At 37.9% G+C, this 67168-nt stretch overlaps 3 protein-coding genes across 6 annotated transcripts; 1 reads left to right on the top strand and 2 right to left on the bottom strand.

Annotated features, from left to right (window-relative positions):
- Positions 1-8408: 8408 nt before the first annotated feature.
- Positions 8409-14365, bottom strand: LOC115927274 (tripartite motif-containing protein 45-like). Its single transcript, XM_030992986.1, has 2 exons — positions 13422-14365; positions 8409-10028 (listed from the first exon to the last, which is right to left on the bottom strand). The coding sequence occupies exons 1-2, from the start codon at positions 14055-14057 to the stop codon at positions 8766-8768; spliced, it is 1899 nt and encodes a 632-aa protein (XP_030848846.1). The 5' UTR covers positions 14058-14365; the 3' UTR covers positions 8409-8765.
- A 17417-nt stretch (positions 14366-31782) lies between these two features.
- LOC115927273 (E3 ubiquitin-protein ligase TRIM71-like) lies at positions 31783-35295 on the bottom strand. Its single transcript, XM_030992985.1, has 2 exons — positions 34255-35295; positions 31783-33278 (listed from the first exon to the last, which is right to left on the bottom strand). Exons 1-2 carry the CDS (start codon positions 34888-34890, stop codon positions 32022-32024), a joined length of 1893 nt encoding a protein of 630 aa, XP_030848845.1. The 5' UTR covers positions 34891-35295; the 3' UTR covers positions 31783-32021.
- Positions 35296-41133: 5838 nt separating this feature from the next.
- On the top strand, positions 41134-46765 carry LOC584551 (SH3 domain-containing YSC84-like protein 1). 4 transcript variants are annotated; one of them, XM_030992984.1, is made up of 5 exons: positions 41134-41290; positions 43139-43227; positions 44161-44331; positions 45565-45720; positions 46457-46765. In XM_030992984.1, exons 2-5 carry the CDS (start codon positions 43161-43163, stop codon positions 46657-46659), a joined length of 597 nt encoding a protein of 198 aa, XP_030848844.1. In that variant the 5' UTR covers positions 41134-41290; positions 43139-43160; the 3' UTR covers positions 46660-46765. The 4 variants fall into 4 exon arrangements, with proteins under 4 accessions (XP_030848844.1, XP_030848843.1, XP_011678670.2 ...); XM_030992983.1 differs by having other exon boundaries at positions 43135-43227; XM_011680368.2 differs by having other exon boundaries at positions 41134-41299.
- The last annotated feature ends 20403 nt before the right edge of the window (positions 46766-67168 follow it).

Raw genomic sequence — 67168 nt, 5'->3', positions numbered from 1 at the left:
TTAACCAAATTTCCAAATAAAGGCCCATCAGGTTTGTTCTCATCCTCACCCATCCACATAAAATGTGTCTTTGTTTTATTCACTTTAAGACCACTAATTTTTTCAAATGATTCAAAAATATATTGCAACCTTCTAACCGAATCAATATCCTTCAAAAATATTGTCATATCATCTGCATATAACACTTGCCTAATTTCAGATTTTCCAAATGTAATCCCTTTAATACCGTTGTCCCTCCTTACTGCATGCGCCAAAATTTCGATGGCAACCAAAAACAAATATGGCGATAATGGATCCCCTTGCCTTACTCCCCTTTCTATTTCAAAATACCCCGTGGAGTGACCACCGTTCATAACACAACTACTTATTCCTTTATACAATAATTTTACCCAAGAGCAAAATGAATCTCCAAAACCGAACAATTTCAATATTTGAAATAAATATCTATGAGATACAGAGTCGAAAGCTTTCTCAAAATCCACTGCACACAAAAACCCTTTCCCTTGTTCCCCATAATGCATAGAATAAAATAACATGTCATCTATCAATCGTACAGCTTCCCCAATATTTCTATCTTTTATATATCCAACTTGATCATGATGAATTATTTCATTTAAAACCTCTTTCATTCTTTTTGCTAGAACTTTAGATACAATTTTATAATCTACATTCAAAAGCGTGATGGGTCGATAATTTTTTATATGGAGAGTATCTTTCGCTTCCTTCTCAATTAAGGTAATTACCCCTTGTTTTTGAGATGCCGTTAATTCCCCCCTTTCGTATGTTTCATTCAATACTTCTACTAACAAATCACCCAAAGCTGGCCAAAAAGTATAATAAAATTCAACTGTTAACCCATCATTTCCCGGGTTTTTATTCAATTTCATTTCTTTTAAAACTTTCAAGCATTCATCTTTAGTTAATTTACCTTCACAGATTTCCTTATTGTCTTCATTTAACTTTGAAATATCATTGAAAAAGAAAGGGTCGTTTTGATTTATATCAGCCCTTAAAGAATATAAATCTTTATAAAATAGTTTAATTTCCTTTAAAATTTCCTCCTTATCTCTAGTAGTTTCCCCATTTTCTTTGTACACCTCCCTAATTACACTTTTCCTTTTATTCGATTTTAACAACTGTTCAAAATATTGCGTATTGTTTTCTCCATCTTCAAACCAAGGTGCTCTTGATCTTATTTTAATGCCCTGTCGAGAAAAATCATACAATTTATTTAGTTTATCCCTTTTCTCCTCAATACAATCAACAATATATTTAGTGGGTCCCACTACCAGTTCGCCTTCTAAATCCTTGATTTGTTTCTCTAACAGTTCTATTTCAACCCTCCTTGCTTTTGCCTTTTTCCGCGAGTATGTTATAATAAATTCTCTCATTTTCATCTTTAAAAAATCCCAAAATACTAATTTATTCAAAATCTGTAATGACCATTCAGCTTTTAATTCCTGTATTTCCTTATTCATCTCTTCAACAAAATCTTTATCCATACATAAACTACTGTTAAATTTCCAATATGATTTCCCAAAAACAAACTTATCAACAAGATCATTAAATTCTAGCCTAACGCCAGAATGATCTGGCGTAATAGATGTCAAAATCTCACACGTACCCACCAATTTTTCAACACTACAAGGTATAAACCAATAATCTAAACGGCTTTGCACCACCGGCCAATTTTGTCGAAAAGTAAATTGCTTTACATTCGGATTTTTTTTCCTCCATATATCTTCTAAATCGTATTTATTTAAAAATTCCTTAATCAAATCAATAACCCGAGATTTCACCGGTGTTTTTGACCCCACATAATCTAATTTTCCATCCAATATACTATTGAAATCACCTCCTAATAAAACTAAATAGTCCCGATCACACTGATCAAAAATACTTTCATCTAACTTCTTCAAAAATTCAATTTGTAAAGTTTCTTTATCTCTCGTTGGAAAATAAACATTAACCAATAGCATTTTAACCCTTTGTATTTCACCTTTAAAATAATGTATCTCCCCTCTTCATCTACTTTAATTTTTTTTTCTTCAAAATCTAAATGATTAGAAAATAAAATAAGAACCCCTCTACTATGGTTTGACCCATGACTAAAAAACATTGGCCCTCCCCAATCTTGTTTCCACCGCTCTTCTATCTCTACTGTACTATATGTTTCTTGTAAGAAAATTATACTATTCTTTTTAGTTTTGCACCATTCAAAAATATTCACTCTTTTTAACCTATCTCTTATTCCTCTAACATTTAATGTCATGAAAGATAATTTCACTGCCATGTTATTTTATGTGTAATTGTATCCAAAACCTTACATCGATAAACTCCAAAGAAACTTCCACACAATCTATTTCCACCGTGAGCAAATGTATAGAAAAAACTATCTGCAGCCAAACATATATGCATACTTATCGTCGAATTATATAAAAAAATGCAAGCAGAATCCACCCCGTACCACACAACCCAACGCATTCATACACACAAGCATATTCACTACACACACAACACCCCCACACAAAACAACCCAAATCTGCTCTTCGGTGTACGTAAACATCCGAGAGCAAGAGCCTCCCCCTTTCCCTGTCAATTTAACTAGACCAATGACAGAATAAACCAATGAACATTTCTTCTTGCACAAGTCGATGAGAAATACGTTGTATTGTTATATAACCGTAATCTAATTAAACAAAAACAAAAAAAATACAAAGAGCTTTTATCCCTTAACAAATGCCTTGAATTGTATTACGGAACCCGCTCGTCATAACTAAGTTAAATGATTTTCCTAAAATGCATTACAGTGAATTGACCGGCCCGCGTACCTAATTACAATACGCACCTTCTAATTAAAAATAAAAACACGATCCCAATAAACCAAATTCCCCCAAACGACACCAGTTCGGCAACCTAATAAACTGTTCGTGCAAACCGAACCCATCATGCTATCATTTACCAAGTTCTATAATTTGCATAGAAAGCCTCACCCATGAATGAATAGGCTCACACACCTGATCGTTTTGTATGCACTCCGTAAAAAAAACTCCTAAAGGGCGTTCCCGACAACTCGAAAGAACACCAAACGTCAGCCCGACATAATGATAGGCAAGCATGCATACCGGATCCCAACACGTTCCTCCCTCTCAAAACATCACACCACCACCTGGCTTTAAAACAAAATAGTTTTGGCTGGGTGAACAGATCGGACCATTATCCAGATACTCGAATTGTTATCACTTTACAGAAAAAGTTTTAAATATGTATCAGTCGTTTACTAAGATATGTGAATTTACATAGAATGCGTTATCGAAATAAAGCTCATTGTAATATTAAAAAAAGCCGTCGTTACCCAGATACTATGGCATTGTATAAAGGCGTTGCAATATACATCGTGAAAGAAAGCGGACGTTCAAAAGAGTTTATGGAAAGTACCTTGCAATAAAGCTCATTGTAATACCAAGAGCCGTGTTACCCAGATATTATGTTTTGCATAAATAGGCGTTACCACAAAGTACTTGAATATCGTGAAAGAGAACAAATCCCCAACAGACCAGCAAGGTTTATGGAAAGTACCTTGCAATAAAGCTCATTATAATACCAAGAGCCGTGTTACCCAAATATTACGTTTTGCATATATAGGCGTTACAACAAAGTACTTAAATATTGTGAAAGAGAACAGATCCCCAACAGACCAGCAAGGTTTATGGAAAGTACCTTGCAATAAAGCTCATTGTAATACCAAGAGCCGTGTTACCCAGATATTATGTTTTGCATAAATAGGCGTTACAACAAAGTACTTAAAAATCGTGAAAGAGAACAGATCCCCAACAGACCATCAATACATTTACCCCTCTATCTGAATTTACATAGATTTGCGTTATAAAATAATGAAATAGTCAATATACTGTTTAAGCATGTTTTGAGGGAAATGTTTCTTCTCACTTCACGCATGCATGCTTAGGGTTGTAATACAAATCCTGCTACAATTCTTTTTGTTTTCTTTTTTTTTAAATACCAAGTTATATAATTTGCATATCATGCGTCACAAAATGATAAACAAATGATGAAACACTACTGCCAATTCGAAATAGCACCAGGGAATGTATCCGGACCGGTCCCCAAGCATTTTAGCCCCCTTAATAAACAACACCACCTGGCACCATTGAAATATTTTGGAAACCTCACTCCTACACATACTTAACCCCTTTATTCCACAAGTGGCAAAGCAACGCACACACACACACAAACGAACAAACAACAAACAATATTAGAGAAAGAAGACGATTCGTTGTACCGTTCTCGAAAATAATCCTCGTCTGGATTCAGTTCCCCCCGGCCCCCCCCCCCCCCCCACTCCGAGAACGGACGGACCCCATGCGTGTTGCCAAAATGTCCTTTTCGTAACAAAAGAAAAAGGTCGACCCGTATTGACTTTACACACCGGACTTTTGCTGAAAAGGGGGAGGGGGGTTGCTGAAAAGGGCTCGTCCCAATGTGTATTTCATATGTATTGTAATTTATAGGTTTATTTGCGAAGCGCGGGAGCTTTTATGTTTCATGAAATCATTAGAGAAAGAAGACGATTCGTTGTACCGTTCTCGACTCTTAATCCTCGTCTGAATTCAGTTTCCCCCCCCCCCCTCCTGCGCGAAGCGCGGAAGCTTTTACGTTTCATTAAATCATTAGAGAAAGAAGACGATTCGTTGTACCATTCTCGACTCTTAATTTCTTTAAAAAGGGGGTGGTTTTTTTCTCTCCTGACAAACGTAAAAAGGAGGTTATAAAATTTCTTGAATATCATAGAAAAATTGATTAAATCCCGGGATCAAATTCCTGAAATTCCTCCTAGCTTTGAAAGCTCATTCAGGATTATTTCATTTTGAAAAGTAAAATCATTGGCCCCCAGTCCCCCTCGATCGACTATAGCTCACCTGAAATTTGGGGGGGGGGGGGTTGTACATTTAGCAGTGTTCCGGATTTTTTATTTTTTTTTTTTTTGGGGGGGGGGGGGGTCTCCAAGGTAGGAAAAGCCAGCGGAAAGCCGGCGAAAGGGGGATTCAGGAATGTTGGCAGTCCTGTGATAGGGTGAGGGGGGGGGTGCTTTCAAAGGGAGGGAACGAGCATACGCGTACCCTAAATAATACTAAGTGGGGGGAGCCGGGCATCTACTGTACATGATTGCACTTTTTAAGCGCTCGCGCGCTGGCGCACTTTACGTCTGGGCTATAATAATACCTTGCAAAATAACGAAAAATTATTCTAAAGTTTATGAAGTGCTTGTTCGCGCACGTCGCGCAACTACTCTTAATGATCGTGACATACTATATCCGTGTAGGCTATACAGTTATACTTACATTAACAAAATAACTCATTTCTCATGTATTATGCTAAAATTGAAACAATCACATTTTCTTCTTCTTCTTCTTCTTCTTCTTCTTCTTCTTCTTCTTCTTCCTTTTTTTTTCTCTCTTTTTTTTGGTAATATCAGGGGGGATGATTGTACAGGCCATCCCCCCTACTTCAAGCCAGGGGGGATGCAGCCCCCCCCCCCATCCCCCCGGGATTTACGCCCCTGTCTGCTATACTATACAAACATAACAATGACACATTATAATTACCTTGGGGAGCACCGAACTTCAGCTACGAACACGAGACCACGCGCGATACAGGCAGAAAGTAGATCAGTAAGACATCATAAAACGATTTCAAGATGGAAAACAATTATCCTGTATAAGGAAGAAGCAACACGTCTTCCTATCGACAATTTAGATCTAATCTTTAACAGAGAAAAGTGTATCTCCTAAAAATACAAAAAGGGCATATGAATGAAATGGTCTACCAAACCGACACAACAAAGAACATCACCATATCTTTATATTAGATCATTTTCAATTTATTCCAGGTAGAACCAAACAAGATATACCATTATATAAAAATTAAAAAACTAAAGCGGCCATGCATGTAGCTCGAAGCGAAAACTGTCAGTGGCTAAACCGTTCACTATGTACGTACATGTAATGTACATGCGTACACACCCTAATCTTCATTTGTATAGGCATGCAAAGCATCTTGTAACCTACAATAGGAAATTACATTAATGGTGGTATTCATCATTTTTATCTATACAGTGCGACCCAGAAAAACGAACCCTAGAATTATCGATGTTTTATCATAACTTAATCACAATTATAATTAACAAATGACACATATTTGTAAAGCTTAGATCCTCCTCTTTCATTTGATACAACTCATATAATGCATATTTCACGCCTGAGTGATTAAAAGCAATTTGAAGGAAGGAAGCCAAAAAGTCATTTGGCGGCGGTATCTGAGTTTTGAAGAAAAATTCACATTTCTAGAAAGTTCATTTTCTGCTCGTTCATATGACACCTCAATCAAGAAAAAATGAGCAAGGAATAACAAAGTTCTGTTTGTTTAAAGTGATGCTTTAAAAACGAGTTGCATCAAGTGAAGGAGGATGATCTTGCGTATCATATTTATTAGTAATTTGCATCATCAGTACTGAGTCTAATAAATTAAAGAGAACTGAATTTGAACCCGGGTCATAAGCTACCCCCCCCCCTCTTTTTTGTCATTGCCCTTCCTTTCCGTCGCTTATTTCCTTTTTGCCACGGAGTATGTACAATAGTTTGTTACCTTTGTGATGCAATGTCACTGCAAAGTATTTTTTTAAAATTTGATGTTGATTTATACTAGCTGTTGAAATTGAAGGAAGTAGACCCAAAATAAAACACCCCAAAATGGGGTTATTTTTTGTTCTTCACAGTAAGCTTTTTTTTTAAATATTAAAGTGGTTCTTAATTAACATTTTCCCGAAAAATCAATCAGCTTTTCCATTGTGACTGATGCTTTTCAGTCATTTCGATTGCTTTCGGATTCATTACGCGGTACCCGCTGCGAAGATATGACCTGATGGTTGTCTAGTTGGAAATATCCTCGAGAGAGCGCCACCCTACTCCGACACATTTCCCTGCATCGCGCCTCTTTTCAAAAGCATGCAGTACATTAATCTAGTTCAACACTAGTGCAGTATTTGCTCTCTAGCCTACTGTACTTCTCCTCTTGAATTATTGTGCTACTTGTCTCACAATGCGCCCCGGAATAGTTTCCTAGATAGTTGGCGCATTATAAGTGCTTGCGTTTTATACACATTTCCTTCACTAGTAATAAATGATATTATCATTATTATTATTATTACCATCATCATTATTTTTGTACTTATTTTTTGTACATCATTATTTATTTAAGTCGGCATTTTCCCTCTTACAAACGAAAACCAACTCATATTTATATCAACAGTTGATTAAAAATGACTTTGGTAGTAAAAACTCCATAAAATATAATCAAGTTCAGACTCATGTTTCCATTTAGTGATACGTTTACATTAATTAATTTAGCTTATATTTCAGAAGTGCGTGCATGGTAAATATGTGAATAACCCTTCTCTACGTTCGATATTAGAAGCATTGCTTCGTGAATAATACATGTAGGTCCTATGTTCAATCACCTTTGGTATATTACGCTTTTATTAAAACCTGCTCGAATCTGTATCAAGCTAAGAATCTTGCTGGTCCTCGAATATGGATTTCCCTCCCTTCTGATGCAACTACCAGCACTAATGTTACTTCATTTAAAACCAAATTCAAACGTTCAATAATAACTACCTATGTCAAATAAACATGTAATTTCATCTCTCCTCCTCACGTTTTCTTATTTCACCTTTTCCTATTTCCCTTTACCTGAATAGTGCTTAATGTTTTAATGTTTTTTTTTATAACTCAGTTTGTTTGTATCTCATGTTTATTCTATGTATGTTTCTTTATGTATTGGGGGTCCCATAAATCAAGCCTTGGCTTAAGGGGCACCCTAACCATTTACACTGTATCAATAAAGTTCATACACGCATGATTTGTATACTGTTTTTTTAATTTTAAATGGTTTAATAAAACGAATCGAATTGAATTGAATATGAATTGTCATGGGTGGATTTAAAACATCATACATTCTTAGATCACAGCAAACTAATCTTTCTTATTATCAGTTCCCAGAGCTTTCAATTAAATGGCTTTTTTAACAGGGTGCAAAGTCAATATGAAGGAATTGTTAATAGTATGTCGCACCATATGCATGGTCCTCCCAAGATTTAAAAAAATCTAATTTGATCTATAGGCCTAGAAGGCAAGTTCAATAAAACATCCATTTGAAGAGTAAAATGATATTATACAATTAAAACAAAATAATAATACCAATAACTTAATACAGGATAGCCAGAACGATGCAAAATAATCATAATATATAAGTCAATTTGAAGAAATAGAACCACAAACATTTAAAAAAAAATCTTTGATAACAACGTAAGATAAATAACACTAATAAGAAGTTAATCAATATCTTACCAATTTTCGATTTGTACATTATGATATCATATGACTGGTGTTAAGGAAATATCTTGGAGAAACGATTACACGATGCAAGAAGTAGATTTATAGTTAACGTACTATACAGTATTTATATCCCGGATTTACATAATATTTCGAGAGAGGTAATTTATAATTATATTGGATAATTACAACGGTAGTCATGCAATTCAAATCTATCGAGAGAATAGGCATCTTCTTATTCGGTTAGTAACTTAGTTATCACATAATAAACAATATAATATGATACATTATAGGCCCATATTAAAGTAGAGATGGAGCAGAGAGATATTAACATAATGGTAATGAGTGTGAGATGGATTACAGTGATACTTTGATGAAATGCAACTTCTTGTCACAAGCAAACGCGAGCATGTCTGGAGAGAGGAAAACCAAGTAACACCTTGTACCATCAAGTGTAATATTAAGTACATTGAACTCGACTCTCTCCTTCAGGCTCAGACCATCAAGGTCATAGAGCCTGATCACCACGTTATCATTCTTACAATCAACACTCGCTACATACACCCTGTCCTGCTCATCCACGGCAGCATACAGGTGGACCTTGAATGGAGCTTGTAGAGACTTACCAGCATTCCCATCCCTGTCATAGACCGTCACCACGCTTGGGTTGGTGCAATTACATGAACTCGTGACGATCAAACCCGACCTGGTAGCAGATAACTGCCTCGTAATGTTGTTTTTTGTTGGAACGGTGTGCTTGAGAGTGGATCCAGTCGGGTCATAGATATAGAATTGCTTTTCACTGCTAGCGATGAGGATTTCATTTGATGGACTTCTGTTTATTCTGCTAAAGACATTGTCTTTCACGTGGATGGTTGATTTCCTAGAGCCATTGGGAGAATATAGGTATGCTTCGTCGGTTCCCGTCGATACGCATAACGACCTGTCTTCTTGAAACACAAGATCATAACAGTCTATGTTACTTGGTATGTTTGCATACTGCTCCTGTTTACCAGTTAAATCAATGATATCTACACCAAGTGCATCCCAATATGCGATAGCAACACTGTCTTCAGAGTACTGGGTCATACCGAACATAGAGTCTCTCTGTAGATCTACACACTGAACGACTTGCAAATTGGGATCTGATTCTGAGATGCTCCCGAGGTCAAGACGAGTATCAACAGCAGGCTTAAACCTCTTCTCCTGTGCTTTCTTTGTAATGGCTGCCGCAGAAGTGTGATCAGTAGCCTCCTTCAGCATGGCATCCAGCTCCTTACAGAGCAAGGTATGAGCAGACAGACTGTCTGTCTCAAGACGACCCAGTCTGTCATTGGATACCAGTGATATTGAACTACAAATACTCTTGATCCTCTGTCGATCCTTGGATTTCAAGACGCTGAGGTCGTCATCGAAACTCCGCTTTACTGCATTGATTTGCTCGATGAGATTTTGGTGATTTTCTTCAAGCTCTTTGGCCTTGATGCTGTAGGCTTGACTGACATCGTCCTGTAGTTTCTGCACGGCAGTATATACTTCATGGCGTTGTACCTCAACATTCTGAATGTTCTTCTCCAGTTCTGTCTTCTTAGCTGCACATCGCTGGACAAGGTCGTTCACCTAAACAAAACAAAATAATGATAGAGAAATGAAAAGAACATTTTCTGGCATGAGATGTATGCTATTTATATGGACTTGGTTTGAACATGAAATACGGATTTTGCAAGCGCCTGAAGTTTCACAAAAGTAATAAAACCACCCCCCCCCCCACATATTCATACGAGGACAGAGGAATCGAATACATTGTTGTTTTTCTTCTTTCTTCAAAGGAAATCCAGCCTTTGTAATTAGTCCATTGTATGAAGGCAGTAATATCAGAATGGGCCAAATAGTAATAGTATTATGATAATAATGATTGAAATCATTATCATGATAATAATGATTAATATGATGATACATAATAACCATAACAAAAGCAATATATAGATAATAAGAAGAATAATGGTGATGACGATGAGGATGATGATGATGATGTTCATCATCATCATTTTCATTAACATATTACTTTTATCTAAACGATTTTCGTGTAACAAAAGAAACCAAAAAAAAGACATTGCATTTCTCTTAAAAGGTTTGCAATTGAAGCATATTTAAAATTAATATTTGAATAATAACATAACATACTTAATGTAATAGTGTTTCTATAATATTAAGGGTCATATAGCTCGACAGAAAGTCTACAATTACGCGAGGGAGTGAAGCGACCGAGCGAATAAAATGCTTCTGTGAAATTTAAAAGTGTGATCAAGTATAGTTTGAAACACAACGGAAAAACTAAGCCTACTTCAAAATAGCGTTTTGCATAATAATATGCGAGAAACAGAAAGAGCTCCATGTCTTGTGAGAGGGTAAAGGGCAAAAGTGTCGTCCAATCCCCTTTACAAAAGAGAAGCATTGATCTTTTCACCTTACCCACTTCAAGCGCATAATAATATAGGGTTTGTACAATGATAAGAAACGTTCCAACTATTAAAATGTAAGGAAGCCTATAGTGACCGTGAGGAAAAAGTATTGTTTTGGAAAGTTGAAACCGTATAGAGCTCTTGAATACTTTTCTATTCTGCTTTATTACCTAATAAAATTTGTTATTGTCTTGCAAGTCGGATGGGGCATTTGCCTGCTCCTCTTTAATAGACGAAAGCTCTTACCTTGGCGTATAGAACGTTTCTATGGGACATTTTTAATTTTTTTTAATGCTTTTTTACTATGCGAGAGAGCGTGTAAGCGACAAAGTAAGAGGGAAAAGATTTTGGAAGGTTAAAACGTTTCCTTGGGGGGGGGGGTCTCGAGGCCCTAGTGGTAGAGGACACACTGCATCGAATGAATTACGAGGAAGTTCAGCGACCGAGCGACACAATTTTGAGATTCGAAAGTTTAAATGTATCTTTTATAGCCAAAGAAAAATACTATACATCGTTATAGATCACGGCTATTTTCATACAGTTTTCTCGATTTTCCTCTCTCTTAGGAGAGGCCCCATTAAGGGGAGTCAACATGGATTACTGAATAGTACATGAAACGTCAGACATGTTGCTACTGAAAGCTAATCGATATACGGCGAAAATATGTCTTGTAAAGGGGAGAAACTTATTTAGCCGCCCCTGTGATAGAAAGAATCATATACCTCCTCGCTTTAGCGATTCGGGAAGAAAGCGAGCGTAGCGAACGATAGAGGATTCTAGAATTTGGAATGACAACACATCGTTTTTTTAGAACCTCTTTTGTATGGTTATACTGCAACATTAACACACGTCAGAGAAATCTTATCCATCAGCCGTTTGTGAGAACACAAACTGCTTCGAACTCTTTTGTAATTAATTGTATCAAAGAATGGAATAAGTTGCCACAAAACATCAGATCCAGTCCAACACTACCTATGTTTAAACATACATGTCGAGAATATCTTTTTGAGAGATTACAAAATATGTTAAAGTAAATCCTGGAAAGCCATGTGTGTATGTGTGTATGTGGGTGTGTCTGTGTGTGTGTGCGTGGGTGTGTATGTGTATGTGTGTTATCTTTTTTTCTGTTCCCATATTTACTCATTAGTTATCATTGTAAATATGTTTTTGTCATCAGTTATTCTAAATACTGTTATTTTGTTTTTGTTTATGTACCTTTTAAGGGGCCCCTTATCACAAGCTCTGCTTCTCCGGGGTCCCAAACCTATCATGTTTTTTATTTCTTTTGTGTCAATTGATTGTAAAATGTTGTGTTTGATTGGTTTGAATAAACTTAAACTTGAACTTAAACTTGAGGGAGAAGGGAAAAACAAATCCCCTTTAGTTTGTAAATAAATTTGGCTTTGTGATGAATAGAGGGCAGACATTTTATTGCCCCATTCCTGAATGAGGGAATAATATGCCCCTCTCTTATGGAACATCTAGGAGACATGATTTCTACAGTATGAACAAATATGATTACAATTCTTTCTGTATGAAGTAAAAGAGGGTAGCGGCCGATAACTCATGAAATTAAGATTTTGTAATGGTCAAACTTTATATTTTAGAGGACTTATCTGCTGATTGAGCTTAACTGAAAAATAATTATTTTCAAGAGGGGGGGAGGGGATCTCATTTTCCCCAACCCTTTGCCTAGGAAATATTTTCCCTTAAGGGGATCTCATTTTCCCCAACCCTTTGCCTAGGAAATATTTTCCCTTAAGCCGTAACTCCTGATCAAAGTCAGCCTAAATCTTGATTTTGTGATTTTGATGACCAACTGGACTTTACAATCCTTGTCAAGGGGGTGGGGGATCTTATGTTGCCCCAACCGTTTGATAGATGGGAGAATCTTCTCCCTCGGTTGTGGTGCCCTAATTGTAGTCATGTTTTACAACATATACAATAAACACTGGGTCTATCAATATTCGAGGGAGTGTATGTAGTGACTGCGTGGAGAAAATGTTGATTTTAGGATGATTACAAATTACTCAGAGCTCCAGAGCATGTAGAAGTTTATTTTGATGCAAAGGAATTTTTCCTTGCGGGGGGGGGGGGGGGCACAGGCAGTGTCGGATCCAGGGGAGGCCCCTCCCCTGTGGGGAAAAAAACGTGTAAAAACATCTTAATTTTTCCTTTTTTGGAGATGGGCCCCCTCCCCTTTCGCTCAAGGGGGGGGGGGTGCGAATTTTCAAATTTTCAAGGGCCAAAAACAAAATTAGTGCTCACTCCTGAGCGAATTATCGGCCGGTTGTTTCGCCGCTAAATATTTTCTCATAAATTGGGCCCCCTCCCCTGCCGCCGGCTGGATCCGCCCCTGCTCACAGGGCTGAAACCAATTTTGTCCCCAAATTAAATAATGCAGGGAGATCAAACCCCTACCCCCCCCCCCCCCCCACACACACACACACACTTCCGTTGCATATGGTACCTTCCCTTATCTGAATCGTTTAGGTAATTTTGTCAGGCCTTGGCCAAACGCAAGTATTTTTTGTCAAATGAACCCACTTACCTTAAGACGTAACTGCTGCTCGAAGTCAGCCTGATTCTTGATGTTGTGGTTTTGATGACAGACGATCACGCACTTGAAACAGACATGGACCTTACAATCCTCACAAAACATATCTTTGTTCTCTTGTTTGTGGATGCAGCACTTCTCGGATAGATGGCTAATAGTGACCTTCCCGTTGATGATATCCAGTATCGATACAATCTCATGACCTTCATAGTGTGACGTCAACTGCTCATGGCTACAGTCGCAATTAGTGCACATGTAGAAATTACACGTTTTACAGAATGAGACAGCATCTTGATGAAACTTGCAAGCAGTGCATTTTGGACGCATCTCAAGGACAGCGTTCATCCCTCCACACTCGGCGTGGTAATTATCTACAAGTCCGTTGACAGTCACATTGGTGAGGAAATCATCGACACGGTTCGCAGACAATTTGGTGATCTTCCTGCAGAGAGGACAGATCATGTGATCGAGATCCAGGTGGGAAAGGTCATAGTTCTTGAGACATTTCCGACAGAAGGTGTGTCCGCATAAAGTCAGGATGGTTGCCTCGTCGAAGATATCAAGGCATAGTGGACACGTCAGGTTCTCTAAAGAGCTTGGAGCTTTTTCTTTCTCAGTCTGCTCAGCCATTGGTACAAATAGCGGATTTCTGGCTTATTACAAACACGAGCTCATTCTACGCATTTATCCAATGTCCAATAAAACTTAAATTTGTGATCAGTTGACGTGTCATAGAAGCCAGCAGTCAGTTTCTGCAAGCACAAACTTTGTATATGCAATGCAGTGACGTATTTTAGTATAGTAGATTGCGTCCTATATTGCATATAGTTCTGCATATACACCAAGTTCCCACGTTGATTACACAAATGTCATTATGTGTCGAAATAGGTGCGAATAACTTTGATCGAAAAGAATGAGATTCTATACAAGTGTTTACATCAATACAAATGTGATTACAATGCTAAACTCATACTTCAGTAGATCGTCTGTGAATATAATGCAGTTTGTGCATCCTATATAATTTGATGGCCTATTAATAGATGTGGGTTTTTCCACAGAGAGTGCGTGCGCAGCGTTAAAGCACCTTTGAGCTTCATAGCGGTATTCATTATGTTTATCTATAGAGGGCGTCTCATAGTTTTTCAGTTATGGATACATTGCGTTGGAGATCTTTAGTTGGAGTACTTTAGTAAAATCCAAAGTACTAGTAATAAGAGCAAGACATTTATTTGCCTCTATAACTATGTTTGGAAGGGTGAAAGACGGTAACCACACTTATATTTCACCCCTTCCTTCTCCACTATTCTTCCTTTATCTCCTTCCATTTCTCTCGTTCTCTTCCCTTTTTTCCGTCAAAAATTTGATTTCAATTCTTTTGCGTTTTTAATGCTACAAGATGTCTCACCTGCCTGGCCACACTTATTATAATGAAAATTCGCCTGAAAAAATATTTAACCACTTCCTCTCTTATAACATATATCATGCTTTAGAACTATAAACATACAAATATTGTTCATGTCTGTCTCAAGAGCTGATGATCTGAAAGATGATAGCAAATGGAATATGTAGGCCATATTGCATGGAAATATGATTCATTTGAAAAAATAACGTGTTAAGGTTACTGTAAGAGTTCTGTTTGTGCTGCTGCATTTCGGGGAAAACTGTCGAAGTTGTTTTGGGGTTGTTTTGGACTAGCAAAATAGCAAAAATAAGTCTGAAACATTGCTAGAATGATATATCTGTGTGCAGTGGTTTTCACTGGTTGTGATTTTCAGCAAGATTGATATAAGTGTGTCAGTATCATTTAAATGATTCCTAAATGTCATAAATAAGCCTACACAGTTTGGCCCAAACAATTACTCCTATATTATATACTACATAGTCAATATTTCCCGATAACTTAATAGACAGTTTCAATCGCTTCCGGACAGTTTCTCTCGTACATGTCATGCAGGCAAATTTAATTTACCAGCACTCATCTTTATCTGTAGTGGTATCAAAACTTCAGTCGCTCTGTTTAGATTATCTCAGGTATTTAACAAGATGACTGTTATCGTCTGTAATTTCTGTAGATTAGTGACAATCAACATAAGTGTTCATGGATGTATATTTGATTTGCACAAGATGCTGGCGAGAGTAGTATGCATCATATATTTATATGAGTGTAGGTGTATTTTATACATTTGCACTGGTATTAAAAAGGTTTTTCGTGTATTTTATATTAATGGCCATCAGCCTAATCGCGAAGTGCAATATCCATGTATTAATTTAAGTTACAATTGAAATATGTTAAGGAAGAATTAGATAGCACAATGGGTTTGTCTCCTAGTTAATTAAATATGAGCTCAATTGCTCATTTGTATTCTCTGTAGAGCCAGTAATACCTCAATGATGCCACGAGACTTGTTCAAACCGACTCCACACCGATCTGATTTTTGACATTCGGGGTCACGTGACTTTTATTTTGTGCAGTCTGGGGTCGGTCTTGTGTTGCTCTCGTCCGTGCGACTGAGATTTTACATATGTATGAGTTATGTAGTGTAGTATCATATCTTTTTAAATGTATTAGGCCTACTCGTTTATTTTTTTTTAAACAGATAAAGCAATACTAATTTCCATTTAAAGCCATATACAGCTTAACTGCAAAAAAAGGATATTAGTATGAACATTTATTTTTATCAATGCTTGAATGTTAGCTCATGACCTGTTCACATTGGTTGCTATAAGTTTTTCTTCATTTATAGCATATTTATATCGGAAGAAGGTGGTTATGAGAGAGAGAGAGAGAGAGAGAGAGAGAGAGTGGGAGAGAGAGAGAGAGAGAGGGAGAGAGAGAAGAGGAAAGGAACAGTAGTCAATGAATGATAATTCGCAAGAAAGACAAAAGAAAAGAGCATGTAAGAGAAGAAGAAATAAAAAATAACAGACAGAATCAATCTAATTCTGAGAATGAATAGAGAAAGATAGAGAGAAGAGGAAGAGATCATCTGAAAAATATGTGCTTCGATTTTACGGCGTATGGACACCTAACTGAGATGACATCTTGCTGTCCGTACAGTGTTAGATAAAGATGAGAGATCTAACAGCGTATGGACATCTAACTGAGATGACATCTTGCTGTCCATACAGTGTGAGATAGCATGACATGCTAAGAAAGATGGTGAGAGATCTTACAGCGTATGGACACCTAACTGCGATGAGATCTTGCTGTCCATACAGTGTTAGATAACATGAAATGCTAAGAAACATGGTGAAAGATCTTATAGCGTATGGACACCTTACTGCGATGACATCTTGAGGTCCGTACTGTGTTAGATAACATGGTATGCTAAAAAACACGGTGAGAGATTTTACATCGTATGGACACCCCCTAACTGAGATGTCATCTTGCTGTCCATAAAGTGTGAGATAGCATGACATGCTAAGAAACATGGTGAGAGATCTTACAGCGTATGGACACCTAACTGCGATGAGATCTTGCTGTCCATACAGTGTGAGATAACATGACATACTAAGAAACATGGTGAGAGATCTTACAGCGTATGGACACCTAACTGAGATGACATCTTGCTGTCCATACAGTGTGATATAGCATGACATGCTAAGAAACATGGTGAGAGTTCTTACAGCGTACGGACACCTAACTAAGATGACACATTGCGGTCCATACAGTGTGAGATAGCATGACATACTAAGAAACATGGTGAGAGATCTTACAGCGTATGGACACCTAACTGAGATGACATCTTGCTGTCCGTACATGCAGAGTGAGATAGCCTGACATGTTAAGAAACATGGTGAGAGATCTTACAGCGTATGGACACCTTTCTGAGATGATATCTTGCTGTCCATACAGTGTGAGATAGCATGACATGCTAAGAAACATGGTGAGAGATCTTACAGCGTATGGACACCTTTCTGAGATGACATCTTGCTGTCCATACAGTGTGATATAGCATAACATGATAAGAAACATGGTGAGAGATCTTACAGCGTATGGACACCTAACTGAGATGACATCTTGCGGTCCATACAGTGTGAGATAGCATGACATGCTAAGAAACATGATGAGAGATCTTACAGCGTATTGACACCTAACTGAGATGACACCTTGCGGTCCATACAGTGTGAGATAACATGACATGCTAAGAAACATGAAGAGAGATCTTACAGCGTATGGACACCTAACTGAGATAACATCTTGCTGTCCATACAGTGTGAGATAACATGACATGCTGAGAAACATGGTGAGAGATCTTACAGCGTATGGACACCTAACTGAGATGACACCTTGCTGTCCATACAGTGTGAGATAGCATGACATGCTAAGAAACATGGTGAGAGATCTTACAGCGTATTGACACCTAACTGAGATGATATCTTGCGGTCCATACAGTGTGATATAGCATAACATGCTAAGAAACATGGTGAGAGATCTTACAGCGTATGGACACCTAACTGCGATGAGATCTTGCTGTCCATACAGTGTGAGATAGCATAACATGCTAAGAAACATGGTGAGAGATCTTACAGCGTATTGACACCTAACTGAGATGACATCTTGCTGTCCATACAGTATGAGATAGCATGGCATACTGAGAAACACGGTGAGAGATCTTACAGCGTACGGACACCTAACTGAGATGAGATCTTGCTGTCCATACAGTGTGAGATAACATGGCATACTGAGAAACATGGTGAGAGATCTTACAGCGTATGGACACCTAACTGAAATGACATCTTGCTGTCCATACAGTGTGAGATAACATGACATGCTAAGAAACATGGAAGAGATCAAACAGCGTATGGACAGCAACATGTGATCAAAATGTAACCTAGGAAGGATCAATATTACCAAATTCTACGTCAGCTTGCGCTTCATCTAGAGATTTCTTTTATCACCTCATTAACGATTAAACAAATTAAATCAGTCGTTTTTATGCTCAGAAAATGTTTCACTCTTGTGATTTTTATTTGGGTAGGCATGCAGTAATAACAACAACAAAAATTGGTTTCCAGATGTCAATATCACACGAGTCTATAATATATATCCGCCACAAATATATCCAGTGTCCGTCAATAATACTGTGTTTATACAAAGAAAAATGAACATGTTCTTGTAACATATAGGCTACAAGTACAACTTATACATACTTTCTTAGTTAAGAAAACAAGAGAACAACACAGGAAAATACAAAAAAGGGCAATGCAACCTTTGTAATAAGGTCATTACTACGTATGAAAGCGTATCTCAAATTGGCAGATTGGTCATTGCATTGTAACGTAGCGACGGATAACTCACCCATTTGTCATGCACAAAAAATATCATATTCCGTGTTTCGTCTAAGCACCTTCTCCCTTTTGAAGTTTTTGTTATTTTGTTTGTTGGAAGAAATGAAAAAGATTTCTGCCACTACATCACTGAGACAATTCCGATTCAACCAATTTCGACAGCCTATATTTGTAGTGATTACTCCTTTTAGACTTTATAACTTTCTCAATTTTGTCCGATTTCCCTAAAGCTGTTAGCAGTCTACTTTTCTGGGTTTTTTTCTGCTTTTTTCTAGAGTCTTTTGATATCAAGGCTGGATTTCCCCTTATAGGTACTAAACAACACTTTGTAGAAAACAATACAGGGGCCAGTAGTCTGTCCCGAAATAGTCGCCCCATTTTTCCCATAAAAATTGACCGAACAAAGTTACTTAGACCATGCAAACGAGACAAAAAATCAAGCTTAACATTGTCCTCGGGTTTGGTCAATCACATTGGGTCACCGCAAACCCATGCACCAAACGTTACCAGGAGGGATTTGTTATTAACGTGACACAACAATAAGAAAAGAAACATAAGATCGGGATTGGTTCCCAGACCAACCACCGTGTGTGGTTATCAGAATATCTCGTATGATTGAATTCAATTTAATCTAATTTAAAGGTAATACAAAGTTTTGGAAAATTTGAAAATTGGGTGGATAGTGAATCTTTAAAATTTTGATATATTCGGATGCCGCTGTGGATGTATTATAAGCACTAACAAAAAATAGCCCCTAAAACACTTCTGTTTTCGAGAAAAATTGAATATAAAAAATTACCGGTGCTCCCGGTAAATTTTGATAAATTTTAAATAGCGCCTATGGCCGTACAATGGTAGCTGCGACCATGAAAATCTCAGAATATGTAGTTGGGATATATAATTTCCAAACGGGAATAGCTAATCGGTCGATTTTAGTTGAGAAACTTTTTTTTCTTTTTTTTTCAATGATATTTTATTTTCTCCATTGCTTTTCACAAACAATAACAAAATCAATACATAAAATAATCTGCATGTTAATATTATTATATAGAATATGATTTTACATTCACATCTAAATAATACAAATGAACTTGTACTATTTACATCAAATAAAGCATGAAACATGCATGCATGAAGAAGGCATGAACATAAAAAGACATTTAAGAGAAGAAAAAAAAAAGAGAAAAAGAAATACTTACATACACACATACACACACGTGCACAGACACCCACACAAACACCCACTTAAAACATGCCTACATGTTGTGGGAATCTCGACCATTATATCAGCCATGTCTATTTCATTGCTTCTATTCGCCTTCCTTATTTTATTTATTCTGCACGAAGCTATTCTAAATTGTCCCACTTTCTAAAATGATATGTGAGTGTACCTCGGTCCCCAGCTAATTTCTTCTCCTCCTTTCTATTTTCTAATAATCTTTTCTTAATCTCCAAATAAGTTGGTGGTTTTTGTCTATTTTTACTATCTATAAATATCATATATTTTATCAAAATTATGATATGATTTAATAACTGTTCCTTCCCTATGTTAAACTCAACTATCCCTACATGGATACCTTTCCAATTTATATTTGTAATCTCTACTAAATTAAATAAACTCCCACACTCTTCCCAAATTGGTTTTACTTTCTCACAAAGACAAAATAAATGCTCGTAAGTTTCATAGCTAAATTAATATCTTGACCTTGAGAGGGAGCTATACAACATAAAGAGTTTATTATTTATAATTTCATAACTTAAGACTCGATTTCAACCGCGATAACGATCAATGTATATTGTAGGAACGCATATATGCTTCCGATATTTTAATTTGAACCAAATTCATTACCCCATACCAAAACTTTGCAATACCTTTAACTAAACTGAATTGAATTGAAGCGATAATTTTTAAGAAAAATAGAATACTGCAGAATTCACATGAAATATGCAAAAAGTGACATTACCAATTATAACAGAAATGCAGTAAACGATTACAAAGATATCATAATATTTTTACATTTCTTAGGATGTTTAGACAAGAAATAGAACTTTCGACTGTTAAACAAATTCAATTTGATATATTAGGCAAGTTAAATGTAACATCCATGCCAAGAGTAAGATGATACATTGTTATAAAATGAAAACAAAATAATAATACTATTAAGTTTACAGGATGACCCGTGAAAGCTACAAAGATAACAAATAATCACAATGAAAGTCAAGAAATATAAGCACAAACATACACAAAAATACTTTGGGAATAACAACATGAGAGAAATAACGTTAATAAGAAATAAATCAATATCTTACCAATTTCTAAGTTGTACATTATGAATCGTATCACTGGCTTTCAGTAAATGTCTAGCAGAAACGATTACACAACGAAAGAAGTAGGCCTATACATGCATAGTTTACGTACAGTATTTACATACTATTTCAAGAGAAGAAAGTTATAATTATATTGTATAATGACAACGGTATTCAGACAATTAACGTCTATAGAGAGAAGAGGCATCGTCTCATTTTGGTTAGTTATCACATAATAAACAATATAATATGACACATTATAGGCCCATATTAGAGTAGAGCTGGAGCAGAGAGGTATACACACCAACAATAATGGTAATGAAGAATGTATGGATTATAGTGGTACTTTGATAAAATACAACTTTTTGCCACAAGCAAACGCGAGCATGTCTGGAGAGAGGGAAACCAAGTAACACCAATCATAAACAAGCGTCATATCAAGAACGTTGAACTCAACTATCTCCTTCAGGTTCAGACCATCAAGGTCATAGAGCCTGATCACCACGTTATCATTCTCTTCATCAGCACTCGCTACATACACCCTGTCTTGCTCATCCACGGCAGCATACAGGCGGACAGCGCTTGGAGATTTTAGAGACTTACCAGCATTACCATCCCTGTCAAAGACCGTCACCACGCTTGGATTGGAGGAATTACATGAACTCGTGACGAGCAAAGCCGACCTGGTGGCAGATATCTGCCTCGTCACGTTGTGTTTTGTTGGAACAGTTTGCTTGAGAGTGGATCCAGTTGGGTCATAGATATAAATAGGCTTTTCACAGCAAGCGATGAGGATCTCATCTGATGGACTTCTGTTTAGATTTAGAGAATACGAAGTATTGTCTTTCACGCGGATGGTTGATTTCCTAGATCCATTGGGAGAATATCGGTGTGCTTCTTTGTGACTCGTTGATATGCATAACGACCTGTCTTGTTGAAACACCAGATCACAACACTTAATGTTACTTGGTATGTTTGCATACTGCTCTTGTTTACCAGCTGAATCAATGATATCTATACCAGTACGTGTGTGCCCATATCCGATAGCTACACTGTCCTCAGAGTATTGGGTCATACCCCACATTATTCCCCGTAGATCTACACACTGAATGACTTGCAACTTGGGATCTGGTTCTGAGATGCTCCCGAGGTCAAGACGATTATCATCTGCAGGCTTAAACCTCTTCTCCTGTGCTTTCTTCGTAATGGATGCCGCAGAAGTGTGATCAGTAGCCTCCTTCAGCATGGCATCCAGCTCCTCACAGAGCAAGGTATGAGCAGACAGACTGTCTGTCTCAAGGCGACCCAGTCTGTCATTAGATACCAGTGATATTGAACTACAAATACTCTTGATCCTCTGTCGATCCTTGGATTTCAAGACGCTGAGGTCATCATCGAAACTCTGCTTTACCGCATTGATATGCTCGATGAGATTTCGATGGTTTTCTTCAAGCTCTTTTGCCTTGATGCTGTAGGCTTGACCGACATCTTCCAGTAGTTTCTGCACGGCAGTGTATACTTCATGGCATTGTACTTCAACATTCTGAATGTTCTTCTCAAGTTCTGTCTTCTTAGCGGCACATCGCTGGACAAGGTCCTTCACCTAAACAAAACAAATGGTAGAGAAATGAAAAGAACATTTTTTGGCATGAGATGTATGCTAATAACATGGAGTTGATTTGAATATGAAATACGAATAAGGCAAGCGCCAGGATTTTCACAAAAGTAATACCCCCCCCCGACCCCCACATAATCATTCGAGGACAGAGGAATTGAATACATTGTTGTTTTTCTGCTTTCTTTAAAAGGGATCCAGCCCTTGTAATTAGTCCATTTCTATGAAAGCAGTAATATCAGATATTACAGAATGGAGATAGGCCAAATAATAATAGTTTAATGATAATAATGAGTATAATCATCATCATGATAATAATGATAACACAAGCAATATATAGATAATAAGAAGAATAATGGCGCTACTAAATGGTACTACTACTTTCAAGTATGGTGATGGTGGTGGTGATGATGATGATGATGATGATGATAATTTTCATTAACATCATTACTTTTATCTGAATGATTTTCGTGTAACAAAAGAAAAAAAAAACATTGCATTTCTCAAAGATTTGCAATTGAAGCATATTTAAAATTCATATTTGAATAATAACATAACATACCTGACGCAAAAGTGTTTCTATAGTATTTAGGATCATAAAGAAATCGACAGAAAGTCTACTATTACGCGAGTGAGTGAAGCGAAATTTAAAAGTGTAAATTTTGTATTAGTTATCTGATTTTGATCCAACATTTTTTGATTGGTTTGTCTGATTTTTCTGCTTTTATTAAAAGTAAGTTATTTTTTAGAGTGGACTCGCCCTTTAATGGAGTCAATGTGGATTACTGAACCCATGTTAAGCCAGATCATTACATATTGCAATTCTGTATCTTTACAAAATTACTGAAATCTAATCGATATACGGAGAAATTATGTCTTGTAAAGGGGAGAAAGGGGAGGAATTATCAGCCTCCTCGCCTTGACGATTCGGGAAGATAATGAGAATTCTTTAATTTAGATGGTGACACTTTGTTTTTTTAGAACCTCTTTTCTATGGTTAATGATGTCAATTTTTGTATTTCTCTGGCAGGGGAGGAGGGAAAAAATCTCTCTTTTGGTACTTCTAGGAGACGATTTCTATTGTATAAACAGAGGCTTACAATCTTTATATATTTTGTAAGGAAGGGTAGGTCTGGGTAACGAGCAATAACTGATAAAAGTTAGGTTTAGGAATGGTTAAACTTCGCACTTGAGAATACTTATCTGCTGATTGAGCAATAACCTTTTGCTAATTCTGTTACATATATTTTGTAATTCCTTGCGAGGCCACCCCCCCCCCCAACTTGTCCCCTCCGCCCCCACCCCCTTCAGGCTTCTTAAGCAAATGGTACCTTAAAGTTGAATGATTTTGTCGTTTTCATGCCAAACTGAGACACACGTTGACTTTACATTCCTTGTCAGAGCAGAGAGAGGGAGACCTATTTTTGCCCAAACACGTCAGTTTGACGGATGGGAGAATCTTCTCATTTGGTTGCGGTGCCTATAGTATACATTGTAGACAGGGTTTATATACTTACAATAAATTACCTGATCAATCAATAATCGCAGGAATTTAGCGACCGCGTGAATATTTGTTTGATTTTAGGATGCTCGAAAAATACTTTTCAGAGCAATTGAAAGCTTATTTTGATGCAGGGAATTCGATATAATTTTCCTTTATTTTTCCTTGCATGCGAAGGGGGTACCTTCCCTCGTCTGAATTGTATGAGTAAACTTGTCAGGCCTTTATAGCCTCGGTAAAATAAACCTACTTACCTTCCCGCCCCCCCCCCCCCCCACTCAGGTTTCGAAATGACCGCATGCGTGTTGCCAAAATGTCCTTTTCGTAACAAAAGAAAAAGGTCGACCCGTATTGACTTTACACACCGGACTTTTGCTGAAAAGGGGGGGGGGGGTGCTGAAAAAGAATCGTATACAAAAGAAAAAGGTCGAGCCGTATTGACTTTACACACCGGACTTTTGCTGAAAAGGGGGGGTCGGTTGGAACACGCATATGCGTACCCTAAATAACACTGAGTGGGGGGGGGGCCGGGCTTACCTTCATTCAATTTCCCCCCACTTGAATAATGCAGAGACATCAACGCCCTCTGCCCTACCCCTCCGACTTCCAGCGCCTAATGGTACCTTCCCTTATCTGAATCGTATGAGTAAACTTGTGTCAGGCCTTATAGTTTTTGTCAAATGAACCCACTTACCTTAAGACGTAACTGCTGCTCGAAGTCAGCCTGATTATTGATGTTGTGATTTTGATGACCGACGATCACGCACTTGAGACAGACATGGACCTTACAATCCTCACAAAACATATCTTTGTTCTCTTGTTTGTGGATGGAGCACTTCTCGGATAGATGACCAATGCTGACCTTCCCGTCGATGATATCCTGTATGGATACAATCTCATGACCTTCAAAGACTGATGTCATTAGCTCATGACTGCAGTCGCAATTAGTGCACAAGTAATTATTACACGTTCTACAGAATGATACAGCATTTGATTCTTGATGAAACTTAGAAGCAGTGCATTGTGGACGCATCTCAAGGACAGCATTCATCCCTCCACACTCGGTGTGGTAATTGTCTACAAGTCCGTTGACAGTCTCATTGGTGAGGAAATCATCGACACGGTTTACAGACAACTTTGTGATCTTCCTGCAGAGAGGACAGATCATGTGATCGAGATCCTGGTGGGAAAGGTCTAGTTCTTGAGACATTTCCGACAGAAGGTGTGTCCGCATGAATTCAGGATGGTTGCCTCGTCGAAGATATCAAGACATAGTGGACATGTAAGGTTCTCTAAAGAGCTTGGAGCTTTCTCTTTCTCAGTCTGCTGAGCCATTGGTACAAAATATCGGATTTCTGACTTATTACAAACACGAGCTCATTCTACGCATATATCCAATGTCCAACTTGAACTAGAAGCCAACAGTTAGCTGCTGCAAGCACAAACTTCATTGCATATGTAATGCAGTGACGTAGTAGATTATAGTAGTAGATTGCGTAACTGCATGCATGCAGTTCTGTACCAAGTTCTCACGCTGATTACAAATATGTGACGAAAGAGGAGCGAATTACTTAGATTGAAAATACTGAGTCTCTATTCAAGTGTATACATCAATACAAATGTAACTACAATGCATAAACTAACAGTAGATCGTCTGTTAATATAATGCAATTTGTGCATCCTAGATCTATGAATAGAAGTGGTTTTCCCACAGAGAGTGGGCGCGCAGCCGATGTTAAGCACCTTTGAACTTATTTCCTAATTCGCAAACTCAAACGGAAATACATCGTTTCCTATTGATATTACGACCTTTGCTATACTATACAAACATAACAATGACACATTATAATTACCTTGGGGAGCACCGAACTTTAGCTACGAGCACAAGACCGCGCGCGATACAGGCAGAAAGTAGATCAGTAAGACATCATGAAACGATTTCAAGATGGAAAACAATTATCCTGTATAAAGAGGAAACAACACGTCTTCCTATCGAAAAATTAGATGTAATCTTTAACAGAGAAAAGTGTGTCTCCTAAAAATACAAAAAGGGCAAATGAATGAAATGGCCTACCAAACCGACACAACAAAGAACATCATCATATCTTTATATTCGATCATTTTCAATACATTCCAGATAGAACCAAACAAGATATATCATTATATAAAAAACTAAAAAACTAAAGCGGCCATGTAGCTCGAAGCGAAAACGGTCAGTGGCTAAACCATTCACTCTGTACGTACGTGTAATGTACATGCGTACACACTATGAATATGACGGACAACGAAAGAGGACAAATATACAGTTCCTTATTCTACCCTCAACAATTGCTGTGGTAGACAAAGGAACATCCCTTCACTGTTATTATGTAAAAATGTGTAGAACAGGTGAATATGCATGTGACACCTGTTCTACACATGTTTACATAATAGCAGTGAAGGATGTTGCTTTGTCTACCACAGCAATTGTTGAGGGTAGAATGAGGAACTGTATATTTTGTCCTCTTTCTTTTTCCGTCATGTTCATAGTGACACAACCTAATCTTCATTTGTATAGGAATACAAAGCATCTTGTAACATACAATAGGGAATTACATTATATCATAACTTAATCACAATTATAATTAATAAATGACACATATTTGTAAAGCTTTCATTGTATACAAGTCATATAATGCATATTTCACGCGTGAGTGATTAACAGCAATTTGAAGGAAGGAAACCAAAAAGTCATTTGGTGGCGGTATCTGAATTTCGAACAAAATAATATTTCTAGAAAGTTCATTTTCTGCTCTTTCATATGACACCGCAATCACGAAAAATGAGAAAGGAATAACGAAGTTCTGTTTGTTTAAATTGATGCTTGCATTTCCATAATTTGATTTTAAAAGTTCGTTTTCACTGGCTGCCTGCCGTAGCAACAAGCAGTATTGACAAAAGACCTAACTCCGTTTCATTGACAATCAGCCATGCATGGAGTCTTTCACGTGTACTGGTATTTAAAATGTGTTTAGCTGTATTTTACTTGAATGGCAATCAGCCTAATTGAGAAGTGCAATATCCATTTTCTTATGAATTAAGTTACGATCGGAATATGTTAAGGAAGAATTAGATACCACAATTGGTTTGTATGTTGGTTAATTAATAGGAGCTCAATTGCTCATTTGTATTCTCTGTAGAGCCAGTAATTAATCAATGATGCCACGAGATCAAACCGACTCTACACCGATCTGTTTTTTGACATTCGGCGTAAAGTGTATTTATTGTATGAGGTGAGGTGTCGGTCTTGTGTTGCTCTCGTCCGTGCGACTGAGATGTTACATATTTATGAGTTATGTAGTGTAGTATCATATCTTTTTAAATGTATTAGGCCTACTCGTTTATTTTTTTTAACAGATAAAGCAATACTAATTTCCATTTAAAGTCATATACAGCTTAACTGCAAAAACAGGATATTAGTATGTACATTTGTTTTTATCAATGCTTGAATGTTACTTAATTGACCTGTCTATATTGGTAAAACGTAGTTTTTTCTTCATGTGTAGCATATTTATATAGGAAGAAGGTGGGTATGAGGGAGAGAGAGAGAGAGAGGGAGAGAGGAGAGAGAGAGAGAAGAGGAAAGGAATTACAATAGTCAATGATCGAGACGATGAGTGATAATTCGCAAGAAAGACAAAAGAAAAGAGCATGCAAGAGAAGAAAAAAAGGAAAAGTAACAGACAGAATCAATTTAATTCTGAGAATGAATAGAGAAATAGAGAGGAGGAAGAGATCATCTGAAAAACATGTGCTTTGATGTAACGGCGTATGGACACCTAACTGCGATGTCATCTTGTTGTTCATACAGTGTGAGATAACATGACATGCTAAGAAACATGGTGGGATCTTAAAGCGTATGGACACCTAACTGCGATGACATCTTGCTGTCCGTACAGAGTGAGAAAGCATGACATGCTAAGAAACATGGTGAGAGATCTTAAAGCGTATGGACACCTAACTAAGATGACATCTTGATGTCCGTACAGAGTGAGAAAGCTTAACATGATAAGAAACATGGTGAGAGATCTTACAGTGTATGGACACCTAACTGCGATGACATCTTGCTTTCCATACAATGTGAGAGAGCATAACATGCTAAGAAACATGGTGAGAGATCTTACAGCGTATGAACACCTTACTGAGATGACATCTTGCTGTCCGTACAGCGTGAGATAGCATAACCTGCTAAGTAACATGGTGAGAGATCTTACAGCGTATCAACACCTTACTGAGATGACATCTTGCTGTCCATACAGTGTGAGAAAGCATAACATGCTAAGAAACACGGCGAGAGATCTTACAGCGTATGGACACCTAACTAAGATGACATCTTGCTGTCCATACAGTATGAGAAAGCATGACATGTTAAGAAACATGGCGAGAGATCTTACAGCGTATGGACACCTAACTAAGATGACATGTTGCTGTCCATACAGTGTGAGATAGCATGACATGCTAAGAAACATGGTGAGAGATCTTACAGCGTATGGACACCTAACTAAGATGACAAGTTGCTGTCCATACAATGTGAGAAAGCATAACATGCTAATACACATGGAAAGAGATCAAACAGCGTATGGACACCTAAGATGACATCTTGCTGTCCATACAGTGTGAGAAAGCATGACATGCAAAGAAACATGGTGGGAGATTTTACAGCGTATGGACACCTATCTAAGATGACATCTTGCTGTCCATACAGTGTGAGAAAGCATGACATGCTAAGAAACATGGTGGGAGATTTTACAGCGTATGGACACCTAACTAAGATGACATCTTGCTGTCCATACGGTGTGAGTAGCATGAAATGCTAAGAAACATGAGGAGAGATCTTACAGCGTATGGACACTATTGCCAAATTCTACGTCAGTTTGCGCTTCATTTAATGATTTCTTTTATCACCTCATTAACGATTAAACAAATTAAATCAGTCCTTTTCATGCTCAGACAATTTTCCATTCTTGTGATTTTATTTTGGGTAGGCTTGCAGTAATAACAAAAGAATACTAAGTTTACGGATGTCAATATCACATGAGACAAGTATAATCTAGATCTGCCACAAAGACATAAAATGAACATGTTATTCTGATGCTACATTTACAGCGTATACATACTTTCTATAACTGTTTTCTATTAAAGTTAAGAAGAAAAAATGGACAATAGAGGAAAACACACACACACACAAAGAAAGAACTTCGATATGTAAAAGGGTAATCCAAACCTTGTAATAAGTTCATTTGTATAAAAGTGTATCTCAAATTGGCGGATTGAATGTCGTGCATACATTAATATAACTATAATTCCGTTTTTCACCTAAGCGCATTCTCCCTTTTAAAATTTGTAGTACTTGTGTTTGTTGGAAGAAATTGGGCAAGTTGTCCGCCACTACATCAGAGAGACATTACCGATTCAGCCAATTTGAAGAGCATATATTTACAGTGATTACAACTCTAAACAATTCATAACTGTCTCAATTTTGTCCGATTTCATTCAAACTTTCATTAGTCTACTTCTCTGATTGTTTTGCTTTTCTCTAGAGTGGTTTGATATCAGAGCTGGATTTCCCTTTAAAGGTACTTAACAAAACTGTGTACAAAACAGTATAGGGCCAGTAGTCTGTCCCAAAATAGTCACCCCATTTTCCCATAAGATTGACCGAACAAAGTTACTATTAGACCATACGAGAAAAAAAATCAAGCTTAACATTGTCCTCGGGTTTGGTCAATCACATTGGGTCACCGCATACCGATGCACCAAACGTTGTCAGGAGGGATTCGTACATGTAGGTACATTATCATGACACAAAAACTGAAAAGAAAACAATGAAGGTCTGGATTGGTTTTCAGAACAACCACTGTGTATGGTTATCAGATTATATGTATGATTGAATCCAATTTAATATAATTTAACTAAACTGAATTTAATTAAAGCGGCAATTATTATGGAAAGAAAAACTGCCGAAATCAATTTTAAAATACGCAAAAAGTGACGTTATATATCCTTACAGAAATGCAGTAAACATTTCCCAAGATATAATGATATTTATAAAGTACTTAGGATGTTTAAGTCAAGAAGCTGAACTTCCGATTGTTTAACTTGGCCTATTTTGTTTTGATACATTGTTCTTCTCTACATCATAGCAGACTAATCTGTCACATTATCAGTTCCCGGAGCTTTCAATTTAATGGCTTTTCAGACAGGGTACAAAGTGAATACGAAGGAATTTTTATTGGAATATCGCACCAGGGTTCTCCTATGATTTTTTAAAATTTAATTTGATGTATTAGGCAAGTTCATATGAAGAGTAAAATGATATTGTAAATGATATTGTAAAATTTAAACAAAATAATATAGGATTTCCCGGCCAAATTCGTGAGTTTGTCGTTCGAATTCATTTACTTTGCATTTAAGTTAGCGCAGATCAGCTTTGCCATGCCAATTATCGTTCAATTTTCCCGATTTTGTATTTAATTTAGGATTTTGGTCGAAGGATTTCATAGATCTGTCATTCAATTTAGAAACTGCTCAACTAGCATTCAAATTAATCGTCACTTGTCGAGGCGTCATAATTATCATTCAAATTAACACCTGTCATTCGTATTCGAATTATGTTTATTCAACTATGTTAGGGGAAGAAATGCATCACACGTCTACAGCTTTTAAAAAATGCAATTAAATACATGATTTGCTATTGGGGTCTTTTCTGTTATTCAATTTATTAATTTTGAGGACAAAGCATATGTTTGTAGTCAGACATTAGGTAAAGAAGGGGCGAAATCAAAGAATATGGCATCTCTGAACGGACATGTTCATATACCCCGGAAAAGTGGGGACACGAAAACACCTACCCCAGTCACAATATTGTACCCTTCCTCCATAATGAAATTGTGATAAATTTATGATGAAACACAAGACAAACAACTTCCTTACATGAAAATTAAAACCGTCGAATTTGAACGCAAGACAAATGAATTTGAATGACAAACTCGCGAATTTGGCCGGGAAATCCTATAGTACCAATAACTTTACAGGATAACCCGTGAAAGCCAAAAGATACAAAATAATCACAATATATAAGTCAAGAAATATAAGCACAAACATTAAAGATAAAGTTGAGTTCTCGTCATGCGATTGCATTGTGAAAGAAAAATTGTGTAATCAATACAAACGTTGGTCATCTAGCATATAAGTATTGGTGCGTACTGAAAGGTTCTGGAATCATCAAAATGATAACAAATTTAGCCCAGTCTCGGTAAAGTTACAAGCACTGTACACAGAAATATGTATATGGGACTTCACGAACACGTGGCATAAAAATCCGTCCCGATTGTTATGATGTTACACGCCATATTTCGATGAACATTTTAAGAGCCATGCTTTTCAGGGAGCATGTTTCATCTGATGTTCTTCCACACTTGCATAATAACAATGATAACGCTAACAAACTATTTTCCACCTCTTCCCGGAACTCAAGCTTCTCATTAAACGAAATACTTTGGGAATAACAACATAAGAAATAAAACTAATAATAAGTCAATCAATATCTTACCAATTTCCAAGTTGTACATTATACATGTAATATCATAACACTGGCTTTCAGTAAATATCTAGGAGATGCGATTACACAATGGAAGAAGCAGATGCATATTTAACGTAAAGTATTTACATACTATTTTAAAAGAGGGAATTGCTTGGATAATGACAACGGTATTCAGGCACTATAAAACATAATTAAACAATATGATATGACACGTTAATTATAGGCCCATATTAGAGTAGAGCTGGAGCAGAGAGGTATACACAACACCAATAATTATAATAAAGAGAGTGAGATGGATTACAGTGTTACTTTGATAAAATACAACTTCTTGTAACAAGCAAACGCGAGCATGTCTGGAGAGAGGGAAACCAAGTAACACCAATCATTTTTAAGCGTCAGGTTAAGAACAATGAACTCCACTCTCTCCTTCAGGTTCAGACCATCAAGGTCATAGAGCCTGATCACTACGTTACCATTCTTATCATCAACACTCGCTACATACACCCTGTCCTGCTCATCCACGGCAGCCGTAAGGTGGACACCGCTTGCAGCTTGTAGAAGCTTACCAGCATTCCCATCCCTGTCATAAACCGTCACTACGATTGGATTGACGATATGTGAACTCGTGACGATCAAACCCGACCTGGTGGCAGATACCTGGTTCGGATTGTTGTGTTTTGTTGGAACAGTGTGTTTGAGGGTGGATCCAGTCGGGTCATAGATATAGACTTGCTTCTCATTGTTAGCGATGAGGATTTCATCTGATGAACTTCTGTTTAGTCTGATAAAACCATGGCTACTCATGTGGATGGTTGATTTCCTGGATCCATTGGGAGAATATACGTGTGCTTCTGTATCACCCGTCGATATGCATAACGACCTGTCTTGTTGAAACACAAGATCACAATATTTCGTGTTACTTGGTATGTGTGCATACTGCACCTGTTTACCAGCTGAATCAATTATATCTATACCAGATGCATTAAAATATCCGATAGCTACACTATCATCAGAGTACGGGGTCATACCCCACATCCGTCCCCGTAGATCTACACACTGAATGACTTGCAAATTGGGATCTGGTTCTGAGATGATCCCGAGTTCAAGACGAGTATCAGCTGCAGGCTTGAATCTCTTCTTCTGTGCTTTCTTCGTAATGGCTGCCGCAGAAGTGTGATCAGTAGCCTCTTTCAGCATGGCATCCAGCTCCTCACAGAGCAAGGTATGAACAGACAGACTGTCTGTCTCAAGACGACCCAGTCTGTCATTGGATACCAGTGATATTGAACTACAAATACTCTTGATCCTCTGTCGATCCTTGGATTTCAAGACGCTGAGGTCATCATCGAAACTCTGCTTTACTGCACTGATTTGCTCGATGAAATTTCGATGATTTTCTTCAAGCCGTTTTGCCTTGATGATGTAGGCTTGACTGACATCGTCCAGTATTTTCTGCACGGCAGTGTATACTTCCTGGCGTTGCACTTCAACATTCTGAATGTTCTTCTCCAGTTCTGTCTTCCTAGCTGCACATCGCTGGACAAGGTCGTTCACCTAAACAGAACAAATGATAGAGAAATGAAAATAATTTTTTCTGGCATGAGATGTATGCTAATAACATGGAGTTGATTTGAACATGAAATACAGGTTTTGCAAGCGCCTGAATTTTCACAAAAGTAATACCCCCCCCCCCACACACACACACACACACATAATCATACGAGGACATAGGAATTGAATTCATTGTTGTTTTTTCTGCTTCCTTAAAAGGGAATCCAGCCGTAGTGATTAGTCCACTTGTATGAAAGAAGTAATAACGGATAAACAGAATGGAGATAGTTTTATGATAATAATGATTATAATCATCATGGTAATAATGATAACAAAAGCAATACAATAGATAAGAAGAATAATGGTACTACTACTTCTACTTCCAAGTATGGTGATGATGATGATAATTTTCATTAACATTATTACTTTAATTTAAATGATTTTCGTGTAACAAAAAAGGGGGAAAAAAAGACATTGCATTTATCAAGGATTTGCAGTGTCTCCTCCCCCCCCCCCCCCCCCCTCCGCCCCACCCCCTTCTCGCTTCTTGTGCCAATGGTACCTTTAAGTTAAATGATTTTGTCGTTTTCATGCCAAACTGAGACACACGTTGCCTTTACAATCCTTGTCAGGGGAGGGAGACCTATTTTTGCCCGAACCCGTCAGTTTGACGGATGGGAGAATCTTCTCCTTTGGTCGCGGTGCCTAGTATACATTGTAGACAGGGTTTAATATACGGACAATAAACACCTGATCAATCAGTACTCGAGGGAATTTAGCGACCGGGTGAATATTTGTTTGATTTTAGGATGCTCGAAAAATACTTTTCAGAGCAATTGAAAGCTTATTTTGATGCAGGGAATTCGATATAATTTTCCTTTATTTTTCCTTGCATGCGAGGGGGGTACCTTCCCTCGTCTGAATTGTACGAGTTAACTTGTGTGAGGCCTTATAGTTATTGTTAAATGAGCCCACTTACCTTAAGACGTAACTGCTGCTCGAAGTCAGCCTGATTCTTGATGTTGTGATTTTGATGACCGACGATCACGCACTTGAGACAGACATGGACCTTACAATCCTCACAAAACATATCTTTGTTCTCTTGTCTGTGGATGCAGCACTTCTCGGATATATGGCTTATACTGACCTTCCCGTTGATGATATCCTGTATGGATACAACCTCATGACCTTCAAAGTGTGACGTCAACTGCTCATGGCTACAGTCGCAATTAGTGCACATGTAGAAATTACACGTTTTACAGAATGAGACAGCATCTTGATGGCACTTGCATGCAGTGCATTTTGGACGCATCTCAAGGACAGCGTTCATTCCTCCACACTCGGCGTGGTAATTATCTACAAGTCCGTTGACAGTCACATTGGTGAGGAAATCATCGACACGGTTCGCAGACAACTTGGTGATCTTCCTGCAGAGAGGACAGATCATGTGATCGAGATCCTGGTGGGAAAGGTCATAGTTCTTGAGACATTTTCGACAGAAGGTATGTCCGCATGAAGTCAGGATGGTTGCCTCGTCGAAGATATCAAGACATAATGGACACGTCAGGTTCTCTAAAGAGCTTGGAGCTTTCTCTTTCTCAGTCTGCTGAGCCATTGGTACAAATAGCGGATTTCTGACTTATTACAAACACGAGATCATTCTACGTATATATCCCATTAATGTCAATACAACTCGAAAAGTGTGATCAGCTGACGTGTACTAGAAGCCAACGATCAGTTCATGCAAGCACAAACTATATGCAGTGACGTGACGTTATAGATTGTAGTATATTTGCGTCTCAATGCATGCTGTTATGTAGCAAGTTCTCACGTTGAATACATATATTTTTGTCGAATCAAGACTCCAATTAGGTGCATATAACTTTGATTGAAAATACCGAGTCTCTATTCAAGCATATACATCAACACAAAATGTGAATACAATGCTAAACTCCCAGATCGGTTGCCACTAATGCAGTTTATACATCCTAAGAATAGAAGTGGGTTTTCCCACAGAGAGCGCGCATGCAATATAATACCAAGCACCTTTGAACTTGATGGCGGTATTCATCATCATTTTATATCTATAGAGGGCGATCTTATCTAGGTTTTCAGCAGTGCCATTGATTAGGAGAGTTTGGCCAACCCGGTTCGAGTTGGACACAATATGGCGACTACTGCTTTGTTGGGCAAGCACAAAACAAAAGAATATGCGCCATGTTGTGACCCAGTGAAACCAAGTTGGCCAAACTCTGTGTATAGATGGCTCTGGTACTAAGTAAAGGGACACTTTTTTCAGTTGAGGATACATGATTGATTGATTGATTTTATTCCGTTTCATATATCAACTTGTCTGCACATTAAAGAACATAATTGACAAAATTAATTCAAAATTATGAAATGAAACAGAAACCTACTGGAAAGCATAGCTTGTTTGTGTAGGTTCCCAAGAATAAATATAATATGAATATTATTTTCATAAATCATTTTAAAGTGTCTTAATAATCACAGTAAAATATGTATTAGTAAACGTCGATCTGGCGCTGCTCAGTTGCTGCCGGGCTCACGACCAATTGGGACAAAAAAATCATTTTCGGTTTAACTTAATAAAATTTGGAGTGGGCTTTAAAAGATTATTATTATTATTATTATTATTTTCATGAACCATTTTAAAGTATCTAAATAATCAAAATATACGAAAGGAACAGAATTATAAAGCGGGACACAAAGGACAAGAAACTGACATAATAAGGTAAGTCAAAACATGACACAAACAATTCATAACAGGACAAGATAAAACAAGACATGACAGTACAAAACAAAACAAGACATGACAGAACAAAACAAGACAAAAACAAAGCTGCATGCACACTACAGAAATTAGAAGAAGAAGAGAGAGAGAGTGTGTGTGTGTGTGTGTGTGAGAGTGTGTGTGCGTGTGTGTGTGCGTGTGCGTGTGTGTGTGAACAGGGGAGATGTGAGAAGTTTAACCTGTAGGAGATATGTATTTTTGTATTAAATTCTTTTTGAACCCTCTACTAAAACTATAATAATTTTTTTGTTTATGTGGGTTTATCTCTAACCGGATCTGAAAGAGAGTTCCAAAGTTTTGAGCCTGCAAATACAAATGATTTATTTGAGAGCAAAGTTCTTGTTTTTGATAGATGAAAATGCCCGGCAGACCGAGTAGGATAAGGATGAATATTGACATTCTTTGTAAACATTGAATAACAAAAATTGGTAGTTCATTTCTATTTGAATTATATATAAATATTCCCAGATTATATAACCGTATAAATCTGTTATCTTTAGAATACTATGAGTGTGAAAAAATCCTCTGTATGGCCATGCCTTGGACTATAATGCATGGCCCTACAGAGGATTTTTTTTTCCTGTTGGGGACCGGGGGAAAATACAATGAATTGTTGATAATGTTTTGCATTTTCTTAGTTGTTTGTATTTGTGGGGGCGGCCCCGTACCCTGGCCCCCGCTGCTTATATACAGTCATGATTCAGTCAGCAATGGTCTTGTAACTGTGAGGCCCCAGGATCAAAACCGTGTCGATCAGATATATTAGTGCCCTTTTTGTGAGGCATTAAACCTCATTACTGTCAGTTATGACTCTAAAAAAAAAATCGAGTGATCACTGACGTCACTCCCAAGGAGAGTGAAAACGTAGTGAAAATAGAGTGAACATTCACTCTTTTTTAGAGAGAGAGAGAGTAGTTCCCCTATAGTTGGTTAGCATAGTAGCACACACATGCTTTAGCAGTCACACAAAACAAACACTCGCAAATTATTATTCAATACAATCTGAGAATGTATACTATTCTAGTGGATCTAATAGCAATAAATCATTGTGAAAATCTTTCCATAAATTGGGGTAAACATGATTATTCCACTTTTAAGACATACAGTGTAGGTTGGAATCATCGGCAAGCACCCGAAATGAAGAAAAAAATCCATAAAAATTGAAATAATCCATAACAGTTGGCGAATTATTTATATAAATCAAAAACAGAGTTTGCACTATGTCCCTAATACCGTTCCTTGTGAAACACTACTTCTTATCTCTTTCCTTTCAGATAACGTTTGACCACGCTGAACAAACCGGAATCGGGCACTTAGTCCTCGGACCATTCTAGAGGTAACCCTCGTATGCCATAACTAGATAGTTTACTATTATTATGATTAATTGTGTCAAACGCAAAAACAAAAACAAAATCGATGAACATACCCAGAGTTACTTTCCCCTGAGTATAGATTTCAAAGTTGAATTTATCAAGTTGATCAATGACGATTGGTTACTATATGGGAATTCCTATCAAATATCTTTTTTCCTTCTAGAATTTGGAATAATCAGATATTTATAAATTTTTCGAAATCTTTTTCTTTCGGAAAGTAACCTGTGCAATTTTGATTTCATCTATAGAACCTTGCCATTTTCTAATGAAAAGTTAAATATACCCTCCAGGGGATGTGAAATATATTGAGCACTATCTTTAATTAATTGCACTGGAATGTGATTGTGACCACAAGCCTTTTTGGTATCGAGTAGCAAAGTTTGACTTCAAACATCAAAACTTCAACTGCAGTTATTGGCTTATAAAATAGAGATTACTCTATATTCTGCCCAAAATAATTACCATATGCTATATCTTTATTCGGCAATTCATTTGCTAAATTCGGTTCAATATTCACCAAAAAGTCATAACATTCATTCTCAATATCGAATTGAGATGTAAGTTGCATATTTTGTCCACGAACCTTCTTCAATCCCCACTGCACTACTTATAGCTGCTTGCGCCCTCTATATAGCAAACAATGCCTAATCGGTGACCATTGGTCCCCATCATGATCCTCTTTTTCTTATGTTAAGGGAGAGCTGATTTGATGAAATAACCACCTGTCAGTGACCTTGCAGGGTGGTCTAATCCCCAGGGCCGTAGCCAGAGTTTGATGTTTGGGGGCACACACATTTAATTGATCGACGTCCTGGGGAGGGGTCTAAAAAAAATCAACCGATCTTGGACATTTTTTTGGCTACGGGCCTGCTTAATCCCTTCTGTTAACTATTACAGATGGGCTTTAATAAGTCTTCCCACCTCAGCGCTTCTCAGTGATCTGTTTTCCAGCTAACAACTCATTGATAATGACCCATGTTTTATTTGTGTCCTTTATATTATTTTGTACCAAATTGCAATAGCAATTCCTTTTCGCATTTCTTTGTAGTAGTAGAAGTAGTAGTAATAGACTTTACAAGTTTTCCAATTCATTATTGGAAAACTTGTTTAGTAGAGTTGTCAGTACATTTCTGTACTTTTGGTACTCATCAACAAGATCATGTCGATGATTTGATGTAATAACCTTTGAAAATAGATTTCATGATCCCTTGAGATATCACGGTCTGTAGATGGCGCTCTTCAATCTTAGAAGATTGTCTGCACCATCGCCACAAACTGGCTATAATTATGAATGACAAGATAATTATGAATATTATAATCTTTTGATTTCTGTCCAAGTTTACCTGTTTTTTCTGTAACGGGCAAAGAGGTTCAATGTATTAGATTACTCATTATCCTTTTGACATTCTATTTCTTTCTCCTTTCCTTCATTTTTGTATCACTCATAATTATAAATAGCAAAACGCGTTTTAATTAACATGATGTAAATCAATGATTTATAATATTTCGTCATATTTAAAGCGTACATACATTTAGGATTTATAGATTAAATACCTTTGCATTACTCGTTTTCCTTTGTCATATATATCTAACACCAAGAAAGTAATAATCTATAGTCTCTCAGTGAATTTTGACATTTTCACATAATCCATCTTCATCGGGTTCTTTAAACTTTTTTTTTTACAGTATAAAGGTAATGATTCAATTTACATTTTCTTAGCTTAAACTGCTGCATTAGTATTTCTTCTTTTCTTGTTAAATTTGTGTTTATAATTTAATTGATTATGTATTTCTTTCTTTCTTTTAAAAATGTTCTTTTTCTGTTTTTTCCTTATTTTGGATACAATGTCATTCTCTCCTTGCTGACTCAAAATGTACTTTGATATTATGCCCTAGCTCTCCTGAATATCTCCTTTCTAATGCACAACTCTCCTTCCTCATCTTCTCCTTAACAAAGAAAATCCCCCCCCCCCCGATCCCCTGTTCGAGGGAAAGTCCAGTGCCCCCCCCCCCCCCCCTGTTCGAGGGGAAGTTTAATAAAAGCAGAGTTTTTTCGAGGGCCTTGTCCTTGGGGACATTTTCCGGTTTGGGGGGTTGGGCGATGATTGTCCTCAGAGGGTTATTATCCGGGGGTAATATTTTTCGATGGGTAATTGTTCTTAGGGGGTAATTTTCCTCCGGGGGGGGGGGGGTAATTTTCTGGGGTGTAATTTTCCGAGGGGTACTTGTCCTAGGGGGAGGGGGTGGTTTTCCGGGTGAGGGAAATTTTCTGGGGGTGATTGCCCAGGGGGTAATTGTCCTAAAACCATTTGGATAGGTTCCTCCATATACCGGCCCCCACTCCGGGGTCGGAATGACCGCGTGCGTGTTACCAAAATGTCCGGTAAAGGGGTACTTTTCGTGCTACAAAGTCCGGTCCGAGAATTGTAAGAAAAGGGGGTGAATTTGACTTTCACCCGGAGATTTCTTTAAAAAGGGGGTGTTTTATCTTTTTTTCTCTCATCTCTTTGGATTCCTGAGAAATTATTCCGGATTTGGGGGGGGGGGGGTAAATTGAGCATTTTTCCGAATTTAGAGGGGGGGAGTACCCCGCCCCCCCCCCCCCCCCCCCTCAGGGGTCGGAATGACCGCATGCGTGTTACCAAAATGTCCGGTAAAGGGGTTCTTTTCGTGCGACAAAGTCCGGCCCGAGAATTGTAAAAAAAGGGGTGTATTTGACTTTACACCCGGAGATTTCTTTAAAAAGGGGGTGTTTTTTTTTTTCTTCTCTCATCTCTTTGGACTCCTGAGAAATTATTCTGAAGTGAGGGGGGTACATTGAGCATTTTTCCTGATTTAGGGGGGTCTCCAATTAAGGCAGGAAAAGCCAGTGAAAAGCCCGCGAAAGGGGGGTTCGAAAATGTTGGCAGTCCTCAGATAGGGGGTGCTTTCAAATTGATTGATTGATTTTTATTCGACAAGCTTCCAACATACAACAATATACAATAATAACAGATCAAAAAAAGTCAGCTTGAACAGGATAACCCACGAAAGCTCGAGAGCTTATTTCCAGTGGGGTCCCTTACAGACATGTATAAAATTAATAAGTTAAAATAGTAATATTTACAGACAGATAAGAAAATTAAAAGAACTACTTATTAAAGATAATAATAACAACATTTAAACTGATGATAGAAATGATATTAAGTACAAGAAGAAAAAGAAGAAGGAGAAGAAGAAAAAGAGGAGAAGGAAGAAGAGGAAAATAATGATGAATTTGTAGAAATTCTATAACGTACGAAAACATAAGTATATACAACATGAAAAAGTATGAACCGACAAAAAGAGGGAACGAGCATATGCGTACCCTAAATAACACTGAGAGGGGGCCGGGGGGAGTACATTGAGCATTGACATTTTTTCGAATTTAGGGGGTCTCGATCCAAGGCAGGAAAAGCCCGCGAAAAGCCCGCGAAAGGGGGGTTCGGAAATGTTGGCAGTCCTCAGATAGGGGGTGCTTTCAAAAAGAGGGAACCAGCATTATGCGTACCCTAAATAACACTGAGTGGGGGGGGGGGGGGGGGGCGGGCTCCATATCCCCCGGGCCTATTCTCGGTCGTTTGATCAAAATGCGCTGTACTGGGCCGGCCTTGCAAGTCTAGCCATGCCGCTCCTACCGACCCGGCGCGCGGCTTTCGCCCGCGCCGCTTATCATTTTCTTAGCTTTAATCTGTTATAAACGTATGACTTTGACACGTACAGGACGTCAATATATCATTGTAATGACTGATCGGCTGAGCTAGGATACTGGATAGTTATTATAACCCAGCCACCATAGTTGCTCTGTTAGTGTGAGTATGGTAAGTAAATCGACTCTGAATCAGGCTAGATCTGTAGTTTGGTTAAATGCACTTTAAAATTAATTAAGGAAGTTGCCGCATTATTACCGGTACGTACGGGTAGACGCCGATTACAAGCCAGCTTGCGGACCCGTGACTTCAGGCGAGCTGCAAGTCGGCTGGCCGTCTCTACATTCCGTTCAGCTGAAACCACTGATCCGGAATTCCTCCCTTTTTGTTTTAACGGGAGTAAACAAGTGTAGAACTGTAGCAAGTGTAAGGCTCTATTATTTATAGGTAGGTACACTGCCACAATGAAAATGTTCCAATTTCTTGCTTTGCTAACTTTACTTTACAATTCTTTAGTTCAATCAGCCACTTGACTTATTCTAGACCTACTTAGAATCTAACGTTAGTCGTTAGAGTCTAGATCTAAAGTTAGACCTACTTGTTAATTTGTTAATAAAATGTTCTGTTTGAATTAGAATAGGGTCTACTGTAAGTATACATGTAAGTATGACATATGAATCATATTATGATATTGATAATGTGATATCAATATCAATATCAATTATCATTTTCATATTATCACCGACCTACATGCGTTGTTGTTTCTTTTTTTTTTGGGGGGGGGGTGCCGGGTGGGAGGTTCATGAATAACGCTAATTTAAGTTTGAGTCAGTTGTGTATCAAAAACATCCTAAATTGGAAATACACTGCAAGAAGAAAGATACAAGTGGGTATAATTAAAGCCTGTCTGTACTAGTTTGACCAGGGGGGGGGGGGGGGGGGGGGGGATTGGACCTCCCTGTAAGGTCACTGATGGGTGGTTATCTCATCAAATCAGCTCTCAATTAACATAAGAAACAAGGATCATGCATGGGGGACCAACAGGCACCAATTAGGCATTGTTTGCTATAGAAGAGGGCGCAAGTAGCTAGTACAGTGGGGCTTTAAGATGAAAGAAGTCTACAGCATTTGAATTTGAATGTGAGTATGTTGTTTTTGTTTTTCTAACACCCTTGTTCGTCTTGGGAAAGAGGGACGCTGCTAAAAATATTTTTCTTATAAATTTACATGGATCCCAAGCGTTTCTTGTTCTTTTCTTTAACAAATAATTTGTTGTAAAATCCAAATCAGATTTTCTTTCTGTGACATTTTTGTTTGTGGCTAAAAAGAAAGAAGAAAAATTTAGTCCTCGAAAAAGGTTTTAAAATACCATGCAAGATATAAAATCTCTGTTTTAGTTTCCAAAAGTCAGAGATGTTAAACAAGGTTTCCTATTTAGGTTAACTACTGCAGACTTTGGTCCTCATTAAGGGTGCTTTTCAGAAAGGTATTTTACGTGGATGATTTATAGTGCTTAACCTGACTGTGATGATACACACTAGGCGTGTCTTCATCATCTCGAGATTGCCAAATAGCCCGCTATTTCTGATTTGGGAAATAATCCCGAAGTTACAAATCGTGTCTCCATCTGCTCGAGATTTAACCTCGAAACTTGAAACTCGACCTTGAGAAATTAGCTCGAGATATTTTGCTAAGCGTTCGTGCATAGTGCGAGTCTTCCGTCTGGTGAAGACGCACCGGACAAATAGCTGGATATTTTACCAAATAGTGGGATATTTTGCAAACTATCCCAAGATATCTTGGGATGACAATCCTGACCAAATATCCCGCTAATTGCAACTTCGGGCTGATGAAGATGCAAATTAGCTGGATAGTTTGTGATCGGGATAGTTCAAATAGCGGGATATTTGTCAATCTCGAGCTAGTGAAGACAGGCCTTGATACATGTAGATCAAAATGTTAGTAGGTACTTTGCTCATACCAATATCCAAACTATTTTTCACCAGGTAGACGGCTACTCATGGAGTGATGAATGATAAATGGCATGGCAGAGAATTTTAAGAGGAGATTCAGTTTCAGACATCTGAGTTTCAGAAAGGGTAAGACAAACCTGATTGTTCACATCTTAAAGAGTTGCCAATTTGTGTTTCATTAATTGCATATATATTCAAAAGGGAAAGTCTTAAAGCGGAAGTCCACCCTTATATTATCTTGTTTTAATAAATGCAGAAAAATGAGAGAAAGAGAAACAAATTCGTAAGTTGGACCAATATTCCATTAAACATAGGACAATAATGAATTTTGGAAGTTGTCGTCAATTAAACACAAATTGGCAACGCTGTGATGTATCTTGTGAGCTCCTCTCCAATTTCTTTGTACAAAAAATTTCATGAACCTTCATTTTCTTAGTTATTGATGACGGAATAGATTTGAGTCAAACAGGGGTTGTATACAAAAATATTTGTAATAATTAGATTTAGGGTGAGTGTATGATTGGATATTTTCTCAAGGGAGAACAACGTTTTGAGTTTTATATAAGTACAGGGCAAATGGGAGGAGACCTTGCAAGACACGTCACAGAGTTGCCAATTGTATTTGATTGATTGCATCTTCAACAATTCATAACTTTCTTATTTGTAATCTGTTTTTTTTTCTCGCTCAAACTTTCACTGACCTGTTTCTCTGATTTGTCTGCTTCTATTAACACCAACTCAATATCAGGGTGGACTTCCCCTTTAAGTTTCATTAGAAAAATGACCCCCCCCCCCCCCCCCCAAGTCTTCAAGAACACAATTAGAGGGGTAGATCTACTGTATGATTTCCCATACATTACCAGAGCATGCAACCTTTTCCTTAGCCCACTAATTCTCTTATTGTGTATGATTATGTGATACAAACTAATCTTGGTTGTTTCTCTGCCTTATTGAAGCCAATTTTTCTTGGGAATGAATGATGCATGAGTGTTTTAAGAACAATTTATTGATATTACAAGAAGTAGGTTGATTTTGATTTTCTTCTTCTTACTTTCACAGCCAAAAAGCAACCTATTCGACCCAGATCATCCATCGATGTCACAGATTCTAAAACAGAATTGAAAACAGAATTTAAAAGATCTGCATCAGTGAGGCCAGCGAGTGCATCAAGAGAAAGATCAGGTGGATCCAGTGTGAGGAGAGATGCTCCTAAGAGACCCTCTGTAGCAGGTATGAACTTGAGATCTATTTCTGCTCCACAATACAATATTGGCTTGATCAAGCATTACATTCCCTCTAGACAGCTACGTTCTCAAAACGTGGGGGGGGGGGGGCGAACTTTCGCTCATGCTGGGCCTTTATTATGGAATACTCTTCCTCAATTGATTATAAATGACAGTTCTGGTGAAGTGTTTACAAATAATCTGAAGAAACATCTGTACAATTTAGCTTATAATTGATTACCATTACCTTTCATGTCTGTACCTTTCCTATTGCACTTTTGTATATATGTTTATCATGTATTTCATCTTTTGCACAAGTTCAGCCTTGAGCATCTGATTGTCAAGTGGATTTGTCTTATGTATTATTATTATTAATATACTAGTAGAGATGGTTAAAGGTACATTTGTATAGACCAGTTCTTGTCATGCGATTGCATTGTGAAAGAAACGTTGTGGAATCGCTCAGAAAAGGTTGATCATCTAGCATATAAGTATTTTAGTGTACTGCAAGGTTCTGGAATCATCAAAATGATCAGAAATTTGGCACAGTCTTGGTAAATTTACCAGCACTGTACGCAGAAAGATGTACATGTATATGGAACTATGCAATCTATTCAGGCCGGATAGATATGATAATTTACCAAATATATCAATTAGTAGGCGGTATCCTGGAACAATTTGTATCATCACGTATTAGTCAAAACATAATCTTTCACATGACTGTTAATAAGAGCTTCCATTTGATTTTTTTGAGGGGGGATGTTTCCAAAACTGATGTTTACCTTTAATACAAGTTACAGTCGGGTTGAATTTACCATCCTTCTCTAGATCGCTTTAACACTGTACAAGATGTACTCAGGTTTAACATATTGATTATCGTCCCCCACCCCTCTAGATTGTTCATTTATATTTTACATGTATGTATAGGACCAACCTTATGTTCACTCTAGATCAACAGTGTATGCCGCCATGAGACCAGAAGCCCACAAGACTGACAAAACAAACAAATTTCATCACAGGAGTGACCCAGCGGCTAGCCGTTGGAATACCCATTAATTCAAGGTTTTGGTTTCATGAACTGTCTGCTTTTGGAGAGTCAATCTAGTGAACTGTCAAAATAAGCTAACAGAAGGCTCATGAGACTAACATTGTCGGTCTAGTGGGGAATCTGTCCTCTTGGCCGTTTGTCTAGGGAACCCTCAAAATAACACAAAGGTTGATTTTCCTCTTTAATTCACAGGAAAACCTATTCGACCCAGATCATCGATCGACCTCACAGATTCATCTAGAACAGAAGTAAAAAGAAGAGCCCCATTGAGGCCAGCGAGTTCATCAAGAGAAAGATCGGGGGCATCTAGTGTGAGGAGAGATGTTACTAAGATATCCTCTTCAGCAGGTATGGACCTCCTCCCCCCCCCCCCCTCCCTCACACACACACACACACACACACACACATACTCAAGATTGTTTTCCTCATATTTAATACCACCCCTCACCAGAGATCCTTAGTACGAGATCCTACACTCAATGTCATATCAATTTTAAAGCCCATGTTAATAACACCCCATGAGACTGTTCCCAACTTTCTTTGATTTTACATGTACCGGTACCAGTAAATGTGAGGTTGGTAAATAGCAAGAAGCCATCAATATCTATCCACTGTAGATATCTCTGTTAAAAGATTTGACCATTTATACACACACTGTGGGGGTGTCGTGGCCGAGTGGTTAAAGGCGCTTGACTTGAGATGCGAATGTTGAGGGTCCGACACGGCACTAATATCCTTTGGCAAGATATTAACCTGCACTTGCTACTCTCCACCCAGGTGTCAAATGGGTACCCGGTAGGATGCGACTGTCATTGTTGGTCAAACAGTTTTTGAGCGTAGAGTAATGCCTAGCTTGAAGGCTCCCCAGGGAGTGGAGATTGTGCACACAGTGTGTGCAGGCAAGCACAGACTCCAACGACCGGGGTAATAGTATATCTGTAAAGCGCTTAGAGACATTGTATTAAGCGCTTTATAAGTGGACTATTATTATTATTATATTATTATTATTATTATTATTATTATTATTAACTATTATTAACTATCAACTATTTACATGATCCAATATTTCCTATGTATCAAACAGACTGGAATGATGTTTGGAGCAAGCCAACGATCGGTCAAGCCCTGCACTCCTTCACAGCTATCCTTCGCTGCGACTTGACCTTTGAAGCTGGTGACCAGATTCTGATTCTGACCAGGACCAGCAAACAGTTTGATTGGTGGGAGGGGACAGTCAGAGGTCAAACGGGTATCTTTCCGGCCAATTTCATTCAAGTACTCGACTGACCGCACCCTTCACTCACTTTCAAACCAATCATTGCTTTTTGAGATCTTAAAGCCACATTGTACTACTTGTAGCTACTTGCTCCCTCTACATAGAAAACTTCCCCAATCGGTGCCTGTTGGTCCCCCACGATCCTCTTTTTCTTATGTTATTTGAGAGCTGAGTTAATGAGATAGTAAATGAGATAGCCACCTGCCAGTGACCTCGCTGTGTGGTCTAATCCCTTCTGGCTGAACTAGGACAGCCGGCCTTTAAAGGGAGATGGTCATCAGTTTCCATGTGCAGAAGGTCATAATGCGCTGATACCAGACTTGGTGGAAATACCATTAATGGATGTACGAGTTTCGCTTACAGCAAACCTGTGGTCCCATCAAGAAATGGCGTAGTCTTTAAGATTGTTAATTTTAAGAAAAAAAGACCAATTTCTTCTGGTGCAAATTAAGTGTCAGATACAATGTGAAGGTTTTGGTAGCATGAAGTACATGTACCTATGACAGTGAAAAACCACCTTGTTGCCCTAACCTATGCCTTAATAAACTAGTCTTTCTGGATACATTCCATGTCCTTATCGAGGTGTTAGCTATTTGACTGATCTCCCAGAGTATAGACTTCGGGAACTCTGTTTTTCATTCCATGAAATAAGAAACCAAATGAAATAGGTTAATGAAGCAATGAAATTATGTACAAACAGTGAAACCTGCTGTAGTGACCAACTGTCCATAAAGACCACATTTTCTATTTTCCTTGACAATCGTTTCTCATAGAAACCTGTACATAACGACCACCTGCCTATAAATACTTCCCTTCTTGTCACCCTTGAATGGTCTTTATATACAAGTTTCACTGTACATAGAAAAATGTGTGTCTTATGCAGTGAAATAGACTTAATTTAGTCTCTGTACTATCTTAATTGGTATGAAAATCATGTTGTTGGCAGGGTAAAACATTTTTTTAAGGCATAAAAGGGCTGTTGTATAGCTCTAGTGTCTGTCACCCATGGCACCCCTGTTACTTCAGTATTATAACCCTTGCTCTACCGATGCAGCTACATGTATATTGGTGCTTTTTAACATTTAAAGAAATTCTTCCCAGGTAGGCCTACTGAACTTCTTCATACACTTGGAGAATGAATAATAAAGGATAAACGTACAGTTAACAACTATTTGATTTTTAGTTACTCAAGAATAAAAGGTGGATTGGTTGAAGTTGGAGCCTTTGTTGAATACTTTTAGATGTAAGCTTTGATATGTTTCATTCTTTAAAAGAAACATACATGTAGATGGAGACATATCAAGTTTTTTAATGTAATTAAAATCCTACAAGACTAGGAAACGGTAGAAATAATTTAGTTATTAACTGTACATGTATTTGTCTTAACGTGAACCACTACACCATGACGTTCCAATGGATCATTTTCTTAATGTAATTTTTATCAAATTTAATGCATAAATCTTTGATAAGCGCCTCGTTATAAATAATTGAATTCACCTATTTACAAGTGTGTTTCAATAGTCAGAATGGGAATCGCATAGATTATGTGTTGCTAGGTAGGACAAGCCATAATGTTTTTCCTACCTAGCAATAACTATTGTATACAATTCCCATTCTGACCAAAAAGAGATACATTTATTTGAAACGGGTGAATGAAATAATTGGTATCAAGGCGCTTCACAAAGATATATGTATATATTTGATTACATTAGGAAAATGGCCTATTCTAAGCAGTTCCATGAAGGAGCACGAATCAAGCATTTCTTCTGCTTGTTGTTAAAAATATTGTCACTTTTACTCATTACCGTACTCAAGAATATTAATTTGTATCAAATCAATGTAATAAGGCAAATGTCTTGCGTGCCTTACACTATGTTTGTAGATGTCATGTTGCTGTTTTCTTAACAGCCATCAGGCAAAGGTTCTGTACTAGTACCTAATGGAGAGCTAGAACATCAGCACCAAAACTACAATGTTATATTATATAGAATACAGATATACAGAGAAACCTGCTTTAGCAACCACCTATCTATAAAGAAACATATTCTGTTTCCCTTCAAAAATGGTTTCTCACTGAAACAGGTACGAAATGAACCTGTACATAATGACCACCTGCTCATTCAGTCCACTTTTCTTGTCTCCCTTGAGCGGTCTTTATGTACAGGTTTCAGTATAATATGAACAATATATGAACAGGGTGACCCTTTTCGATGATGCTGTTAGATGATAAATGTTTTACCTGAAAGCATGTGTATGCTTGTAAGTTGTAAGTAAGCAACCAGGGTTTAAGTCCTCTTTAAGTCCTCCCCGAGGGACTTGGTAATGAGGATTAATGCCTTACCAAAGGGCATGAGCGCAATGACCTGGTTTTGAACCCTGGACCTCCTGGTTACGAGACCACAGCTCTACCACTGAGCCATCGCGCCTCCTACAATGTTGAAGAATATTTATATTTCTGTACTTCTTTTTTGTCTCATTTATTCAAGCTATATTTCCTTTAAAAAAATTTGAATGCTATTTTTTTTCTCTTACTTTTTTAAAATTCAAATCATGATTATGAAATGTGTATACCAGTAATTAATGCAAACACACAGATGTGCCATTCCACAGCTACTTTAATATTCAAGAAATATCTTGATAAATTTTTGAAGTGAACAAATCACTAAAACATGTTTCGCTCTTGTCGAGCTTCAAATATTACATGTACTTCTACAAATTTCAAAATATTATATACTGCAAAAAAAAATTGTATTGCGAGAAATATCATAAAAAACTTTTCTGCCAAAAAATTAATGTTTCAAATGTATTGTTTGTAGAAGGTTTATACCATAAAGAAAGAAAACAAATCACTTTTCATCTTAACAGTTGCAAAATTCTGTTTTTTATGTTACTTGTGAATTTTGTTTAGAATTTTTAAAAATAATTATTCATTATCATTTTTTTATTTTATTAATCAATCAAGTTTTTAAAATTGTTAAATTTCCTTTTACATGTACTGGTACTACATTTTCACTACGTACATTCAAATTCAGTACTTCTGAAATGACTATGTAACATGTACTCTCCAAATATTACCACAACTATTTTGTACAGTTGTTCATGAGCATCCTGAATGGGTTTATGTTTGTGTGATACAGGGTGTCACAAAAAGAATGTGCCACCTGAGATTTCAATTACATCATTGACACAGTGACATTTGTTTTAGTGTTAGAGGGTTGAAAAGTCTGTTCTGAATAGAAAATTGTGTTGACGATAGCAGTATGGGAAGCTGTCGTTCTAAATTCTCGCTGCTTCAAGCATAACTATGAATGCAAAAATAGCAATTTTGAAAACAACATTGCCTCAGAAAATTCGCCGTAGAATAAACAAACCTAACCTATGATTGATGATCTTGGTGTCAAATTACTCTGAAACAAATTTTCTACCCGATAAACCAAAAAACAAATTTGTTTTGTCAATGGTGTCCTTGGAAAAGTAGCAGGTGTAATATGTGTTTCTTAAATGTTTTTTATTGGCCACCCTGTATATTATTCAATTGACCTATATGTGTAATACTCTGTGTTGGAATGAGTCTCAAAGTAGATTCACAGATTACAGTGGATATAAATGATGAAGCAATTAATAGAAGGCAACTCAGCTTCATTCTGATACCATTACCTGCATGTAAAATTGAAAGTTGAAATTGACTATTTAGTCTCGCGTTTATAATCAAAAATGTAAAAAATTGCAATATTATGAGAATATTATTTTCATACATGAACGTTAAAGAAGAATTTCTTTGTATATTTTGGAAATATGAAAAATGTGAATAAACTTTTATATGTTTCTAAGCTTTTTAAATCTTTTGTTAATGATTGTCGTACATACCTCTTCAATGAATATGATTAAGTACTGTGATAACTCCATAGATGGTGAAACAAAGGGGTTCCTTGAATTTCTCAGATTAATTTAATATGAGATGATAGTGGTGATGATAATGGACTGTGGTTATGATGATGGTGATGATGATGATGGTTATGAAGATGGTGGTGATGATGATAGTACAGATGATAATGATGGTAATGATGGTAATGATTATGGAGATGATAGTTTCTGGTGATAATATGGTGATGATGATGATGATGATGATAGTGATGGTGATGGGGATAACAATGATGGTGACTTTTTATCTTTTATGTTATTCTTCATTTATCTAAATCGTATGTAGATAATAAAATGTTATTTTATATCTTTTGAAATGGGAAATCAAATGGACCAAAGTCTGACTAATTCACAAATTATGCAGGATAACAATCTAAATTGTCATTTTTATTATTACAATATGATAACAATTGTATTTCAATGCCGAAATACAGTTTGTATATGGTGCTAGGCTTGGTAAGTTTATGATTGTAAGAACATGTCATTTAATCTGAAATGATAGCTACCTTCACAATTTCGAAATCTATTAATTTTGATAATATTTTGGACAATAACGGCTATGGCTTACATTCATGTGCCATAGCCTACATGTATGGGGATTTTGCATGCCACTTCCATGAAACATCGCATACATGTATAAACTGGGCTATCCACAACCCAATACAATCATGTACAGGAAGAACCATGCTAAACTAAAAACATAATGACTCATTTATCAAACTCTACGTCACGTTCAATCAAAATCGATTGATATCAATCACACACGTGCTACCATCATGTAAATCGGATAAGTGATATATCTGTTTCGTTGCCTAAGCCCTGTTTCTCAACCTTTATCAAATATGCTGAATCAGACGAATCAGAACAAATAGTATTCACCCTAATTCAGCACGATTAAAGGGAAGTTCACCCTGATATTAAGTTGGTTTTAAAGCCCCACTGTCCTACTTGTAGCTACTTGCTCCCTCCATATAGAAAACTTCCCCAATCGGTGCCTGTTGATCCCAGAAGCGGATCTAGAGGGGGGGTTGGGGGGGGGGGGGGGTTGCAACCCCCCCCCCCCCCCAAAAAAAAAAAAAAAAATCCGGGACCATTTTTTTAAATCTTATCTTTTTTTTAAAACTTGTAATTTTATTTTATTCTATTTCTATGTATTTATTTCATTTATTATTATTATTATTATTATTATTATTATTATTATTATTATTATTATTATTATTTCTTTTTGGGGGCAGGGGGGGGGGGGGTTGGGCGAACAAATGTCACAGAGTCCCTTGCCCCCCCCCCCCCCATCAGCTTTTTTGAAGACACGGGCCACCGCCGAAGTGAAAAAAAAAGAAAGAAAAAAGAACGCACGCTGGAGAGAAACCCTTTCAAGTGCAAATATTGTGAGAAGATTTTCAACTCATCTGGTAACTTAACCAAACACATGATAACTCTGGATATAACTGTGTATTTAACTGTCACTTGATTTAAAAAGACGTTATCATGCACTGCTTTTTATGGTCTCCATTGTGTTAATAGATGCCAGGAAAACATCACTTACGGGGTTCAAATAAACACCCCAAAAAAAATCGGCTCGCCGCTTCGCGGCTCGTGGACGATGCTCCGCATCGTCATTATTTTGGTCAACCCCCCCCCTTAGCAAAAAGCTAGATCCGCCCCTGGATCCCCTATGATCCTCTTTTTCTTATGTTAGTTGAGAGCTGAGTTAATGCTGTGTGGTCTAATCCCTTCTGGCCCAGTAGTCCCGGCCCCCCCCCCCCCCCATTCAGTGTTATTTAGGGTACGCATATGCTCGTACCCTCTTTTTGAAAGCACCCCCTATCTGAGGACTGCCAACATTTCCGAACCCCCCTTTCGCGGGCTTTTCGCGGGCTTTTCCTGCCTTGGAGACCCCCCTAAATCAGGAAAAATGCTCAATGTACCCCCCTAAATTTGGAATAATTTCTCAGGAGTACAAAGAGATGAGAGAAAAAAAGAAAAACACCCCCTTTTTTAAGAAATCTCCGGGTGAAAAGTCAAATACACCCCTTTTTTTTACAATTCTCGGGCCGGACTTTGTCGCACGAAAAGTACCCCTTTACCGGACATTTTGGCAACACGCATGCGGTCATTTCGAAATCTGAGTGGGGGGCCGGGCCAGTAGTATTGACGGTCTTTAAGAGAAGCAGGAAAATGAGAGGAACAGGCTAGTTAGGTCGAAGAAAGTTAAGGTAAATTTCGATTAAAATAGGAAAGTTATGAATTTCTAAAGAAGCGACCCGCAATCAAACACAACTTGACAACTTTGAGACCTTATTATCTAATTGGTCTGTACAAAAAAGATCAGATTCAAAACATTCGTAACATTCTTATTTTTAATCTGTATTTGCTCAAACCATCACTGACCTGTTCCTCTGCTTCTATTTAAACCAACTAAATATTAGGGTGGACTTCCATTTTAGAACAAGGCATCCTGTATTAGTACATTAATGTATTTTAGTGCTTCTTTTATTAAACTTTTCTTGTTATTTACTGATTACATTGGTACTCACGGAATTCAACCTAATTTTTCAATTAAGATGGGGATTTTTTAAATATTTTTTTAATAGAAATTTCCTGATGAGGCCCTGCCCCTGGTGAGACAGTCGATGATAGGTCACATTCAACCATATCACATTGCCAAGGCAAGTGTATGCTATGGCCTATTCAGTTATACGTCGTTTATCAAAAGGTTCAACATTCTGAAGGATCATTACTCTCGAACTTCATAATTCAGAAAATGACATAATTATATAGCGTTCATATAATTCCGAAAATGACATAGGGCTCATAATTTATAATTCCTCAAATTAAATAAGGTTCATATATTTCCTAATGTTCATAATTCCGAAAATGAAAAAGGGTTCATATAATTCCTAAAGTTCATAATTCCGAAAATGAAATAGGGTTCTTATAATTCATAATGTTCTTAATTCCTAAAATGAAATAAGGTTCATATAATTCCGAGAAAGAAAAAAAAACCTGTTCCGTTTTCTAAAGTTACGAACCTTGGAATAACGAACCAAACCTATTTCAATAATGAAATTTCGAACCTTCAGAATAATGAACCGTATGTAATATTCAAAATAATGAACATTCGGATAAATGAAAGTCCTGTTTGTCAAATAGAAAGTCCCGAGTTTAAATGATGAAATAAATCAATGAAACCGCTTGGTTTGAGTTTATTATGATACATGATATATTATGACTCTAACCATTATAGAAAGCTTCGGATATTCTGCAGCTTATAAAGAGATTAAGTTGAACATTCCTTCTCTCATCGTGATTTAGGTAACCCAACTCAATCACATTTCCAGTTCTAATTCACCCTGATTAATGGTCAGAACCTTTCTAAAGTAATTAGCATACCGGTATTTGATATTGTACGAGAAAATGTGGAATTCCGAAAGACATTTCAAAGCCCCCCCCCCCCCCCCTCCCGAAACCAGTCACTTAATATGTTGCTAATGTAAATGACAATTTAGAGATGGTTTGGGGCCCCAGTTGGTAATAAAAAGGGTTGTTCAGTATAAAATGGGTACCTGGTGGGAATTTATCCCTTGGAAACGCAGCGCGCGTAACAGCTGTACTGCTAAAGCCAGGGTAATTATGCTGCATTATATTGTAGAGCGCTTAGAGACTTCTGATAAAGTAGTGTTAGGCGCTATAAGCAAATATAATTATTATTAAAAGGGAAATTGTATTTCAATTTATCTACAATAAATAACTCAGATGACAGATTCCTTAATATTTTGATAAACCACATAAGACTGCTGATTGCTGATGAATAATTCCATGCCCAATAGAATGAGTCTATATATGTCTGGAATCAAACCCGCGAGTTATTCTGTCCACAGAATTTCTTATTTTTGTTGTATTGTATTGGTTTATTGCGATTAAAAAAAATTCATCGAACGTGCAGCCAATAGCTAAAGTTGTTAATTAACAGAGTCAAAAGTACATTGATAACACATTAACAGATATTGAAAACTAAACAAGTGCTGTGTACATTTACATGCGATTTACAAGTTTCCGATTGTTGATATAAAACTGCCACCTGTCTTGAGTAAGATAGAATGTTGAGAATTAATAATTGACAGGTTTATTGCAACAATATAAGAGTAGGTAGCCCACGAGGACTGATAGATTTTGCAATTTCCAAACTCTATAATATAATTATAGATGTTTCTAGTTTGATACAAACAACGACGAAAAATGAGCTGAAAATTGCACATGCAGATGAAACGAAATCTAGATGTAGGGCCTAAAAAAGCATATTTCGATTTCTAATTCACTTCATGAATTGAAAACTTGTCATGTTGGTGACGAAGAAATTGAACAATGCACGAGTGATTATAGATATATAACCCCAATTGATATTGAAATCACTTATAATCTCTTCTCTTCTCTACGTCTGCTTTTCTTTTCTCATTTGTTTCTCTTTTCTTTTGTTCGTTTGTTTTATGGGGTCAATGTCGCTTTTGTGATTAAAAAAAAAAAAAAAAATTTTGGTCGTCCTTATTATCGAGTGTTTTAGTGTTGTGAGGGGGAGGGGGGGGGGGGAGTAGGTGTTCTCTTTCTGTGTGTTCCTTTATCGTACAACTCTTTTTTCTCTCTCTCTCTCTTTGAAGGAAATTTTGATAAATTATTGTGGAAAAGACAAGAAATAATTGAATAATTGGAAATTGGTAAAAAATTATGTATGATTTGTTTAAAATGCTATAATTTTGTTTATGTGAATAATTTTCTTCTGTAAATGCTTAACTTCATCTGCAAATAATATTGTATTATGAAACAGTGTTCGTTTACAAAGTTCAAGATTATTTGTAATTTTGTATAAAATGTCATAAATTATGTGAAATTTTCTTTAAAAGAGAAATGAATAAAAACCTAATAAAAAAAAGGATAATGATGATGATGATGATGATGGTGATGGTGATGATGATGATGATGATGATAATGATGGTCACATTCCGATCTACCTGAATGCTTCGTTGCCGTTTTAAAGTGGCTCTAGGCCCTATATTAGTGGCGGATCCAGGGAGGAGGCCCGGACCCCCTCCCCTGCATGGGGAAAAACAGATAAAAACACGTTAATTTGACCTTTATTTGGTGACGGGCCCCCTCCCCTGGGCCTCAAGGGGGTACAAATTTTAAATTTTCGGGGGCAAAAAAGAAGAAGAAGAGTGCTCCTTATACCCCCCCCCCCCGCTTATTCACCGGCTTGCTGTTTCGCCGCTTAATATTTTCTCACAAATTGGGGCCCTTCTTTGGCCCCCTCCCCTGCCGCCGGCTGGATCCACCCCTGCCCTTTATAAATACCTTTGATTACAAAAAAGTAACAGAGGAATTACATTTGCTCACTTGAATAAACCTAAAAAATCCCTTTGCGATGTTAAAGCACTCAGTGAAACTTTGTGTGATAATAACATTTTACAATAAATTCATATTACTTCCAATTGATAGCAACGACAATGTTTAGGCAAAAACATAACTTTAATGATGCAGGATTTTTATTCAATTTTTCATTTTTTATCAAAATCAAATAGGTAGCTGGAAATATTTGTTTTGCCAATTAACCGTACATTATATTTGTTGGTTCTTCGATGAGAACTATATGTCATTTTAAAGAAAATAATTCGATACCATGGCAACGGAAATAGAAACCATTTAGAAAAATTGCAACAGGTTCAGTACCACTAAAATAGAGGAAATAACTCATAAATCAGTCTCTCCAGAAATGTTTGAGTAGATTTTAAAATTGTGCCGAGCGAGAAGCCGAGTCCGTGGATGCAGAAGCGAAGTTTAGCCCCTTTTGGTTTAGCGCCATCTATTGGCAAACTGTGCGTCAACTTGTGAAATTATATGAGACTGTTGCCCAATTTTTCTTTTCGTTCAGCTTATACGCAGGCTCATAGGATAAGCTAAGTAAGCCGAAGAAAGGGTAACATACAATTTCTATACCACATAATATTTTTGACCTATTTGGTTTTATTTCTGCATCTAGAGCTATGAATTAGCGACCTACTAGTACTGCAGGAGAATACATTACCTTTTCCGGTATTTATGCTGTGGCAGCCAATAGATTGACTAAATAGCTGGATTTTTAACGTCTTTGGAGTATACTTCAGGCCTGTGTGGATCTGAAATGGCTGAAATGGCTGAAAATGGATCAGAAAACTCGGACATTAGCCAGAATTCGGACCCGATTAAGGAAGAGGATAGCTCGGGAGCGCAGCCGGAAAGGGAGGAGTTGATCGCGGGAGAGGAGGAGGTGTTAGTGGAAGGGGAGGAGGTGACAGCGGGAGGGTCAGATAATTTCGCCCTGCCCCGACGGTCTAGTCTCATGAAGGATTCTGCAAAGAAAAAACCGCGTAAGAAGACCGTTTCATTCACAAGTTTTCCTGAAGATAGGCCGATATCTAAAGGTAAGAAAAAAAGTGGTTTGATCCTCTCAATTTCATTCTCAAAGTCTAGATCTAGCCTAGAAGTCTAGTAGTAATAGACTACTGTTAATAAACTTGGCCATAAAATTAGGCCTACTGGGTGATCTAGATTGGCTAAGCCAGTGATTACCATGAATATTAGGTCTACCTGATATTAATTGAGTTTGATTATCATGATTATGAAACCTTCAGATTTAGCATCATTACCAGGCAGAAGGGCCGTTGATCCGAGAATGAGGATCGTCCGCATAAACAAGGAAATCCTCGTAAACGCGGACAAATTGCGTGCTAAAATATAATGATCTGAGGACGTTTTTTTCATTGGTACTCTGCGGGTTTCAGGTTCCCGAACCGTGGACTGGTGATGCAGAAAAATGGATTCCATGTTAAAAAATAACCCCAGTCCACAGTCTACTTTTAATGGGTTGTCCGTCTTCCCGAGGATTTTTATCAATCAAAACGTGAAAGTCTCTAGAATCTAGATTCTAGATCTACAAAGTCAGTCAAGAAAATCATCGCAGAATCCGTCTTTCACATCAACAACGCGCGGATCGGAAATATGACACGTCTGCGAACATGCAAACGATCCTTATTTTTGCGGACGCGTCTGTCTGCATTTACAAAGACGATCCTTGTTTATGCGGACGATCCTTATTCTCGGACCAGCGCCCCTACTGATTACTGACAAACACTGTAAGAACAAACAAACTTTTTGAATTGCCAATTTTGATACTTACTTTATAATAGTAGGGATTAATGTAAAAATGGGCGCTCATAGTTGGCTAAATAGTATTCGATTATAAACATTATGTACCAGAACCCCATTCGCACTTGCACATGCACTTTCACTGCACCCACGTGATCAATTTGTTGTTTCATTGAAAAATATTTGTGTTTGTATGCATCTTATTTAATGTACTTAAAAATGTATAATTATGTAAAATGAAGACAAAATTGTTACTTTATGTATATATGATTATGTTCTATTTTGAAAACACAGAAATAAAAACAAACAAATTCAACACATTTTGTGCATGCGCCTTATTATCAGGTAGATATCAAGGAAAGTGGTTATATTCATTTTCACTTTATGATGCGAATACTGTAGATGCCTGTTCTTTTTGTTAAAGGGCTTTGGAACTTGCCACGTGTCTAATACTCTTATACTGTTTTCACACTGGCAATATTTTGCTTAACCCCGTACTATATGTGGGGTTAAAGGGTATCTTAACCCCACCTATAGTCCGGAGTTAAGCTTATTCCAATTTCTTTTCACACTGGCAAAATGTTGCTTAACCCCGTACTATACATGTAGGTGGGGTTAAAGGGGGGGGGGGGGGGGTTTAAGCCCCACCTATAGTACGGGGTTAAGCTTATTCCACTTTCTTTTCACACTGGCAAAAATTTGCTTAACCCCGTACTATAGGTGGGGTTAAAGGGGGGTCTTAGCCCTACCTATAGTCCGGGGTTAAGCCTATTCCACTTTCTGTTCAGACTCGTTTTTACCAAAGTGGGCCAACCCCACCTATAGTACGGGGTTAACTAACCCTGCAAAATAGCAGGGCTAACCTCGCAATTGTGGTGCTAACTCCTGCTAACTCCGCAATTGCGGTGCCAAGCAAATGAATGAGAACAGAAACGAAAAATAGTCCGGGACTACGCAATGAAGCGAATTAATGAATTCCATGGCCATGGCTAGTACGGGGCTAAGGAATTGCAGTGAGAAAAGCCAACAAAAATAGTCCGGGGTTAAGGATAGTACGGGGCTAAGCAAAGTACGGCGTTAAGCAAAACCAGTGTGAAAAGAGTATAAGACTTGTACATCTAGACCCCTTCACCCCCCCCCCCCACTCATTGTTATTTAGGGTACACGTTGTTTTTGTTCGTGGTTTTTATGACGTTTTCAATCGTCGCTCAATGATTTTTGCCATTACCGGTATGTACACTGTTCCCTCTTGTTCAAAAGCACCCCCCTATTATATGCGTGAACGTCAATGGTGGGCCGGACTTTGTCGCGCGAAGAAGTACCCCTTGACCAGACATTTTGGGGACATGCATGCGGTCCCTCCGAGGGGAGGAGGGGTGGGGGGGGGGGGGGGGGCTTGGATGTAGACAGACACATGATGTACAACAACATTCTGGAAGGACTTAAAGGGATAGTTGAGTTCTGTTTTTAGACCGCAAATGCCTTCAAAGTGCATGGTTATTGCTCTTATTCTTATGACATTTATAGTGCCCTTTTAGAACCTAAAACTGCAATGAAGGTCATTTTAGACCCCAAAATGTGTGAAATTTAGCCCATACGATCATACCAATTCAGCTCCACTCACCAAAAAAAAACATGGTGACTGTTAATTAATTATATAATTAAAAATAACAATACATGGATGAAATACGACGTAAAAGGCGTTATTTTGGTTTTTTTCAACGGTTTTTTTCAAATTTTGTTATATTTCAGCCATCTCTGAACCAATTTTGATCAAACAAAGATGATTTAGTCATTTAAATATTATGTTCTTTCAAAATTGACACTCAGTTTTTCATTATCTCACAAAAAAAATATTTTGTGTAGCGCCCTCTGCAACAGAACTCAACTATCCCTTTAAAGATAAAGACCAGTTATGGTCATGCGATTGCATTGTGAAAGAAACGTGGAATCGATCAGAAAAGGTTGATCATCTAGCATATAGTTTCAATTTTATTTGTTTCACATTTCACAGAAAAGAATTCACAAAATTGACAAAATTAGAACATAATATGAAATATACTAAAAGTGTCATATTATATAATTAATTCTTGAAAAGACGTTGAAATTAATTGTATTGAATAGTAGGTTATACAGGGTGAAATGTGAGAAACCTATTAAAAAGCTCAGCTTGTAGATTATAGGTTCCCATAAATAAAACCAACATTTGATTGAAGTGGTTGTAATGGTGAAGGATGTAACAACTAACAATAATAATATACATGTACATGTAAGTATTGGTGTGTACTGCAAGGTTCGGGAATCAAAATGATAAGAAATTTGGCCCAGTCTTGGTAAAGTTACAAGCACTGTACACAGAAAGATGTACATGTATGGGACTACGCGGCACGTGCGCGATATCTATCCGGTCCAAATAAATATATCAATTAGTAGGCGGTTTCTCCGCAGAATTTGCATCATTACGTATTAATCAAAACATTTTCTTTCACATGATTGGTAATAAGAGCTTCCATTTCAGTTTTTGAGAGGGGGGCGTTTCCAAAACTGGTCTTTACCTTTAAAGAAAAAAGATTATCCCTTACAGTACTTACAGGTTATTACACAATGACAAATATTTTGCCATTCACAATTGTAATCTAGGCCTGTAACCAATCATCGGATCTGGGGCCGATCTTGAGCTGATCAGGTTAGATCAGATAATAATTTCCAATCGCCGATCAATAAAAATGATCTGAAAAAAATCGGCAGATTTTTTTTCTTTTTCCTTTAATGCCGAAAAATTATCATGTTTTTGGCTATCACATGCTTTATAATGCTTTATACACTGTATACATGTATGCATAGCTGGGATTTTTTTTGTCATTTGGAGTTGTTACAAGTAGACCATGTTTGTTGGTATTTAGTGCCTTTTCATGACTTTGCAATTAATAATAGTGGTCTAAGACCCTGTTTACAGTGAGCAAAAAGGCCAGGCCGGGCCGAGCCATGGCCGGCCTAGCACTGTAAATGCGCAAAAGGCCTAATGCGAGGCCAAAAGTGGCTGCGCAAAAGGCCTAATGCGAGGCCAAAAGTGGCTGCGCATTTACATGTAGCCCTGCTCTGGAGGTAGTCTCGGCCGTGGCCAGGCCCGAGCTTTTCTCACTGTAAACACATGCAGAGCCAAATGCGCAGCAAACTGTGACCCCCGGCGCACCCCCCAAATAATCCTTTGTTTACATGCAGAGCGCCACTACGATAAAATATTGAAAGGTTACAATTTAGGCCGCGGCCGAGCCTGCCACTGTAAACGCACAAAATTGCTGGGCCGAGTAGGCCTGGTTCGGCTGCGGCCCGGCCCTGGCCCTTTTCTCACTGTAAACGGGGTCTAAGACCCCCTTTACAGTAAGCAAAAAGGCCGGGCCGAGCCGCGGCCGGCCTAGCACTGTAAACGCGCAAAAGGCCAAATGCGAGGCTAAACTGGCCGCGCATTTGGCCCTGCTCTGGAGGAAGTCTCGGCCGTGGCTCGACCCAGGCTTCTTGTACTGTGAACGCACGCAGGGCCAAATGCGCGGCCAATTGCCCTGGCCCTTTTCTCAGTGTAAAAGGGGTCTAAGAGAAAATGCAAAACATGAGGGCTGCCATCTTGGATTATAATGCATGCCCCCTTTCGGGGGGAGGGGGGGGGGATTTCTTTTAAAAAAATTTAAAAAGAGGAGCCGGCGACCAAAAAGGAAGTGGGCTGGGAGGAGAAACACTTCATTGTTGTTGTTTGGCCTTAGGCCTACAAAAAATTCGAAAATAAGTTTAGCGTCCTGCCTTTTTGAAAAGAGGAGGCCCTTTTTTTCTTCTTCAAAATGGCTGCTTGGCACATTTTCCTAGACATTTCGCCGTTATTATTCAAGAGGGCTGCCAGCTTATACATGTATATTTTATTTAAAATTTTTTATTCTAATATTACTGGTATGTTTACTTTTAAATTAAAAATATATATAAATTCAAAATTTTAAAAAAGCAGGCGGCTTCAAATAAGAAAGCAGGCAGGGATGCAAAGATACTAAGTCAAGCTAAACTCTATAAAGTTAGACTTACATGTAAATATTATGGAGAGCTATTTGAAGCCTTGAAATATATTCAAAAGCAAAAATTCAATTATTTTATTTTAGACTTTTCATAAATTCCACGTCAAGAACATGAAATCTCCTTGATAATAATTTGAATCAACTTTTTATGCCTTTAAAAACAACTTTTACAAAATATTTTTGAAGATGCTAATGGCTTTCCATAATTGTTAAGTCCAACTTAGGATCTTTGTGAACCCCACTCTCCCCCCCCCCCCCCCCCCCCCCCCCCCCCCCCGTTCACTCATGACAACAAACAGTATGCAACTATGCAAGCTAGAAATGATACAATGCTGCCATGTACGCTTCATCTGCAATGACTACCGGTGAGATCAAGTAGTGATGCAACCATGCTTCAACACCTGCACTTGGCCCACACTCTAAGAACGCAGAGCTCAATTCAAGGTAGTGATGATATATCACATTCACTGACTACCTGGAGGTTTTATACGCCCCTGCGCAACCACATCTAACCACGGACAATCCCACAAGTTCCTCATTCGATGTACTGTACATGTGCATGTACATTTACTTACGCAATGATTGTTGGCTTTCAAAGGACGTTCTACCCAGATACCTTCAGGCTTTTGGATGCACTGCCCCAAGATGCCTTCAGCTCTACCACCTTAGACCAATTGACCGGTTTACTAATTGTATGCATACCTTTTGAACTTAAGTTTGTCCAAGGCTTGCCTCACATAGCAACAAGTAATGCACATCATGCAGACTGGATTCCAAGGGTAGACGTAATAACTGGTTAATGGAATAACTCATCACTACATGTACATGTACTGTAGGAAAGAAACATCCATGAATTTGAATTGAATAGCAAACCGGTCTATTCAAGCTGGTGGTACAGGAAACACAAGTCTGCGAGATGAGAATGGGACTAGTTTTTAGCTGCATTGTATACACAATATACATGTACATGTACACAAGTACTGTCCTCTCTCTCCCTCTCATTCTTTCTGTCTCTGTCTGTTTCTTTCTCTTTCTCTCTCTCTTTCTCTCTCTGTGTCTCTGTCTCTCTGTCTGTTTCTTTCTCTTTCTCTCTCTCTTTCTCTCTGTCTGTCTCTGTCTCTCTATCTGTTTCTCTGTCTATCTCTCTCTCTCTCTCTCTCTCTCTCTCTCTCTCTTTGTACACTGTACAGTATGTACAGTGTACATCCCCACCATACCTGCCTACACTCAGGCTCCAGTTTTTGCCTGCTGAACAGGAAGAAGAAGATCAAAGGGAAAAAGAGAAGCTAACTAATAAGCATAGAGAAAAATCACATACAGATACATATGAAAAATATATAAAAAGCCTTCAATAACTGAAAGACTATATTTAGAACAATTTCAGATTGAAATCGGCATAATCATTGAGTAATACCTGCGCAAGATCACACTGTAAATTGTAGGTGCGTTGACATAAAGTTGAAAGACACATCTACGCAAGCACCAATGGTAATTGCTCCGCGTAAATTAGTTTGCTACATGTACATGTACATGACAATGAACATCAATTTCCCTAACCTACAGACTCATTTTTATAGTAGTATGACAATAACATCGTTTTCAGAATAGAGCCCCAGCACATGCAGGTAATGTACAGTACATTGTTCATGTATGCGGAGTAGCCTACACTAAATGTAGTAGAAATAGTAGTGCAGCTTAGGAAAGGCTGAGGGCAACGTTGCTCTGTAGATCTATCTGTGCCAGTGCCTGCCTGCCCTACCGCCTGTGTGTGTGGGGGATGCTAGCAATGACCTTTATCAATGATCACTTTACAATCCCTTCTAAGCGGACAGGAATACAATGCCCTCTACCTTCCTCCCTCTCCTCCCTTTCCTATCCTTCTCTCTCTCTCTCTCTCTCTCTCTAGAGCTGTCTATCTCGTTATCTCTGTGTCTGTCTCTCTGTCTGTCTTTTTGTCTCTCTCATTCTGTCTGTTTCTCTCTGTTTCTGTCACTGTCTCACTATCTGTTTCTCTGTTTTCTCTCTCATACACACTCTCTTCTCTCTCACTCACCCCTCTCTCTTTCTGTCTCTGTCTCTCTGCATGTCTCTCTGTCTATCTCGTTATGTCTCTGTCTATCTCTCCGTCTGTCTTTTTTTTCTCCATGACTCTCTCTCTCTCTCTCTGTATGTCTGTCTGTGTCCTTGTCTGTTTGTCTCTCTCTCTGTCTATCTGTTTCTGTCACTGTCTCACTATCTGTTTCTCTGTTTTCTCTCTCATACACACTCTCTTCTCTCTCACTCACACCCCTCTCTCACTCTCTATTTCTGTCTTTCTGTCTCTGTCCCTCTCACCCACTCTCACCCTTCTCTCTCTTCCTGAGTCCTGTCTCTCTGTCTCTCTATCTCTCCTGCTAAATGCATTTCCCACTCCTACTTGTTGGTCCTACATGTATTTGTGTTTTTGTTTTATCTTGCTGGACCTACATTTGTACATGTGCAGTAGATGTTATTTGATTCATTTCTGTTGAGAGAATACTACTGATAATATTCTGGGTTGATATAGCACTTGGATATCATCCTTTTTATGCAATCCTAATGTACCCAACAAGCAATACAAAATTCAGCCCCTAAACCACTTCTGCTTTCAAGAAAAATTGAATATAAAAATTTACCGGTGCCCCCAGTAAATTTTGATAAATTTAAAATATGCCTATGGCCGTACAGTGGTAGCTGCGACCATAAAAATCTCAGAATATGTAGTTGTGATATATATCCAAACGGGAATAGATAATTGGTAGATTTTAGTCAAGAAACATTGTTCAATAGCTTAATTAATATCTTGACCTTGAGAGGGAGTTATACAACATACAAAGGAGTTTACAAAAGAGTTTATTATTTACAATTTCATAGCTTTAGACTGGATTTCAACCGCGACAACGATCACTAAATATCGGAGGATTGCATATGCTATCAATATGCTCATTTCAACCAAATTCGTGACCCCATACCAATACATGTAGTACCTTTAAAGGTACTTCATGTACACATGTACATATTTATGTCCCATTTGCTTCTAAAAACCAACTTACTATCAGGGTGGTCTTCCCCTTTAAAATATATTTATTCCCAAACTAAAAATGCTCTCTCCTTTTAGAGGCCTACTGTATATTGTATGAAATTGCTATCAATCCTTTCTTACTCCTTTTTTTGGTAATGTAAACATAATAATGATATTGAACTCCATATTTCCCCCCATTGCAGAGGCTTGCATGCATTGTATTATAATGATATTGCCCTCAGCTGTCAGAGGATTGTTGGTAGCCTTGTTTAAGGCCTTCAAAGTTGTTGTTTGAGCCAATAAAGTGCCCAATTACCACTGTACATGTACATGTGTATGTACTGTAGGAGCTAGTATCATGATACTTGATTTGATCTCCCCCCCCCCCTCTTCTCTCTCTCCCTGTCTCTCTGTCTCTTTGCCCCCTCTCTCTCTCTGCCTCTTTGCCCCTCTCTCTGTCTCTTTGCCTCTCTCTTTCTTTGTGTGTCTCTTTGCCCCTCTCTCTCTTTCTCTGTGTGTCTCTTTGCCCCCCTCTCTCTCTCTCTCTCTCTCTCTCTCTCTCTCTCTCTCTCTCTATGTGTCTCTTTGCCTCTCACTCTCTCTCTCTCTTGCTCTATCTCCCTCACTCACCCGTCACACTACTTGCCATAATTTTCAATATGTCAATAAACAGGGATTGTGTGACTTTTCTATTGTTTTTTAAAGGTACACCTGTAGGTATTCCAATCATACATGTTCAACATATTCACACACACACACCTATCTGATTGGCACACACCATGCATTATGTAGGGGGTTTCCCTGTCGTACATGTAATGCATGTGACCTTGTAAATTAATATTCAATTTGTGTTTTCCTTCTTCCTTTTTGTATTTCTTCTTCCTTGTCTACACATCCCATGAGAGCTAGAACTGTATGTACATTTTAAGTGATACTAATGCTACATGTACAAGTACATGGTTAGTTTGACTATGTGTGGCATAAACTTGCTACATACTGTACGTATAATAATTTGTATGAATACATATCTCTTGGGATATTTTGTTATGATTCAATAATTGTAATGACAAGAAACAACATCGGTCATTATTATAGGCAGTGAGCCACCCAGAATTTGTATAACTTCCATATATGCCCTGTGCTGGCACATCCACTTCACAAAAGTTTGTATTTTACTCAGGACCAACTGTAGGCTGTGGAACTCCTTAAACCAACTCAACTGAAATTCAGTCCATCACGGAAATCATTTAAAAACACGTCCAAGAAATCCATTTGAATGATTCAGAATGAGTATGATAATTTATCTACATGTATTATCTTGATTCCTCGTGTTCATTCATCAAATTCTCTTGCCCATTTATTTTCTTTCCCATCTATTTTCCCCATGTTCTCTCTTGCTCACTCTCTGCATATCTCCCTCCCAGTGAGTCTCACATCCCCTATCTTCCATCTATTTTCCCCATGTTCTCTCTTGCTCACTCTCTGCATATCTCCCTCCCAGTGAGTCTCACATCCCCTTTCTTTCCCATCTATTTTCCCCATGTTCTCTCTTGCTCACTCTCTGCATATCTCCCTCCCAGTGAGTCTCACATCCCCTTTCTTTCCCATCTATTTTCCCCATGTTCTCTCTTGCTCACTCTCTGCATATCTCCCTCCCAGTGAGTCTCACATCCCCTTTCTTTCATTCTTGCATTTCCTTGCCCTTCTCTTATCCCTTCCTCTATCAAGACCACTCTCTACCACTGAGCTCTTGTGCCTCACATCGTCCGTCATTCACTCTACATGTATGTCTCTCTCATCTCCCTGTCTTTCTCCATCTCTATTTAAGTCTCTCCACCTCCCTGTCTTTAAAGGCACACTGTCCTACTTGTAGCTACTTGCTCCCTCTATATAGAAAACTTCCCCAATCGGTGCCTGTTGGTCCCCCATGATCCTCTTTTTCTAATGTTAAATGAGAGCTGAGTTAATGAGTCACAGTGACCTCGCTGGCTCGCTGGGTGGTCTAATCCCTTCTAGCTGAAGTAGTAACGCCTGCCTTGAAAGTCTCAATCTCTCTACCCCTCTGTCTTTTTCCATCTTCTCTATTGATCTGTCTTCATCTCTACACTCTACAGTATTAAAGTCTCTCAATCTCTTATCATTCACCATCTCTGTCAGTCTCTCAATCTCTCTATCCCTCTGTCTTTCTCCATCTTCCCCCACTGTCTCTCTGTCATTCTCTCAATCTCTCTATCCCTCTGTCTTTCTCCATCTTCCCCCACTGTCTCTCTGTCATTCTCTCTCTCACACATAATATCTACCTCATAACATAGCAGCGCCTAGTTA

Source organism: Strongylocentrotus purpuratus, unplaced genomic scaffold, assembly GCF_000002235.5.
Source record: "Strongylocentrotus purpuratus isolate Spur 01 unplaced genomic scaffold, Spur_5.0 spur5_scaffold_20, whole genome shotgun sequence".
Lineage (NCBI taxonomy): Eukaryota > Metazoa > Echinodermata > Echinoidea > Camarodonta > Strongylocentrotidae > Strongylocentrotus > Strongylocentrotus purpuratus.
The sequence above is the reverse complement of the archived record's forward strand: the minus strand, read 5'-3'. Positions and strand labels throughout refer to the sequence as shown.

What these genes read in the sequence shown, in the direction of transcription:
- LOC115927274 (XM_030992986.1), bottom strand. Translation starts at nt 14,057, where the DNA reads ATGGCTGAGCAGACTGAGAAAGAAAAAGCTCCAAGCTCTTTAGAGAAC. An exon ending in AGCAGCAGTTACGTCTTAAG is followed by an intron (nt 10,029 to 13,421) that starts GTAAGTGGGTTC and finishes TGTTTTGTTTAG; the next exon opens with GTGAACGACCTTGTCCAGCG.
- LOC115927273 (XM_030992985.1), bottom strand. Translation starts at nt 34,890, where the DNA reads ATGGCTCAGCAGACTGAGAAAGAGAAAGCTCCAAGCTCTTTAGAGAAC. An exon ending in AGCAGCAGTTACGTCTTAAG is followed by an intron (nt 33,279 to 34,254) that starts GTAAGTGGGCTC and finishes TGTTCTGTTTAG; the next exon opens with GTGAACGACCTTGTCCAGCG.
- LOC584551 (XM_030992984.1), top strand. Translation starts at nt 43,161, where the DNA reads ATGATAAATGGCATGGCAGAGAATTTTAAGAGGAGATTCAGTTTCAGA. An exon ending in ACATCTGAGTTTCAGAAAGG is followed by an intron (nt 43,228 to 44,160) that starts GTAAGACAAACC and finishes TTACTTTCACAG; the next exon opens with CCAAAAAGCAACCTATTCGA. An exon ending in TAAGATATCCTCTTCAGCAG is followed by an intron (nt 45,721 to 46,456) that starts GTATGGACCTCC and finishes TGTATCAAACAG; the next exon opens with ACTGGAATGATGTTTGGAGC.